The sequence below is a fragment of the Vulpes lagopus genome, chromosome X (assembly GCF_018345385.1).
Source record: "Vulpes lagopus strain Blue_001 chromosome X, ASM1834538v1, whole genome shotgun sequence".
Lineage (NCBI taxonomy): Eukaryota > Metazoa > Chordata > Mammalia > Carnivora > Canidae > Vulpes > Vulpes lagopus.
In genome coordinates, this window is record NC_054848.1 from 55,115,152 (window position 1) to 55,175,779 (window position 60,628).

Consider the following 60,628-nt stretch of genomic DNA (forward strand, 5'->3'; position numbering starts at 1 on the left):
TCTACCTTTTCTGATTATGCATAGAACATCTCACCTGAAAGCCTTGTAGCTTACTGGCTCCAACCCCTTCGTTTTACAAATGAAGAGATGAAAGAGCCAGCAAATGGAAGTAGCTAATTCGAGGTGCACACTCAATTGTTTCTTTCTTGGCTTTTTCTCCCCCTCTTCTCACTTCCCACAGTTCTTTGCTCTTCACTCTCCTATACTCACTTCCTCTTTCTATAAACTTGTCTGTTTCCATAACTTTCAGTATCGCCTTCAAGTCTTCGATTGCCAAATTGAAATCTCCTCCCTGTCTCTCTCTAGAGCTGCTCTACCATCCTTCCAACAGTTAGCCAGATGTTCCATTAACCCCTGACACTCAGCATGTCTGAAACATAATTGTTCCCCATGAGGCTAGCTTCCTTCTTTGACTCCACCATCATCCTATCAATGGCACCTACATTCTCCTAGTCAGCTAACCCCTTACCAAATCTGATCGGTGAGTCCTGTATAAACATCCATGTAGGGCCGTGGCTAAGCACACTGCCATTAGGAACACAACTGCCTGGGACCAAATCCTGGCTCTGTGATCTTGGGTAAGTGACTTAGAAGCCATCAGAGGCAGATGAGACCTTAAAGGTACATATTTCTTGGGGCGCCTGGATGGCTCTGTTGTTTAGGCATCCATCCAGGCTCAGGTCATGATCTCAGGAGGGTGAGATTGAGCCCCATGCTGGGCTCTGTGCTTGGCACAGAGTCTGCCTGGGATTCTGTTTCTCCCTCTCCCCCTGCTCACTCTCTCTCTCATAAAAAATAAATAAAATATTTTTTAAAAAAGATACATTTTTCTGCAAACTTCACCTTTTTCAGAAAAGAAATGTGAACCCCTAAAGCGTAAATCCCCATAGTCTGCAAAAAGGAATTAGGACTAGAATCAAGGGCTATTGAAGCTTCAGGGCAATGCATTTTGTACTACACCATATTGCCTCTTATAACCCTATTGGATCTGTCACCACTGCCACCTCTCTAAATAAGATACTTATTGGGGCAGCCTAGGTGGCTCAGCGGTTTAGCGCTGCCTTCAGCCCAGGACTTGATCCTGGAGACCCGGGATCAAGTCTCATGTCGGGCTCCCTGCATGGAGCCTGCTTCTCCCTCTGCCTGTGTCTCTACCTCTCTCTCTCATGAATAAATAAATAAAATCCTTTTTTAAAAAGATACTTATTACCTTGTGCCTGGATTATTGACAGTCACCTCTAACTACTCTTGCAATCTCTCGTCTACCCCATCCCCAGTTCATCCTGCCAAGTTAGTTGGCATCATTTCCATCTTGTTGTTCCCCTCATTAAAAAGCTTTCAGTGGTTCCTCATTGCCTACTAAATAAAACCCAAATGTCCAAGCTAGGCATCAAAACTCTTCCAAAATCTATTGTCAGCCCACCTTTTCATTTTTTATTACCCACACTATCTTTTATACTCCATGGCCCAGCCATGTCCAATACTCTGTGTTCCTTGAGCAGCTCATGTACCTTCATGCCCTGTTGACTTTTTACATACTGTTCTCTGACTGGGCGCCACAGAGGCAAGAGGGTAGTTTTCCTGAAGCAACTGAGCAGTGGCTTGCTACTTGTGACTGGACCTCTGGCCCTCAACTGAGTTCCTCTGCGTAGAACACACCAGAAATTTGTCATTGCCACTTCCACCAAAATTGATATAAGCAGTGTGAAAATCCCCAAACATCTCACTGATGCTTATTTCAAGAAGAAGAAGCTGTGTAAACCCAGACACCAGGAAGGGGAGATTTTTGACACAGAGAAGGAGAAATAAGAGATTACAGAGCAGCGCAAGGTTGATCAGAAAGCTGTGGACTCGCAAATTCTGCCAAAAATCAAAGCTGTTCCTCAGCTTCAGGGCTACCTGCCCTCACTTTGATTTTCCTCCTAATTCTTACTCAAGGCCCAACTCAAATGTCTAGGGCACGAAGACTTTTCAGATTGCCCAAGTCAGAATTAATCTCTATGATAATATATGTGACAGGAGTTTCCATCATAGCTAGGCATGTAGAAAATGTGGGTTTCCATCCCCCCTTTCTTTTTCACCTGTGTTCCCACAATATATTGCTTATACCTCTGTTTAACACTTATGTCACCCACCTTATATTAGAGCTGGTTATTTTTTAAAGATTACTTATTTATTTATTCACAAGAGACACACACAGAGAGGCAGAGACATAGGCAGAGGGAGAAGCAGGCTCCCCACGGGGAGCCCAATGTCGATCCCAGGACCCCATGATCATGACCAAGCCAAAGACAGACCCTCAACCACTGAGCTACCCAGGCCTCCCTAGAGCTGGTTATTTAAACAACTAGTGAAATTTATCTCATTCACCTTTGCATCCTCCATGGCCCCTCACAGAGTTCCTGGTACACAATAGGTACTTAACAAATATTTAACAAAATGAAACAAAAACAGCAGAGCCAAGTCTCAAGCTGCCCTCTCATTAGTAATTCAGCAAGATCAATTCCTGTTGCTTGACAAGGAGTGACATGTTGAGAGAAGAGAAATCTGGGAACCCTTATTGGTAAATCTCCAACAATGTGCTTCAAAACAGCCTCAGAAACTTTCAACCTGACAGGTAAAGCTCTTATCCCCACATTCTTTTCAGTAAACTGAAATTTATGCAAGCCCATCACCCCCAGCCAGTGAGTGGGTTACCAGTAAGTGAAAAGCAGTGATTGGGGCTGAAGAGGTGGAAGCAGAAGCTCTTTAGAGCCATTTGTAAAAGGAGGCTACCATGATCCAGAAATTAATGTTTCCTGGAAAGGGAATCTTGACTGAGGTCCTTGGATCGTTTCCCTTGGAAGAGTGGGTAACTGTGATGAGTGATGCAGGCCAAGTAGCTTGGCATGTGTGACATGCCTTTATGGTTTCTCAGTGGCTGGATCTTTTCCAGGCCATTCTGGACACAGCTTTTAGCTAAGGCTGCTGTGAGGCTCATTCCAATTCTGGAAGTGAGGCCTGGGGTATGGCCAAGATGAAAGATGACTGCATTCTCATGATGACAGCTTAAAGACAGGCCTCAATTTCACTTCCTTTTTAAATTTAATTTTATTTATTTATTATATTTTTAAAGATTTTATTTATTTATTCATGAGAGACACACAGAGAGAGGCAGAGACACAGGCAGAGGGAGAAGCAGGCTCCCCAAAAGGGAGCCCGATGTGGGACTCGATCCTGGATCCCGGGATCATGCCCTGAGCCAAAGGCAAATGCTCAACTGCTGGGCCACTCAGGTGCCCCACAATTTCACTTCCTTGTTGGCCACCTCCATTCATTCATTCAATTGTCATTTAGTAGACACCCATTGTGCACCAGAAACATAGGTTCTGATACAGAGATGAATGGCCCATGCCCTTGAAAAGTACTGTTCTAATGGAGGAGACACACAGGTAAACAGACAATATGGTGAACTATCATAAGTGTCATCACGGATAAATACAGTACAGGGGAGAAACAGAGGGATAGAGAAAGTGGAGAGAATAAAACCTAAAGTCTTAATGTAGCACAAAAGGCTGCTGGCTACCTCTCACCACTCCTCAGCCTTTGCATGTGAAGAGTAGACTATCTGAGCTAAATTTCAGAGAATGAAGAAGAGTTTGTAAACAGGGAAAAGCTGTTGTGGGCATATTTTATTCCAAAGACAGTGAGGAGCCAATGGAGGATTTTAAGCAGGGGGGGTGACATGATTAGATAAATATACATTCCAGAAAGACCACTCTGAAGAATGTTTAGAGAATGGATTGGAAGAGATCATGAATGAAGGTAGGGAGACAGTGAACTGTCTCCAATTGTAAAAGTATCAGAATCTATACTAGGGCAGTAGAAGTGGGATAAAAAGGAAGAGAAGGAGTCAAAAGATATGAAGAAGTAAAACCTACAGGGTTTAGTTATTTATTGGATATGGAATGTAGGAGAGTGATCAGGAAGGGGAAACTCATGCCGATTTCCCAGATTCTTCGCTTGGGCAATAGGTGGATATAATACTGTTCAATGGGATAAGGGACAACTAGAGGAGCTACAAGTTTGAGAGCAGGAGAGATGAGATCGACATGTAATATATCTGTATTTGGAAACCAGGAAGGAAATATGAAGATACAGGTTTGCAACTTTCCGTAACTGAAGCCATGGGAGTGGAGTGGATGAGACTGCTCAGGAAGAATTTCAAGAGTGATGAGAAGAGAGAGAACAGAACCATGAGGATTGACGTTTAAGGGGTAGAGTCAGGGGTGCCTGGCAGGCTCAGTGGGTAGAACGTGCAGCTCTTGATCTTGGGGTTGTGAGTTCAAGCCCCACACTGGATGTAGAGTCTACTTAATAAAAAATATTTGGGGGCACCTGGGTGGCTCAGTCGGTTAAGCAGCTGCCTTTGGCTCAGGTCATGATCTTGGGATCCTGGGATTGATCCCCGTATTGGGCTCCCTGCTCAACAGGGAGTCTGCTTCTCCCTCTCCCTCCGCCCTTCCCCCTGGCTTGTTCTCTCTCTCTCTCTCTCTCTCAAATAAATAAAATATTTTTAAAAAAAATTTAAGGGGTGGAGTAAGAGTAAAGCATGGAGCAAAGGTAAGAGAGAGACCAATAGAGAAAAGTGTAACAAAAGTCAAAGGAGATTATATAGTCATAAACCAAGTTCTAGAGAAATATTAATGCCTTTTTTTAAGATTTTATTTTATTTATTTATTTATTCATGAGAGGCACACACACACAGAGAGAGAGAGAGAGAGAGAGAGAGAGAGGCAGAGACACAGGGAGCCTGACGTGGGACTCAATCCCGGGTCTCCAGGATCATGCCCTGGAGGGGTATGGACTCTATGCCAGGACCTGGAGATCACACCCTGAGCCAAAGGCAGATGCTCAACCACTGAGCCACCCAGGCATCCCTAATGACATTTTTAAATGGTCATGATATAATGGCAAGTGAAAGAGGATATAAGATAATATGTTGCAGACAACAGATTGGTGGTTGTCAGAGATGGGAGATGGAGGGTGGTTGAAATGGGTGGAGGGGATTAAAAGGTACAAAGATTCAGTTATAAAAGAAATAAGTCATGGAGGTGCAGTGTACAGCATAGTAACTATAGCCAATTACATATATGAAAGTTGCTACAAGAGTAGATGTTAAAGTTCTCATCACAAGAAAAAAATTTCTAACTGTATATGGCGACAGATTTTAACTAGACTTATCATGGTGACCATTTCTCAGTATATACAAATATAAAATCATTATCTTGTACACCTTAAACTAATGTAATGTTATATGTCAATTATGCTTCAATAAAAAATAGATATCATATGATGACAATTGTATTTTAAGAGTACATGTAAGTGGGCACCTGGGTGACTCAGTGGTTGAGCATCTACCTTTGGCTCAGGTCGTGATCCCGGGGCCCTGGGATCGAGTCCCACATCAGGCTCCCTGCAGAGAGCCTGCTTTTCCCTCTGCCTATGTCTCTGCCTCTCTCTCTGTCTCTCATGAATAAATAAATAAAATCTTTAAAAAAAACCAAGAGTACGTGCAGGTGGGGCACCTGGATGGTTCAGTTGGTTATGTGGCTGCCTTTGGCTCAGGTCATGATCTCCTGAGATTGAGTCCTGTATTGGGCTCTTTGCTCAATGAGGAGCCTGCTTCTCCCTCTGCCTCTGCTGCTCCCCCTGCTGTGTTCTCTCTGTGTCTCTCTGTCTCTCTCTCAAAAAAAAATCTTTAAAAGAAAAGATACATATAGGGGTTCCTGGGTGGCTCAGTTGGTTAAGCATCGGACTCTTTTTTTTTTTTTTTAAAGATTTTATTTATTTATTCATGATAGACACACACAGAGAGAGGCAGAGGGAGAAGCAAGCCCCATGCAGGGAGCCCGATGTGGGACTCGATCCCAGGACTCCAGGATCATGCCTGGACCGAAGGCAGGCGCCAAACCGCTGAGCCACCTGGGGATCCCCCAAGCATCGGACTCTTGATCTCAGGTCAGGTCTTGATCTCATGATCATGGGTTCAAGCCTTGCATTGGGCTTAAACCAAAAAGAATATATGTATATATTTTCATTGAAAAATAACTATAAGGTTTCACACCTGTTGATGTTTATCTCTGGGTGGTGGTGTTACAGACTATTGTAATTTTTATCCTTATGATTTTGGGGGATTTTCCAATTTTTTCATAAAGAATATGTTACTTGTCGGGATCCCTGGGTGGCGCAGCGGTTTGGCGCCTGCCTTTGGCCCAGGGCGCGATCCTGGAGACCCGGGATCGAATCCCACATCAGGCTTCCGGTGCATGGGGCCTGCTTCTCCCTCCGCCTGTGTCTCTGCCTCTCTCTCTCTCTCTCTCTCTCTCTGTGACTATCATAAAAAAAAAGAATATGTTACTTGTGCAATTGACAAACATAAAAATTAATATAAAAAGAGAAAAATCTCAAAGGGGAAGAAGATTTCAAGGTGGGAGTGGTCAACTGAATCAAACACGTCAGAGTTAGTAAGACTCGTTCTGAGGGCTATCCATTAGATTTAGCAGCAAAGTGACCGTGGTGAAGACTATTTTAGTGAAGTAGTTTGTAGGGGCAGAAGCCAGATGGGAATGGAACTGAACAGTGAATGGGAGATGAAGTACAGACAGCAAGTACAGAAGTGTCTTTTTAAAAACTTGGTTAAAGGGTGCCTGGGTGGCTCAGTGGTTGACCTTTGGCTCAGGGTGTGATCCTGGAGTCCTGGAATCAAGTCCCGCATCGGGCTCCCTGGGTGCCCGATGAGCAATTTGTGATGTCACAAATTTTTTGTGCCTGCTTCTCCCTCTGCCTATGTCTCTGCCTCTCTCTCTCTCTCTGTCTCCCATGAATAAATAAATAAAATCTTTAAAAAAAATTGGTTAAGAAGGATAAGAGATAGGGCAAAAGCCCAGTTGAAGATACCATCCAGTTTGAGAATGCCACACCATTTGGTGGCGTAGAGAGGTCCTGGGATCCAGACATAGGTTGCGAAGGTCTTCTGACATTCAGATTTCCAGTGTGAGGGGTACAGCAGAGTGTGGAATTGGAAACAGCAGCCAGCTCAGGGAATTGACATCACAAATTGCTCTTCATGGCTCAGAGGAAAACTCATTGTCATCCAAACTGAGCAGAACACTCCAGTGCAATGTATATGGCTACATAATTTAGAATACAGATTAATTCTTGGAAAAGAGCTTGTGATGAGTGTGAAATAATCATAGATTGGAAGTTCTCATGACTCATGTGATAACAGGGCTTCTTTATCAAGGTGTGTAACTTGGTTCTATAGACAATATCGTTCTCTAGGAATAATGCCAAACTTCAGTGCATTCTATAGCTCAACCCAGCCCCAGATCTATGAGGTGAGACATCAACAGCAAGAATGAGTGGTTTGTGTTTATTGTAAAGCATGAGCTCAGATTCAGAAATCAATAACTGCTTGACATTCTGAAAAGCACCCTCACGCTGGCAAATCCAATGCCACCAAGCACCAATTTCCTAGGAGACAATGAAGTAGCTCAATCATCCTTGTCTTTTGTTGGATGAAAATGGCCAAAATGGAGGCCTAATCAGAGGATCTGAAGTGGATGCCCCACAAATTGTAGAATCCCTTATCTGGATGTGTCTGCATCTGAAGTGAGGTGGGGGAAAATCCTAGGGGCCCCCAACCAGAAGAGGGTTTCACTTGAGGAGGCCCGGGGTGGCAAAGCCTTGGAGGTGAACCATAATCTGCAAACCAAAGGCAAGATGGGGATGGAAATAGAAGTGAGACAAAATCTTTGCTTGGGAGGTTTGGGAGCAAGATTGTCCTGTTCAGGTGCAAGGAACAGATAAAGGAAAGTAGGTTACTTAGAATGCAGGCTGTTCAAGATGAAGATGTATTAGAGCTTACCATTTTATCTGGGGCTCAGAGCCTATTTCAGGGACTGATTTGGCAGTTTAAAGAATGTACACAGGACTAGATCCTAATCTTCCCCTTCACAACACACACACACACACACACACACACACACACACACACTGAATTGGCTGAGGCTGGAGCTGAGTTGGTTTCATAGAAGGCACAAAGCATTATGGATGGGAATTAGCACTGGACTAAGTTCTTTTTTAAAAAAAGATTTTATTTATTTATTCATGAGAGATACAGAGAGAGGCAGAGACATAAGCAGAGGGAGGAGAAGCAGGCTCCCTGCAGGGACTCCGGGATCATGCCCTGAGTCGAAGGCAGATGCTCAACCGCTGAACCACCCAGGCGTCAGCTCTTATGGGTGCATCTCGGGCACACAGTTTTCTCCCCGGACCAGGTGCTAGAATCCACACTGGTGGAAAGCTGTCCAGGAATCCCTGTAACACATATGCTGGCTCCCTATCCACCACAGGATGGGTGGATGTTCGTGGACAGGGAGATAAGGGGCTTCAGGCAGAAGGCAAGGGATTCCAGAGATCTGAATGGGCCAAGGAATCAGCCCTATAATTTGTAGCAGGGTTGGCGGGGGCATGTGGAGTAGAAACAAAAACATCTGAGTTTTCCAACCTGGCCAGCCCACCACTGCTCCTTTGAGCAGCACTTCTCAGCAGAAGCTTGGACCTTCAGGGTGTCATTGGCAGCCCGCATTTCCCTAGGTTTTGACTTGGTAGTGCTGGGTGGTTTGGGGACATAGCAGGGATAGTGGTTGTGATGACTGAGGCAGGGGCATTCTAGATGAAGCATTCATGGTGCTATCATTGGCAAACTTGGTTGAGGCCCAAGGAGGGAAGGGCGGAGGAGTCCAAAGAGTAAACAGAGACGGTGAACACCAGGGCTTCTATTTGGGGCCAGGTTTACATGTTTTATTGGCTCATCAGTTTGAGGGGGTGGGTGAGAGATCAGAAGATTCCTGTTTGGAAGACCTAGGAATGGTTCCTACGAAAAAACAAGATCTCTTGTATATACAGTATGATTTCAATGATGGACATGTGTATATAAGGAAAGAAAACTGGAAGGAAAGGACTAAACCACTAGCCACTTAATGGGCAGGGCATCAGTTCATCAGGTTGACTGCCCAAACTTGGACAATTAGCAGAAGGAGCTAAATTCTTCTGGGTCCTTTTCACTTCTCCCTTCAAACTCGACACTTGGCCCCATTTTTCCGGCTGTGACCTGGACTTCTCTCTGATTCTTCACCCCACCACGCTACCTCTAGTCTCCTTGGGTAAAAATCCAGGACTGAATTCAACCTGGGAACATTCTATCCCTGCAGGACTCCCTAGGTCTTACACTGCACCCCCCCACACACACACAGACACATACCCGCAAGAACAGAAGGATCAGGAAATGGACGTCAGGCTGTATTGGCTGAAACAAGCAACATTAGGACAGGAGACCCCAAATTCCTACTTTCCACTTCATTTTCTTCACTTTGCTACTTGGTCTAGTGAAAAGATGCAGAACTTCCTGGAATAGTTTGCAAGCATACCTTCTGTTTGTGCACCGATCAGACATCAGTGAACCATAGTACCATTCCTCGAACCCCAGGAATTAGGGTCTTCCTAAAACACAGAAACAGCAGCAAAGTGAATTCCAAATTGCAGGGAGTGCATATGGTGTTGGTTAAGGCTCTGTTTCCAGGAAATCTATGCAAGTAACACCACCTCACCTTTAGGCTTTACTATTGGTCGAATGAGTGTGCCATCCTATGTGGAGCTGGTTGTAGGATATTTCATACAATTAGGGGTTTTTTTGGGTGGGAGGGGTTTAAACAACTTTGCTTTTGTTCCCCACTCCAAACTGTTCTTAGAGCAAAAGGTATATGCCTACTTGTCAAGTGAATTAGTGTACTATTTGGGTAAGTTCTTCAGAAACCCCTTCGAAAAAATATGGATAACTCCCTCGAGTTGGCCTCTTTTATTATTTTTTAAAAGATTTTTATTTATTTCTTTGAGAAAGAGAGAAGGATCAGGGAGGAGGGCAGAGGAAGAGGGAGAAACAGACTCCTCGCTGAGTAGGGAGCCCAATGCGACTCTGAACCTGGGGACTCAATTCCAGGACCCCAGGATCGTGACCTAAGCCAAAGGCAGATGCTTAATCAAAGGCAGATGCTTAATCGATTGAGCAACCCAGGTGCCCCAAGTTGACCTCTTTTAAAAAATGAATCCCTGGGGGGCACAGACTCATTCATGTAATTATGTGTCTTTTTGAAAAGGATTTGTGAAAACCAACACCAATTATGAATACAGGACCACTTCTATCTTTCCCTAGCAGCCTGGAAATAGTTCGCACAAACCTTCCACAGCCTGAGCTATGGGGTGGGGAATTTTGAAAATGGTCTGCAAATTTTCAGGGTTTGCAATTTCCTTATCCTATGGACCCATTTGGGAAGAATTTTTGCCTATGTGTCTTAAGCAACATTTATATTGAAAGCTATCTCCTTTGATTTCTGAGCCGTGCATTAATGCTGTCTCATTGATCAAAGCCATACAAAATGCCATATTTTGTTTGGTAATGAAGCCCAGGGACAGGCTGGATGATGGATTCCACATGCGAGGCAGTGCTGCTGCATGCCATCTGAGGAAGCCTCAGGATTGCTATGTGGAGACAAGTGGCATTGCTCTGTAATGTAATGATCAGAGCTCCCACCAGCCTGCTGATTCTGCTGATGAGGTCCGAAGCTCTGGACTCGGATGATGTGGCTGGTGAGCTGTGCTCTTAATAATGGGACTGGTTTCCTCCACCAACTGTTCTGGTCCTGGGTGGAATAGGACTGGGGAAAGCTCTCTTTAGGCTGATGTTTGAGCCATGCCGGAGACAGCAGGCTTATGTTTAAGGCCTCTTTTGCATGTTTCAAGACCTAAAGAAGCTCTCCCTGAGTGAATCTGAGGAAATAAGCCGGCGGATGTAAAATTTTAAAATATTCTCCCCCATGGGACGCCTGGGTGGCTCAGCGGTTGAGCATCTGCCTCCAGCTCAGGGCATGATCCTGGTGTCCGGGGATCGAGTCCCGCATCGGGCTCCCTGCATGGAGCCTGCTTCTCCCTCTGCCTATGTCTCTACCTCTCTCTGTGTGTGTCTCTCATGAATAAATAAATAAAATCTTTAAAAAAATATTCTCCCCGAACACCCATTGTAAGCAGAAAGTGTGCTTAGGATTCCAGGCAGAAGCTGATTTTAGCTGCTTCCCAGGAGCAAATGGATTTACATTGCTCACTGTAGTACAGTTTCTCCTCATGTCTCCCCACACCCCACCATGCCCACTCTTCTCGCTCCTCACTCGTCCTCTTTCTTTTTCTCTCTTGCAGTGGCAGGACCCCATCCAGAAGACATGTGCAAGTTGCAGTAAATAGGAAGAGGACAAGTTGATACTAGTGACGATTTTTTTATTTATTTTTATTTTTATTTTTTGCGATGATTTTTTTATACAGCTAGAAACTATTCAAATAGATTTCCTGTAGCTCAGAACTACACACACAGCTAGACTCACCCTAGAGAGATCCTGCCAGAACTCCAAGGAACAGTGAGTACATAGTGATATTGACCTGTAGTTTCCCTTCCTAGGAGCTCTGCTAAAGGAGCTCTCTCTTCTGGTCAAACAGGTCTGCCCACCATTCCCTAACACATCTCACTGCTTGCTGTCACTTGGAACGCTTGGACTCTCCATCTCCTTTGTGATCCAAGTTCAACTCTGCCTCTTCCACTAAACCTACCCTCTTCATACTTCTAAATGTCTTCTGGCACCTCATAGCTACATATACATTACATATATATAGCCACATATACCTCCATTATTGTAGGTACCCACCTCTCCTGCTAGCCAAGAACTTTCTAGAGTCAGGAACCAGTCCTTACTCTGATTCTCAGTGGGACCCATAGAGCTCATCAAGCTGTGGTGTAGTGGTTAAAAGAACCCATTCTGGAGCCAGACTGCTAACAACGAAGCTGGGTGATCTCAGTTATGTTATTTAACATCTGTGTGCCTCAATGCCCTGTAACATGGGAATATTAATAATGCCCAGTGCATGGGGTTACTCTGAGGATCAACCAAAGTAACACTTGCAAAGTGTCTGGAATATTGCCTTTCAGACATGGTGCACTCAGAAAGTGCTACTCCTCTTTATCTACTCGGCACCACCATACATTAAAGCGGGAATCATCAGGTACCAAAGGATCACCCCCAGTCAGCCTCACCCCCATGGTATCTGGCTCAATTTTGCCTTATACCAAGTTTACCAGACACTCACTAAAGAACTTTCCTACCTGGCTTTAAGGGTCCTTCATACTCTGATCCCTTTAGCAGATGGATGGTATCTTCCACAGCCACCCACCACAGCCCTGCCTCCTGTCTGTCCTCAAACATGCCCTGCTCCTTCCTACCACTGGGCCTTTACTCACACCTTTCCTCCTCCCTGCAATGCTGGCCCTGCCCTTCCCCTTTCAAACTCCTACCCATCCCTGATTTCTCCACTCAAGCCTCACCTCCCCTAGGAAGCCTTCCCCGATCACTTCAGCTAACACCCACTTTCCCTCCTTCAACTTCCTCAGCAGTGAAAGTCAGAACCACATAACTAAACAGTTTTCATGGTGACTTCCTGAGTCTTGGTCTTGTCTCTTTGGGAAGTTGATAACTTCCTTAAAAACAGCTGGGAGGTTTCCCCCTCTTCTGCTACCTACCCCTTCCTTACTTTCCTCTGCCTGGGTGCCCAGCTGGTGTCCAGTAAGACTTATTGGTTGATGTGTCCACATACCTGTGTCTGGCCAAGGGAAGCCAAGGCTCTGACACTCTGGCAGTGAGCTTGGGCTATGGGGAAGAGCAGAAGCCAGGAGACTGGTTTCTGTTGACTTCACTTACTTCTTCACAGCTGCTCAGGCCACAGAATTAGCAGGGTCTTCAGGCAAAGGCAAACCCTCCTTCAAACTGGATGACCCTTCATTAAAACAGGGATTAAACACTCCCTGTTTACCTTAAGGTTGCCAAGATCTGTTGCTGCACACGATATGCTTTGCGGTTCAACTGCCTTGGCCCTGAGGGTAGAAGGCAAGCTTTGAAGAGGTTTCAGGGTTCTGGGATGGGATTGGAAATACTTTGGTCCATGTCCAGCCACTCGGGACACAGACAATAAGCAGAAGGCCAAAGAACATCGTGGTCCTGCTGTATGGAGGGAGCACTGCCATCCTCCGCCTTGATGTCAGTAGGTACCAGTAGGCACTGCCCATGTTTTTATTTTTCTCCCCATAGTCATATCATTTTAGGGGCTGGGACCTATAAGGGATGAGAGGGATGGCACCCAGTGCAAGAGCCCTCTCTGCAACTCGCCCCACACACCAGATCCACCTATGGTCCAGGGATGGGGGAAGCCTGAGGGCTGTTAACGAGCCCAGGTCCAGTGCAGCCTCCCCAGATGGGCTAAACATGGGCACATGGGTGACAATGAAGCCTCTCTCCTGGGACAGGGCAGTAACTGCAGGCTATGTGATTTGTCTTGCCAAACCCATTGGGAGCTCAGGGGATCAATCTTATTTAATGACTGTGGGAGGAGGCGGGGCTGGTTAATGTTTGTCTGGTTCCTCTTGGGCTGTGGGCCATATCTGGCTCCGGCCCTGGGCTCTTTGTCCCTCCCCTGGCCTGGGCTGACAGCACCTAGTGGCATAGTGCAGACACGCCTGCAGACATTCCCTGGGAAAGGGCAGCAGCAACCAGGTGAGGAGGCTGGGGAGGGGGAGCTGGTGTGGCACAGGGGGAAAGAGATGGGGGCTGGAGAGAGGCCTGGGCTTTGCCTTCTCTTGGCCTCAGCATTAAGCCACTGAGATCCCTTCTGTGCTTCCCTCTGGGTAGAGCAAGGCCCCTCCTGCCAGGGGCCAGGGTTGCTTAGCCTCTCTCTGGAGCCTTCAACTCTTATCCTCTTTTCAGGCTCAGAGTTGCTTCTTCTCTCCCTCGTTTACTCCCAGCCATGGATTCCCTTCATCCTCACAGGGCTCAATTCCCAGGAAGACTTGAGCCCCTCCACTGCCAACCTCACCCCCAAGGCACAGGGTGGCCAAGTTCCTCTCTTTCAGACATTTCCTGCCAAATAGGATTAAGGTTTGGTGGTACCGTTGGGCACTTCCAGGTGCTGTTTTCTCCCCTCCCCCCATTAGAAGGTAAAGCAGGCATGCAACAACCCAGGGCTGCCAATGGACAGACAGACGGATGAATGCAGAGCACTCAGCAGTGGAGAGGGACAGCCAATGGGGCCGGGATTTAGGAGCATGGCTCTCCTCTCTCCTGAGGGAGTTTAGGCAGACTCAAGCTGAGCCTGGAGCAACTTTGATGATTTTAGTGATGTAAAGGAGGGGTAGTCCCCCAGCTGTTTGAAAGCCGTTGCAGCTGTTGGGGATGGCCCCAGCAGAGGGCACAGACTAAGTAAAGGAGACGCGGGAGAGGACATAGACCAGAGAGGTTTGGAGAGAGAGACTGAGATATGAGAATGCAGAAAGAGCAATAGGGAGGGACACCTCCCCCCCACTGCCGGCTCTGGTGAGGGATCAACGTGAGTCCGTGAGTCCTGAGTCCGTGAGTCCGAAGTTAACTATCAGCACCTTTGCTTAGCAGCTGCATAGTAAGTTACTCAGTGTCTTTGAGCCCCCGTAGCTCCACCTGTGATTTGAAGACAATAGTCCACAGCTCACAGGCTTGTTGTGAGGACAGGAGTTAATGAACATACAGCCCCTAGAACACTATAGGCATTCCACAGGTGGTGGCTGTCATAATAAGCCCAAGTAGAGAGCAACAGGAAGTCTGATCACTGAAGGAGGACTAAGAGGGTATAGTCCAGAGTGAGGAAGGAAGCTGACATTAACAGTTCCTAGGAAAAGACCGTGGCCAAGGGAGGGAAGGAGAAAACCGGAATGAGCTGGAGTGACCCTGACCCCAGCCTGGCCACAATATATATGGCAGGGTGGAAAGGACAAGCCAAGTGCCCTAGGTGCAGTGAGGCCACAAGGGTGGAGGCAGGGAAGGGCAGTGGGGGAAGGAAGGAGGGGGCCAGGGAAGCTTGGCCTTGGCCACACCAAACAGATGAAGGTGGCCTGGAATTCAGGAAGAAATCTCAAAAGGAAGCCCCTGGTTCTTTCCTGGCCGGGGACTGCTCATGAAATGGGGGAGCAAGTGTGAGTCTGAGACTGAATATAACCTCATCCAGTCCAGTCAGGGCCCTCCTCTTGAACCAAAAAACACCAGGATTTCCTATAGTTGGAAAGAGGGACAGGGAAGAGGTGGGGGCAGAAAGAGACTTGATGAGCATGTATGATATGCATGTGCGTGTGTGTGCCCAGACCTGCACAGGTGAGTGCACATGGGAAGGAGTAAAAGTTCTGAGCTGTGGGCCTGGTCTCTGTTAGAACGCAGAGTAAGAGAGGCTGTTAAAGGCGGTGCGATGTACAAAGGCTCTGAGAGCAGAAAGAAAGAAAACAGAAACCTGACTCTACCCTTTTGCAGAGTTGCCATTGAGGCAAGTTATTTAACCTCTCTGAGCCTCAACTTCCTTGTCCAAAAAATGGGGATAGTATTACAGGACTGTTGTATGGACTAAGTGCGATCTCCTGATGTTGAACTGTGCTGGAGTGCCCGGGCACATGTGAATCCAAAGCCAAGACCAGGGCCTGACACAGCCAGAGAAGTCTTGTCTAATGAAACACCAGGGCAAAAACAGGTCTGGAGCAACACAAAGCATATCAGTGCATGGACTTTAACCCAAAGTCACAAAAACAGTTTGGATTTCAAAATCAGGTCATTCCCCTGGGTGTTTTTAGAATGAGACCCTTGAGGTACTGATGTTGACATAGGGATAAGCTCTCCATCCGAAGGAGAGAGCAAAAATCGACATCTCAGTGCCCACACAAGGGTGCTTAGGGGCCCCAAAGGGAGCTGCTGGCTATGTCCCAGAAGGCACAAAATGAGAGGTGGAGTGCTCACAACCTAAAAATTCAGGAGTGGCCAGGCTGACTGAGAGGCACCATTGAGGAGCACAGAGAATAGCTGAAGTTTGCTTCAGAGTCTGAGGAAGCAGTCTGAGAAAGGTAAGGCAGGGAAAATAGAACAGATACAGAGGCAGTGAGCCGCAAGCCCCAGGAAGGAAGAGGGATGAGTTAGCAGTTGATAGGAAAGGGGAGAAAGGGCTAGAGGAAGATATAAGCCAGACCAGTTTTGGATCTCTCTTTTTCTAAAAACACTCATAGACGGGCATCTGCAAGGCTCAGTTGGTTGAGTGTCCGACTCTTGGTTTCAGTTCAGATCGGGGTCTTGGGGTTGTGAGATCGAGCCTTGCATCTGGCTCTGTGCTGGGGACGGAGTCTGCTTGATATTCTCTCCCTCTGCCCCCCCCTTCCTGCCCCCAGCTCTCTCTCTCAAAAGACAAATACAAAATAAAAACACTCATAGAAAGAAAAATTAGAATTCTAGCCAAGGTGGTAGAACTTATGGGAAAAAGTATGGGCTCTGGAGTAAGCTTGGCCTGGCTGCAATTCCATTCCCATCACATACTAACTGCACTAACTCCATGTGACCCTTGGACAAGTCCCTTCAGCTTTCTTTACCTCAGTTTCCTTTTATGTGACATGAGGATGAAAAGGGACACCTACCTCCTGGGTTTGTTCTGAGGTTTACATGAATTTCTGAGGTTTACACAAGGCCTGGCCTCACAGGTGCTCAGAAAATGGTTGTTCTTTTTTTTTTTTTTTTAAGATTTTATTTATTTATTTGACAGAGAGAGTAAGCAGCAAGCAGAGGGAGAGGGAGAAGCAGGTTCCCCACTGAGTAGGGAGCCTGATGTGGGGCTCCATCCCAGGATCCTGGAATCAAGACCTGAGCCAAAGACAGACACTTAACCAAGAGCCACCCAGGCACCCCATAAATGATTATTCTTAATAATGTTCCTCGACCACCTGTTTGTGAACTAACATGTGTCACCAGATGAAGCATTACTTTACCATTAACCATTATACCTCCTGTGGCAGCTCTGCCTTCGGAACCAGGGGCTTAGGAAAAAGGGCACCCCTGTTCCTATGCTGGTCACTCAGGCTTTTTTTTTTTTTTTTTAATAAAACCTTGTTCAGGGAAGTAATCTATGTCCCGTGGACCATCCCTCCATCCTCTAGTTTCTTGCATCCCATTCCCCAGGTTTTCTGTGGTTGATATATTCCCCCTCCCCACTACAACAGAGAAGAACCCCCCTCCCACTGACCTGAATACAGGGCTTCTGCCACCAGCACTGCCCCTGCACTGGGGGCAGGAAATGCCCTACATTTCCTAGGGGTGCAGGCCTGTGTATTCTCCTCACATCCAGTTTCCTGCTGTGGAATAAGTGGTGGGAGGTAAGAGGAGGCCTTCTTTGCCTGCCTAAAGCACAGAAGGGGAATTTCTTCCCTAGAGCAATAGCCAAGCTCAGGAAACCAGGAGATTACAATGTACATTTGATGTTGGGGGCAGGGCAGCCACAGAACAGTCTGTTCTATCTCAGGACAGACACCATAGGTCAATGGGCAGCATTGGGCAGCAAAAAAGAGGGGCGTTGGGTTTGGCAGACCACCCAGTCCCTGGAGCAACATGTTTTTTCTTCCTGATAAGGTGCTTACCTCCCTTAATCATCAGCTGTGAAACTGGAGCTGAGCTGAGAACTTTTGCAGGTTGCTTCACTGAAGCTCATGATAACCCTGGGTACTAACCCCATTTGTAGATGAGCAAGTTGGCTCAGAGAAGGTCGGGATCTAGCCCATGGTCATATCAAGCGAAGAACCAGGATTCGAACCCAAAGGTGTATGACTCTTACCTATTCCATCTTTTAACCTTCTGTTTGCTTGCTAATTTTTGCTTTCTCCCTCTGGTTTGTACTCCCTGTGTACCCACCTGTCCACTGGGGGTTCTCTGTCCTGAAGCTCAAGGAGGGATGGTCAGGCCTTGCTCCGTGACACTGGAGTTGGAAAGTATTTACAGGTCCTCTGCTTCCATGTTTCTTGTGTCCTAATGGGTAGCATTAACCCTTGCTTTCATTGTCGTTCTGAATGGCTGGCTTTTGCTTTTGCCAACACCAGCAGCAAAAAGTCCAAAGAGCATATGGTGGAAAGAGCTGAAACTTCTGCTTCAGATACTTTTGTGTTTCGTTCTACTGTAACATTTCTTAGCTGTGTAACCTTGAGTAAGTTACTTAACTTCTCTGAGCTTCAGCCTCCTCATCTGGAAAGACTGGGGTAAAGTCCCTGGAAGCTTGCTGAGAGGGTCCAAGGAGAGAATGTATGGGAAAAAGCTTAACAGAGTTCCTGGCTTGGGACAGATGAGTGAACTCACCCATCCCCTGTAGGGGATCTCAATTTAGGCAAAATCCTGCCGACCCTAAGTTTCTAGTAGAGTCATGGGGGACGGCCTCAGCCCAGAGCCTCCTGGTCCCCTTGGGTCCCCTTGTACATGCACCTGTATTGTTCCATCTCCCCCCACTGCCATGGCCATTCTTCTGGTGGGGCTGTGGGGCGGGTGCGGCGATGGACCGGGCGGGCACAGAACAGGTGGGTGCAGGCTGGGTGTCCGGCGCTGGGACACAAGTGCTCTGTGTGTAGGGTGGGCGGAAGTCAGGGCGTTTGATCTGAATTCTAAAGGGCGTTGTTCAGAGCTCCACAAAGGTCCCATTGTGCAGACACTGGGTATAAAGCAGCATATGACTCCCCAGCACCGGGCGGCGATGAATTGGAACGCAGGCGTGGACCCAGGGACCACTCCCCTTGCACAGACATGAGACCATAGGGGACCTGTCTGGGTGGCCTCAGGGATAGGCGCTCCCCAAGGTAACGGGATTTGTTGGGTTTGCCCTAGGTCCAGAGCTAAGGAGCTGGGGGATGGGGAGCTAAAAAGAATGGCTGATGGCAAAACAAAATGGGCCTGGTGAAGAAAGGGGCTGGAGAGGAAAGAACGTTGCATGAAAGCAAAGAAGGCAGATGAGGCTCAGGGAAGTCAAGTCAAGTGAGGAGGAGGAGGAGGAGGAGGAGGAGGAGGAGGAGGAGGAGGAGGAGGAGGAGGAGAGGCTGGCAGTGAACATGGGGTGATGAGGAAAGTGATGACTATCCTTCTTCCCTTCCTGTCACTGGCTCTCGGAAAGGGTGACGGGGGCAGGAGGGGGTGTGTCAGGCAATGTTACGGCACCCAGCTTTCTGCCCCAGCTTTCTGCCAGCTTGCCCTGTGGCTCCTGTTTTGCAGGTGTGAATGAGGCAGGATGAACTGGACAGGTTTGTACACCTTGCTCAGTGGCGTGAACCGGCACTCTACCGCCATTGGCCGGGTATGGCTCTCCGTCATCTTCATATTCAGGATCATGGTGTTGGTGGTGGCCGCGGAGAGTGTGTGGGGTGACGAGAAGTCCTCCTTCATCTGCAACACCCTTCAGCCTGGCTGCAACAGCGTCTGCTACGACCACTTTTTCCCCATCTCCCACGTGCGGCTGTGGTCTCTACAGCTCATCTTGGTTTCCACCCCAGCTCTCCTCGTGGCCATGCACGTGGCTCACCAGCAGCACATAGAAAAGAAAATGCTGCGACTCGAGGGCCATGGGGACCCGCTGCACCTGGAGGAGGTGAAGAGGCACAAGGTCCACATCTCAGGGACGCTGTGGTGGACCTATGTCATCAGTGTGGTCTTCCGGCTACTGTTTGAGGCCGCCTTCATGTACGTCTTTTATCTGCTCTACCCTGGCTACGCCATGGTGCGGCTAGTCAAGTGTGAGGCCTACCCCTGCCCCAACACAGTGGACTGCTTCGTGTCCCGCCCCACGGAGAAAACCGTCTTCACTGTCTTCATGCTGGCTGCCTCTGGCATCTGCATCATCCTCAACGTGGCCGAGGTCGTGTACCTCATCATCCGGGCCTGCGCCCGCCGGGCCCAGCGCCGCTCCAATCCGCCCTCCCGCAAGGGCTCCGGCTTCGGCCACCGCCTTTCACCTGAATACAAACAGAATGAGATCAACAAGCTGCTGAGTGAGCAGGACGGCTCCCTGAAGGACATACTGCGCAGAAGCCCCGGCACTGGGGCCGGGCTGGCTGAGAAGAGCGACCGCTGCTCGGCCTGCTGATGCCACACACCAGGCAACCTCCCATCCCGCCTCCCCCCACCCCCTCTACCACCTTGCCTCAGGCCTGCCCCTCCTTCCCCTCTGCCAGGGTGCAGGCCTCTGCCTGCTAGGGACTGCTGGATCAAAATTGTCCTTCTCTCCCTCGTTCCCTTCCTTCCCCTCACCCCAGGGCTTTCTGTCTGGGGGGCCCTAGGAGTGGGGAACCAGAGGCCACCCACGTCAGTGCTCAAGGTTGTTGGGGGTATGGGCAACTCTTCTCATCTGTACCCCCTTTCTCTTCCCTCTCCCTGTGGCCACTGGGGACAGGAGATAGGATGCTCTGACAGCATCCAATTGTGAAACTAATCTTAACCCCATGTTGTCAGATACCCTATTTCTGGAGTCACATCAGTGGGGAGGGAAGTGGGCAAGTGGAATGGAAGGAGGGTGGTGTGGATATGTGGGTGGAGAAGGGAGGGTAGGAGAGGAAAGAAAAGGAAGGGCTTTGCGGGTCACAAGGAAAAGGAGGACAGGTCTGGGGAGGAGGAATTAGGGAGGGAGGAGCAGGCAGATAAGTTCAAGTGGGAGTTGGTCAGGGCCACCCTTGCCTCTAGTTCCCAAGGCCTCTCTCTGCCTGGAATGTTACACATTAAACAGGATTTTACAGTAAACGAAGAGGTGGCTTGTGTGTTTGAGTTCTTTCTCCTGCAACCTCTGACCTCCCCTTGGATGAGCTGGCCTTGTTTTTTTGATGATCTAGAAAGCAATGGGCAACAGACATAAGGACACCGTGAGCCACACTTGTCTGGTTTTTTTGTGTGTCTTGTTTTGTTTTGGCTTTTGTTTTGTTTTGTTTTGTTTTTGAGGGGGGACTTAACATTTTTTTTAAATAACAGCTTTATGAGAACAAATACCTTAAATTCCTTCTTTCATTTTACTTTTATCATCTAGTCTAAGTATAGTTTATCAAGTTTTTCATAATTGCGTGCAGTCTTGTAAACATGACGACCATATATTAGAAAACATTTATATTACCTCAGTAAGCTTCCTTGGGCACCTTCCTCTGATTTGAAAAACATCAAAATGACAACTCCATCTGGAGAGACAGGAAATGATAGAGATTTCACAAGTCTCAGAAAGGGTAGCACACATTCCCTGGATGAGGGCCCCTCCCCCACACCCCTGGGAGAACTGTCCCCCTTCTTCCCTTGAAACTGGGTGCTCACTGCAAACTGATGCCCCACCCCCGCCAGCTACCCACTGGACTGCACTGTGACCCTGACCCCTCTCTTGGATTGGACAGAGCCTCTAATTACACCCTTGTCCCCAGTTTTCTTCTGTCAGGAATCAACCTCCCATCCCAGAGATGTCTCCAAATGCAGGTCAGACATTTCACAGCCAGGTCTCCTCCCTGTCATCAGGGCATCAGGCATCACCTCACTCCCAAGCAGCAGGTAACCTCCCCACCCTCTGGCAGCTGTGATGGTAAAAGCCCCAGGCTGGGTTCAAGTCCTACCTCTGTCCCTTAGGTGTCAGACACTCCCTGCCCCAAGCCTTAGTTTCCTTGTGAGCAAATGAATGCTGGCCTCACCCATGTCTAAGCTCCTTTTGGCACTCTAGGCTTCTGGGATTCCTAAAAGGCTTCCCCAGAGTCACAGGGTTTTCCCCATCTTAGAGTTGCCTGCCCTGACCAGGGAGCCTTCCAGAGTAAAAGTCTCCCCACCTCCTCCCTAGCAAGTTCCTCTACCTCTTACTAGAAAAAATGATTTGCAACTCCCTGTCAGAGTATGGTGACTGTGACAGGTACGTCAGAAAGGAAGAACAAATAGGACATAATCTCATCAGAACTGTTCTCCTCTAGGGCAGCCCGGGTGGCTCAGTGGTTTGGCACTGCCTTCGGCCCAGGGTGTGATCCTGGAGACCCGGGATCTAGTCCCACATCGAGCTCCCTGCATGGAGCCTACTCCTCTCTCTCTCTCTCTCTCTCCCTCTCTCTCTCTCCTTCTCCCTGTCCCTCTCCCTCTCCCTGTCATGAATAAATAAATAAATAAATCTAAAAAAAAAAAGAAGTGTTCTCCTCTAGAAACAGTCTTTTCCCTTCAGACAGAAAGCATGGAAGGTTTCCTCATTCGAGGAGGTTTCTCCTTTAGAGAAGAAAGGAAAGAGTAAGCCTCCCCTGCCTGTGCTGCCCCCCACCCTCCCATACTCAGCAGTCCCTGAGAGACAGCTTCCCCCTTCCTTAAAAGAGAGAGGTTACTTTTCTGCAAGAGATTTCCTTTCTCTTTAGAAAACGCCACCATATCCTGCGACAAAAGAGGTCCCCACCCCCAGGTCTCCCAAGGTGGGAAAGATTCCTTTTCTTTTTTCTTTTCATTTAGATTTTATTTATTTATTCATGAGAGACACACAGAGAGAGGCAGAGACGTAGGCAGAGGGAGAAGCAGGATCCCTATAGGGAGCCCAATGCAGTACTCGGGGACCATGACCTGAGCCAAAGGCAGAAGGTCAACCACTGAGCCACCCAGGTGCCAGAGATTCCTTTTCTTATCAAAATCCTCCCCCTGCCCCTGGAGCCCAACAGAGCACAAGGAACACAGAGCATCTCTCCTCTTTGTCCAAAAGGCCATCAAGAAAACGATTTTCTTTAAAAACGTCCTCCTGGTTCCAGGCAAGAACCTCCTGCCCTCCCCACATTTGAAAAGTGCCATACCTACCATCACTTCAGATTATCTAGTTTTCTCTTCAAAAGATCCTACAAATCTCCTTCGGAAAGAAGCTCCAACTCCAGATGAAGGCTTTCCTCTCCAGGGGGCAGTGGTGGGACAGTAAAGCCACAAACTGGCAATGCAGCCAAAGGGAGGACACTTACCCTTGTGTCCTGTGACCCAGATGGGAGCAGGCCAGAGGACTCTGAGGAGGGCTGGAGCACATGATGTTGCAGGGAGGGAGGAGGGTCAGTCAGGGCTAACCCAGGACTGACTTTTTGATCTGAGGCTTGTCCCAAGAGTGTGTGTAAAGGCCAAATGGGAGGCAAGTGGGTATAGCACCTGCTGCGTAGACAATCAAACTACAAAGTGTGACCACAGTGGCGAAGAGGGCTTGTCAATAAAGAGACCAGGCTGGCCATCTTATTAGCTCTGTCCCCCTGGACACTTGATACTCACCCTGAGTCTCTGTTTCTTCGTCTGCTATAGAAGGTGGATAATCACCTCTCTCCCTCTCCTTCCACAGACCTTTTGTGAGAATCAAAGAAGATGTGTGCAAAAACTGGTTAGAAACTGTAAAATAAGGTAAGATACTATCAAAAATGCAGATACCACAGCCTTAAGGCATGCTAGGACTTGTAGTGAGCTAGAAAGGAGGGAGGCTGGATCAGTGGGACTGGGGCTAGCGGAAGGAACTTGGTGATAAAAGGTTGGATCCCCTGGGGAGTGGACAACAATCCAACCGGCAAAGTCCAAGAGATGTTGCATATTCAAGGGATCTGATCTGGGGGCAGAAAAAGCTGAGTAACAGGAACTTCTTACATACTCTTTCTCCTGGTACTGGTACTTTTAGGGACATTTATGGGATTTTAGAGGCATCCGTGTGCAGAGATACTAGGAGCTGGGGACAAGGAAAATAGTCAGCTTCTGGATGAGGGGAGTGGCTACACTAGGAGCATAGTCAAGCCCCACCTCCCAACTGGGTTGGAATTTCAAAGCAGGCTGCAGTATCCACAGAGAATTGGCATGGCAACCATGAACTGATTCAGATGCCCAATCAGATAGCCTGGGTGCACACGGTGGTGGCTAGAGGAGAATGCTTGCTCCATTTCCTGATTCCACAATATGAAAATGCCAGATGTGACCTATGGGAGAATGAGAGCCATAAAGGCCCCCTGAGCTGGGGTCCCTTTGATTCCTGGATTAGGCCGGGCCACTGAACTGTCAGGCGGGGAAAGGATTGTTGCATTCTAGGGAGAGGGATAAGGTGGGCAAAGGACAGACAGGTTATCTGAAAGGGTGTGATGCTATCTTGAGTGAGACAAATAATCCACTGTGGAGGATTGGAGGGTGGAATGGCTAGAGAAGGAGACAGGAAAGGGAAATTATGACCAGCTTGTGATGGGCCTGGTGTGTCACTGTAAGAGGACAGTCTTAACTGTCCTACCGGTGGTGGAAACCACTAAGGGTTTTTTTTAAGATTTTATTTATTTATTCATGAGAGATTCACACAGAGAGGAACATAGGCAGAGGGAGAAGCAGGCTCCCTGTGGGAATTTTGATGTGGGACTCCATCCCAGGACCTCAGGACAACGCCCTGAGCTGCAGGCAGACACTCAACCACTGAGCCACCCAGGTGCCCCAAAACCACTAAGGGTTTTGAGTAGAGGAGTGCCACCTTCAGATTTGTGGTCTGGGAACTGACTCTGGCAGCCACACGGAAAGTGGACTGGGGACAGGAAGGATGAGAGGCAGAATGACCAGTTACAGACCTGTTGCAATGTCCCATGTGGAGCCTGTGATGATTTGGAGGTTTCCTTCTCCTTCCTTGACTGGCAGACTCCTAACTATTCATGACTCAGCTCAAATGTCATCTCCCATATGAAGACCTCACCTCTCTTCTCTCCTCCCAGTCCCCCGCCAGGTCCCTCAGAGAGAATGAGTCCTCCCCTCATTCTGAATTCCTGCAGTACATTGTAGTGTCTATTCATTAGAGTGCTTATCCAATTGTATGGAAATTGCTTGCATAACCTCAACACACAGTAGGTGCTTAGCCTGTTGAATTAAGGGCAGTAGGGAAGTAGAGACAGGCATGCACAAAGGTTCAGAGTCTACAAAGAGTAGGGTGTGTTCAGAGTGACTAGAACATAGAATGCATGGGATGGGGTGGATGTCGTAGTAGGAGGTGAGACTGGCAAAGTAGGTTGGGGCCAGTCCATTAGGGGTTTCATATACCATACCTAGAAGTGTGCACAGGAGCTTAGACTCTGCACTATCCTAGACTTACAGGCAATTTGGTACTCATATAGACTGTGAAGATCTCAAGGAGATCCAGGTCAGGGCAGCCCTTGGCACAAACAGAAGCATTAAGAGTGATGATGACCTATGGAAGAGTGAGCAGAGTGATCTGACTGTGGACCTCATGGAGAAAGGATAGTTTACACAGGATGGTTCTCCATTTCTTTTTTTTTTTTAAGTTTATTTATTTTAAGTAATATCTACACCCAATGTGGGGCTTGAACACATGATCCCGAGATCAAGAGTCACATGTTCCTCCAACTGAGCAGCCAGATGCCCCAAGATGGCTTGACATTTCAATTGGAACCCCTCTGGAAAGTCAGTATAGCATAGTGATTAAGAGCATGCTCCACTTCCTACCTGTATGACTTTAACCAAGTTACTTGGCCTCTCTGTAGCTCAGTTTCCTCACCGGTAAAACAGTGATAGCAATCATACTATATCAAAGGGCTATAGCGGAGATTAGATGTAATAATTATATGTAGAGAACCTAGAACAGTGCCTAGTCAATGGTAAGTTCTTTTCTTTTTATAAAAAGAGACTTTATTTATATGAGAGAGAGAGAAAGAAAGGAGAGTGTGAGCAGGAACAGAGGGAGAAGGACAAGCAAACTCCACATTAAGCATGGAGCACGGGATCCCTGGGTGGTGCAGCAGTTTAGCACCTGCCTTTGGCCCAGGGCGCAATCCTGGAGACCCGGGATCGAGTCCCACGTCGGGCTCCCGGTGCATGGAGCCTGCTTCTCCCTCCTACTGTGTCTCTGCCTCTCCCTCTGTGTGTGTGTGACTATCATAAATAAATAAAAATTAAAAAAAAAAAGCATGGAGCACTATGTGGGGCTCCATCCCACAGCCCTGAGATGATGAACCGAGCCGAAATCAAGAGTTGGATGCTTAACTGACTGGTGCCCTGATAGTAAGTTCTATATAAGTATGTGATGTATGGGAGCACCTAGGTGGCTCAGTCAGTTAGGCATCTGTCTTTGGCTCAGGTCATGATTCTGAGGTCCTGGGATCAAGCCCTGCGTGGGGCCCCCTTTTCAGTGGGGAGTCTGCTTCTCCTTCTCTATGCTCTCTCTCACTATCTCTCTCAAATAAATAAATAAAAACTTTATTTAAAAAAACAAGTATGTGGGCAGCCCCGGGTGGCTCAGCGGGTTAGTGCCACCTTCGGCCCAGGGCATGATCCTGGAGACCTGGAGACCTGGAGACCCAAGACTGAGTCCCACATCAGGCTCCCTGCATGGAGCCTGCTTCTCCCCCTGCCTGTGTCTCTGCCTCTCTCTCTCTGTGTGTCTCTCATTAATTAATAAATAAATAAAATCTTAAAAAAAAAACAAGTATGTGATATGATGATTTCATCTCACTACCTGTGCCATCCTTCAACTACAGTGACCCTTGAACAATGTGGGGGTAGGGTGCTGAACGCTTGTGCAGTCGAAAATCCTTGTATGAATTTTGACTCCTTCAAAACTTAATTACTAATAGCTTACCATTAACTGGAGGCCTTATCTATAACATAGTGGATTAACACATGGATTAACGCATATTTTTGGTGTTATATGTATTATATGCCATATTCTTGTAATAAAGTAAGCTGGAAAAAAGAGAATTTTATTAAGAAAATCATAACGAGGGATGCCTGGGTGGCTCAGTCCATTAAGCATCTGCCTTTAGCTCAGGTCATGATCCCAGGGTCCTGGGATTGAGCCCACATCTGGCTCCCAGCTCAGTAGGAAGTCCACTTCTCCCTCTCCCTCTGCTGCTCCCCCACACTCATGTTCTCTCTCTCTCTCTCTCTCAAATAAATAAATAAAATATTTTTAAGAAGAACATTGTAAGGAAGGGAAAATATATTACAGTACTGTGCTGTATTTATCGAAAAATATCCACATATAAGCAGACCTATGTATGCAGTTCAATACACAGTCCAAACTCTTGTTGTTCAAGGGTCAGCTGTATTCACTCTCTCAGATATTGAGCTAACCTCTGTCTCACCAAAGTAACATGCTGTATTTTTTTAAATTTTCACATTCAATTTTATTCTTTTTTCCCCTGGGATTTCATATATATATATATATATATATATATATATATATATATATATATATATATATATATTTAACATACTGTGTTATATTTGTTTCAGGTGTACAACATAGTGATTCAACAGTTCAATACATTTCTCAGTGCTCATCAAGATAAATGTACTTGGGGATCCCTGGGTGGCGCAGCGGTTTAGCGCCTGTCTTTGGCCCAGGGCGCGATCCTGGAGACCCGGGATCGGATCCCATGTCGGGCTCCCAGTGCATGGAGCCTGCTTCTCCCTCTGCCTATGTCTCTGCCTCTCTCTCTCCCCATGTGACTATCATAAATAAATAAAAATTTTTAAAAAAGATAAATGTACTCTTAATCCCTTTCATCTGTTTCTCCACACACCCTCCTCCATGTACCTCCTCCCTGGCAACCATCAGTTTGTTCTCTATATTTGAGAGTCTATTTTTCTGTTTGTCTTTTTTGTCTTTGTTCATTTGTTTTCTTTCTTAAATTCTATGTGCAAGTGAAATCATAAGGTACCTGTCTTTCCCTAACTTTTATCAGTTAGCATTATACCTTCTAGGTCTGTCTCTGCTGTTGCCAATGACAAGATCTCAGTCTTTTTTTTTTTTTTTTTTTTTTTTGGCTTTGTAATATCCGTGTGTGTATGTGTGTCTAGGACATCTTCTTTATCCATTCATCTTTTTTTTAGAGTTTATTTATTTATTCATGAGAGACAGAAAGAGAGAGACAGAGAGACATAGGCAGAGAGAGAAGCAGGCTCCCTGAGGGGCCTTGGGCCTTGATCCCGGAACCTGGGATCATGACCTGAGCCGAAGGCAGACGCTTAACCTCTAAGCCACCCAGGTGCCCTATCCATTCATCTTTTGTTGGACACTTGGGTTGCTTCCATGTACTGACTATTACGAATAATGTTGCAATAAATATAGGAGTGCATTTATCTTTTTGAAATGATACATCCAATAAGGGGTTTATACCCAAAACACATAAAGAACTTATAAAATTCAACACCAGGAAAACCCCAAATAATCCGAGTAAAAATGGGCAGAGGACCCAAGGAGTTATTTTTCCAAAGAAGACACACAGATGGCCAACAGACACGTGAAAAGATACTCAACATCACTAATCCTCAGGGAAATGCAAATCAAAACCACAATGAGATATCGCCTTACATCTGTCAGAATTGCCAAAATAAAGAACACAAGAAATAATGCAGCTTGGGTGAGGATGTAGACAAAAAGGAACTCTTATGCACTGTTGATGGTTAATAGAAATTGGTTGCAGCCACTGTGGAAAAAAAAACATGCACAAAAACACACAGAAACAGAATTGCTATATGATCCAGTAATTCCACTACGGAGTATTTACCCAAAGAAAACAATAACATGCTTTCCTGATTGCCCAGTTGTCAATTGCCATGTGTGTGTGTTTCAGTAAGGAAATCTGTACGTTTTCATACATATGTCACAGTCTGCATGACCATATTTACATATACATAGGAGGATGGCTGTGAGGGGTGTGTCTCAATTCTTAATGTCACTTTAAGAAAAGGATATGTCTCAATCATAGTCTGAAACTTTATTACCAGACTTAGAAATAACGTAAGTGGGGGCATCTGGCTGGCTCAGTCGGTAGAGCATGAGACTCTGGATCTCAGGGTCATGAGTTCAAGCCCCACATTGGGCATGGAACCTACTTGAAAAAAAAAAGAAAGAAAGAATGTAAGTGGATCAAAGGAAAGGAGGCTGTGTTTATGGAACACCCAGTGTGGACCAGATTTGGTACTACATTAAGCACTTACATACATAATCTCAATAATGGCCAGGTAGCTATTACTCTACCTGTCCTTGTAGATAGCAAATGGAGGCTCAGAGAGGTTAAGTAATATGTCTAAAGGTTGCACACGCTAAAACTGCAAAACTAGAATCAAAATTTAGACCTATTCTAATCCAAAATCTGTTCTGTCTCCTCTATACCAAAATATAGAGGGCTATACTGCCTTAGGAAGTGTTTCAGGATATAGCAGTGGATGGGAGGACCTCAGTGTGATATATCAAAGTATCCCTCAATGTGAACCTGCTGGAAAATGAAATATGCATTTGGGGATCCCTAAGGTTAAGAGAGAGGAATGATGGACGTTGAGGAAGAGGCTGTCCTGTGCTCAGACAGAAGGGCAGTCTGGAGGGAGAGGGCTTCTCCAGGGAGCTCCGCCTGGAGCAGGATTCAGAAACTGTCCATCCGCAAGATACTTTGGAGAGTGCAGGAAAGACAGTGAGAAGCGAGAAATGGTTATTCAGAACCTCTACCTGAACAAAATAGAATACAAATTTCAAAAGGGGGCTCCTGGCTGGCTCAGTGGGTAGAGCACGTGACTCTTGATCTTGGAGTTGTGAGTTTGAGCCCCACACTGGATGGAGAGATTGCTTAAAAACAAAAATGAAAAAAAAAAAAAAAAACCACGCTCCTGACCTGTTAAATCTTTTTTTTTTAAGATTTTATTTATTTATTTATTTTTAATTTTTATTTATTTATGATAGTCACACAGAGAGAGAGAGGCAGAGACACAGGCAGAGGGAGAAGCAGGCTCCATGCACCGGGAGCCCGACGTGGGATTCGATCCCGGGTCTCCAGGATCACGCCCTGGACCAAAGGCAGGCGCCAAACCGCTGCGCCACCCAGGGATCCCAAGATTTTACTTATTGATTCATGAGACACACACACACAGAAAGAGAGAGAGAGAGAGGCAGAGGCACAGGCAGAGAGAGAAGCAGGCTCCATGCAGGGAGCCTAACGTGGGTTCGATCCTGGGTCCCCAGGATCAGGACCTGGGCTGAAGGCAGCGCTAAACCGCTGAGCCACCCAGGCTGCCCTGACCTGTTAAATCAATATCAACTTTTGAATCTGGAGGTAGAGATTGCTTAAAACAAAACCCCTACTTCCTCCCCGCCACCGCCGATCCCCCCCCCCAAATCAAGATCAACCTTGAAACTGCCACCGTTTCTCTGCCTTCACCTAAGGGATCTCAAAGCCACACTTTGTTTTCCAGCGGTGTCCCCTTGCCCCTTTCTCTTTCCCTCCAGCTTCCTTTCCAAGAGACAAAGCCTTTCATTCTGCAGTCTAAAGATGCAGATCCCCCCGAGAATTCCCACCAATTAAAAATCATTCAAGTGAAAATATAGTTTGCCAACATACAAAGTCTTGGAAATTCTATGTCCCACATCTTTCTCCAGCTCCTCTCCCCCTTAGCATTAGCATTATGCTCCTGCCTTCCTTGGGACCTGGCGATGATGATCTCCTAACTGCTCATTTGGATGAGAAAAGCTGACATTTATTAATTGCTTACTGTGTGCTGGGCTATGCACTCAATGGTATCTCCTGCCCTCCTCAACCCTCGCAGAGGTAACTAGCATTGTTGTCCCCATTTTACAGATTAGGAAACTGAGGCCTACATTAGGTTAAGTTACTTGCCCGGGCCCTACAGCTCAGAAAGAGGGGGCTGAGGGGCACCTGAGTGGCTCAGTGGTTGAGCGTCGACCTTTAGCTCAGGTCGTGATCCCAGAGTCCTGGGATCGAGTCCCACATCACGCTCCCTGCAGGGAGCCTGCTTCTCCCTCTGCCTGTGTCTCTGCCTCTCTCTGTGTGTCTCTCACGAATAAATAAACTTTTTGAAAAAGGGAGCTGAGCGGGAAACTGGAACTCACGTCTGCCAGATGCCAAAGGTGAAGCATGTAACCATTTTTGTAGCACTGCCTTCCTGTAACTGGCCGGTCAGTTACAGATCCAATCCTCCTCCACCTCATCTAGACATGAAAGGGTCCCCTTGAAGCATGAATCTTGCATTTCTGTGCAAACATCCGTTAACGGCTTTCCACTACTTTGAGGATACAATATGATTGGCCTGCTTTGCCAGGACCGAGGGGTTTCCCAGGATGTTGGCTTTTCATTACCCAACTGGGAAAGTCCTGGGGCATCTGGCTGGCTCAGTGGGTTAGAACCGCATGTGAGTCTCAATCTCAGGTTCATGAGCTCGAACCCCATGTTGAGCTTAGATTCCCTCCAAAAAAATAAAAAAATAAAAAAAAGGAAAAAATGGGAAAGTCCCAGGCCAAGTAAGATTGGTTGGTCACAATAGCAGGGCATAGCACGGCTGTGTGTGTGCCTTTCACACCCTGGTCCCCATTTTCTCAGCAACATCTCCCGTGACTTCTCGCCCTTTTTTATCATACCCTCTACCTTTTCTGAAGCCCAACCACCCACCCCTAAAGACACTGTGTTCTCTTCTACCTCCATGCCTTTTGTGCACATTGATCCCCACCTCTCTACTCTGCCTGACAAACTATGCTCATTCCCATGGAAACCCAGCACCCAGGTCACCTCTGTGGGCTTTTTTGATTTCCTGGGAAAGAATGAGTAACAATTGCATTGTATCCAGGTTATTTTATTGATGTGTGAGTCTTCTCCAGGGTCACGACTAGGATAAGCCAATTGAGGCACCCAGAGTGCAAAGTTTAAGGAGGCACTCCCTCTCAGGGTTGTGGGAATGCCTACCCTGTACTTGCATAATCCTGACAGCGAGGGCCTTGTGCTTTTGATCAAGTGGTTCTACCTGGCGGATTGGGGCTCCACCTATTTCTCTGATTTTTCCCTCTTGGTGCCTTTGTCTGGTTAATTGGAGATACTTTCCCAGGTACCATTTTTTTGGTCCTCTTCTCTCTTAATTCTCCCTTAGTGATCTTTTCCAATCCCAGAGTTTAGGCTAGCTAGCTCTTTACAAATGACCTATAAATTGACATCTCATGCATTATGTGAAGTAAAAGACAAACACTGTATGATCTCACTCAGATGTGGAACCTTTAGGTTCTTTTTTTAAAAAGATGAAGTCATAGAAATGGAGAGTAAAATGGTGTAGTAAAATGGTTTCCAGGGGCTAGGGGTGGGGGAAATGAGGAAGCATTTGGTCAAAGGCTCTAAATTTCCAATTATAAGATGAATAAGTTCTGGGGAATCTAATGTACAGCATGGTGACTATAGTCAACAATATTATACACTTGAAAGTCACTAAAAGAGTAGATCTTAAATGTTCCCACCCCCAAAACAAAGAGATGGTAATTTGCGACGGGCTGGAGGTGTTAGCTAACACTATGGTGGTAACCATTTTGTGATATATTAAATATATCAAATCAGCATAGCCATAACCCTTAAACCTATACTCGGTTACATGCCATGTGTACTTCCAATAAAGCCCATCCAAAAAATAAACACCTTATCTCTTTTCTAAGCCTCAGACCCACATTTCCAACTGCCTAGTGTGTACGGTAGCATCTAGCATCCATACTGCTCTTTCTCTTTTTTTTAGGGGGTGAGGAGCAGAGGGAGAGGGAGAGAATCTTAAGCAGGCTCCACACCCATTGCAGGGCTCAATCGCATGACCTGAGCCCTAATCAAGAGTCAGATGCTTAACCGACTGAGCCACCCAGATGCCCTGATACTGCTCTTTCACGTCCGTTTTTCCATCTGGACTTTGCAACAGTTCTGTGAGAAAGGGCAGAATATGAATGCACTTTTAAGGTGAGGCTCAAAAAGGTAGGCCTGTCCAGGTTTTAGTGGCAGAGCCACGAGTAGAAAGTCAAATTTGGGTGTTCCTTTCACCATATTGCACAGCCAGAACCGAGGTATTTCAGGAGAGTCTCATAATCCAACATGACCAAAATCTCAACTTACCAACCCCATTCCTCTCCTATTCCCCAGCAAAACAAAAACAAAATAGCACCACCCTGCCCTTATTTCTAAACTTGGTTAAAGGCATCTCACTCCCCTAATTGTCAAGGCTAGAAATATGGGATTCACGCTCACTTTTTTCCTCTCCTTCAGATCCTGCAGACTTCAAAATATCTGAATCCGGGCACCTGGGTGGCTCAGTTGGTTAGGCATCTGCCTTAAGCTCAGGTCATGATCCCAGGATCCTGGGATCGAGTTCTGTGTCAGGTTTCTTCTTTATCCCCACAGCCCTCATCAAGGCCCACAGAACCTATCAGCCCCAGTTCCTACCTGCCTCCACCCCCCATCCTTTATACTGCTGTGGGGATCTCCTCCCTAAAGCAACAGATTGGATCCAGTCATTCCCCTGGCTGGAAAACCTCAAACCTCAGCCTCACACTTCCCTTCCCTGTGGCTTTGACTGTGTGGGTCCCCCAACCCCTCCCACTTACTGAGGCCCAGGTCAAATGCCATCGCCCTCAGGGAGCTCAGTGCACACACTTCCTCATAAGCTGGAAATGAGTTCCTTATTCCTCTATTCTCCCATAGCACTAGATAGATTTATTTTGGGGTGCCTGTGTGGCTCAGTTGGTTAGGTTGCTGCCTTCAGCTCAGGTCATGATCCCAGGGTCCTGGGATTGAGCTCCTTGGCGGGCTCCCTGCTCAGTGGGTAATCTGCTTCCCCCTCTCCCTCTGCCCCTCCTCCCTGCTTGTATTCTCTCACTCTGTCTCTCTGAAATGAATGAAATCTCAAAAAAAAAAAAAAAAGATTTATTTCATTCTGCTTGTCTTTCAACTGTGTATCCTGGGAGCCTGCTGGGATAGGACCCTGGTCTAATTAATCTTTGTCTTCTCTGAAGCTCGTCATCTTAGGTCTTTAATATGGTAGGTCCTTAACAGGTAGCTGTTGAATTTTTTTCCCTTTAAGTACTTGAAAACTTAAAGAGGACCATCTCCCTAGTGGATTCATTCAGTGAGGCAGGTACAAATGATTCTTAAACTGGGGTGGGACACCTCACTTCTTCACTCCTCGAGAGCTTTGAGGCTGTCTGGCCTTGGTCCTCCATATCCCTCATGCCTCCAAACACTGCTCTCCCTCGCCCAGAGAAGGCAAAAGACAATTTTAATTCTTTATTTGAAACAAACAATTCCAGAGACAGAAGGTTAGTCATGACAACAGCTTCTCACTACAACACAAGGGTGGGCATGGCTCACTGAAGGGATAGGCGAGACGCCTCAGAACAATATATACAATTTAAACAGTGGCTAAACTGGTGACAGTTATAAAAACACAAAAAGGAGGCAGGGGAACAGCAAAGCCACAGGGAAAGAACTGGGTACCCCCTTTGCTGGACACTAACAGTTTTCTGGAGCTACAAAGGCAAGATGGGGAAGAGAGATGGAGGCAGTGGGGGCAGGACCCCTGCCCACAGCTCCTCACCCATCCTTTGACCACAGATCCCATCCTGCATGACCTGGGGCCCCCATAGGCTTGGCCTGGCTCTTAACAATGGGGGAGGAACAAGGGTGGGGCACCCAGCCCCAGTCCAGGTCAGAAGGTAGTTTTTGCCTTGGGAAACTCTGTCCACTGAACTAAAGGGAGGCAGTTACAGAAGGGGGGCTAAGCATGTTGACATCATGGCTCATGCCAACCTAAGATGGCAGAGAGAGACAAACACATAAACCAAGGGGACAGGAGTCAGCTCTCCGTACTTAGAGTCATTTTCTGCCTTTAAGGAAAAGAAAGCATTCAGAAGTTTGTTTGTTTTTTTTTAAATTTGCAGCACCAAGGCTTGGTGCTTGCAGGGGTGGGGAGGGGGTTCCAACCACCAGTTATCTTATGGGAGGGGAAGATGATCTAATAAGCTCTGTGTTTTAGGTAGATGGTCCCCTCATCACTTTCAGAGTTTCTTTCAGATCATTCATATAAGACCATTCAGCATGGTACCAGGGAAGAGTAGAGAAAGCAGTGGACACAGGCAGAAAAGGCAGCTGGGCTCTTCCCTTGGCCGCACCTAGGAACTGGGGAGCTTTACCTATGCGGGATTGGTCAGGAAACCCAAAGCCAACAGGATCACCAGAGCTAGTAACCCCCTATCCAGGGTCTGGCCCCAGGAGAAGGGGTTTGCTCTGAAGCATAAAGAAAATGGCCTTGCCGCGTTTTGCCCATCACTGGGAGCCCAGCCCCAGAGTACAGAGGACTGGGGCCCTGTGGTTGTCAAGTGGCATGGACGAAGGTAAAAGCCAGGGGTTCCTAGGGAGGGCAGGGAATGGATGAGGGCAGTCGAGGCCCCTCAGAATGAGTAGCATTGGTTCCTGGGCCAGTCGCCCTGTGGGACGCGTCCCAGGACAGATACTGGTATGAGAGACGGACATGGATAGCACACGGGCTCAGTCCAGGTCTTCCTCCCCAGGACGACCCAGCTCCTCATAAATCTCACGCACAGCCAGAATGCGGTTGAGCATACTCTCCAACATGCTGCGGTCCATGGGGATGACAGAATACCAGAGAGGTGACTCAGCGATGCAGGACCGCTCAGGTTGCAGGTAGAAGACATCGTTGCGAGTCCGGAGGCTTTCAGGACTGCAATGGTAAGGACAGTGGGGGTGGGGGAGGGGTGGTAGGATAGAGATCAATACCAGGGCAAGGCGGACCCCTGGAGTCCCCATGCTGATGCCATTCCTGCAAACCCTCCAACTCACCATTTCGAGAGATAGAATTCATAGAACTTGACAGGGCACCGGAGGGGATTCATGCGGTTCTCACGCTGCTCTAAGATAGGGGCTTCATCTTCTCTCTTCCGTTTCCCAGGACCCGTGTCTACAGAGGAGGCAAATGACCCAGAGTCATCAAAAGTGCAGTGGCAAAAACCACCGCTCCAAGAGCATGGTCCAGGGCACAGAAGGCCTGAGGACACCAAATACAGCCTCAAAGAGAAATAAAGGCAGAAGTAGTCGGTCAGTCTCCCCACACCAAGCAGACATTCTGTAGGGGTGAGGGGTTTGCTCTGCAGGCCTCCCCGGTTCTCACCACCAAAGCCTCTCTTTATAATCTCTCCCAAATTGATTTCCTAAAGAAGTCACCTAAGAAGTTATGCACACATGCTCATAAGACAGGCCCTGCCAGCAAGGCCAGGCTGACCTTCCAGGATTGAGAAGTAGCAACAGTGCCAGCCCCAGCACATGAGTCCCAGTGGAACCCCGGTGGAAGCTCGGGTCCAAAGCAGGGACCTTGGAAACTGCTCTCAGATGGCATGGCACTCCAGGGCCAGAATGGAAATCAAGGTGCAGTCTCTGCCATGCCCAAAGAACAATGGAGAGCCTCTTCTGCACACTGGCAGCTCTCCCCCACAGCCAAACACACCCAACAGCTTTCCTACCTAGCTTCCCTTGGCCCACCACCTGCCCCCAGAAAAAGTAAATGACCTTGAACTGAGGAAAGCCAGGAAACAGGCAGCTGAGCGACCTCCTATTTATGCAAGAGCCACTGCTGGGGCAGGTGGCAGGGCCAGCTGTTCATACTGGCTCTGTGAACATGGGGACCAGGGACGGAAGGGTAGGGAAGCAAAGGAGTGGGCCAAGCTGGTGGGGATGGTGTAGCATGGGAGCAGAGAGCAGGCAGGGATAAGGGGGTGGGCACAGCCTCATACCTCGCCCTTTTCTCTGGCGGACCGGGGCGTAGTAGCGGATGCTCACCACCTTGGTGGTACCCCGGGGGGTGGTACACTTGCGGGACTGGCGGACCACATTGGTGAAAGAGAGCTGCATGTGTTCCTCCGCTGTCTGCAGCCCAAAAAACTTAGTGTTGAAGAACATGAGGGTGTTGAGGAGGACAAAGGGCGAGTAGACCCCCAGTTGCTTGCACTCCCAGAGGTGCTCTTCCTCCACCCGGGAGAACACAGTATCTGCAACAGTCAAGGGGAAGGGGCCAGTGAGAAGTGATAGTGACTGGACCACCACCCACACCCAGCCACTTCTGACCCCAGATAACCCGCTCACAAGCATTTCCCATGCCGTACCCTTTAGGTAAGTGGCCACTGCATGTAAGAGCCCCTCCCCCATACTCTGCTAGAGTAGAGACAGAACTGGATTTTTTTTTCTTTATAAGTAGGCTGTACGTCCAGCATGGAGGTGGAGTCCAACGCCGGGCTTGAACTCACGACCCTGAGATCAAGACCTGAGCTGAGATCAAGAGTTGGACATCTAACTGAATGAACTACCTAGGCAACCCAAACTGGATTTTTTCATGGTTTCCACCTGCATTTGGGGCCTTTCGCATCACCCTCAAGTTATAAGCAGGTAGATGTAAATCTCGAGTGGTCCCACAATGCCTTCTTTTCTTTCCTCACTTACCAACCAAACCTAGGCCACCTTTTTCAGACCCAGAGATAGGCTCTTTAGACCTAAGTCACATCCAAGGATGGGGGCTCTAAACCCTGAGGCCTCTGGTATATAACTCCTCCCCTCCGACCCTTTGTAAAGAGTGGCAGACCAAGGAACCCAGGAACCCTTGGAATGGCATATTGAAAAACTGTGGAGGAAAGGGCATAGGGGTTGCTATGTCTCTGTCCCTTACTGTTGGGGAGGAGTGTGGGCTGCCAAGTGCTCAGAGATTTGTTGAGTTCTTGAACGAAAGTCAGGTAGTAAAGGTCCGTGAAAATATTCACCATTCGGTTATTTTCCAGCAAGTACTGAAGAAAGAAAACCAGACATACATACAAAAGCTAGACTCTAGGTTCTAGAGGAAAGACATGATGCTGAAGGCCCCAGGCATGGCGCCCTTGGTGATGAGGAGGCAGTGGGAGAAACAGCTGCTTGGTTATCGGACCCAGAATGTTCTTTCCTGAGGACACCCACCACTCTGAGATACTGGGGCCTTGCTAGAAGAGGAGGGAGTTTGGAGATGTGTCAGAGCTGGTTCTTCACCAGCCCAGCCCCCCTCCGTCACACAATGCACAGCCCACCTCTCTCAGTGGGAACTAACCATCACCACCACCACCCGACTCAAGAAACCTGGCTCTACCCATCCTTCCCTTTGTAGGATGGGTCTGAGGATTACCGAGGGGACCTGCTCAGGGTAAGATACAGTGTGAGGAACAGGGAGTGGGACAGAATCATTTCTGGTGGGACCCTGCCTCCTCTGTGGAGAATGATGGCAAGTTAGGCGGTGTGGAAGGGGTACCTGTTGGATGCCAAGACACAGATAGTAGATACTATCAGGTTCATATCGTTCACCATTGGGTCGAGTGATCTCTCTCACAAACTGGGCCAGACCATAGTTGAGTTCAGCAGCTGAGCAGGCCAGAATATCCTCTTTGATACGCATAGGTTTGGCTGCAGTGATATGCAATAGAGGTGGATGGGATTAAGAAAATTGCACATGGAGAATTGCACTTAGCTCCATTGTTAATCCTTTCATCCCTTAGTCACATCCAGCTCCAGAACAAACCCATCAATCTCAAAGAAAAATAAAAAGAAAGAGGAAAAAAAAAGCCCTCAGCCTTGAAACCTAGATGGCCTCTCCCCTTATTCTATAACTCCAGCTTTTCCCCATCTTCACAGGATATCCTTGGGTGGTCACAGCCTTATCCTCTAGACACTCTCATGTCCTCAGCTGAATCACAGCACTGGCCCTCCTCTTCCTCTCCCCACTATCCTCCCCATAGGGTACCTTCCTCCACTTCCACCCTCTCTGCCCCGGTACTTACGGCCAAAACGCAGCTCATCCCCCTTGCTTGTTTCTCCATTGGCATACTTTGACTGCACCCAGCACTTCCAAGCATTGACACCGTATGAGTAGTTGAGTCCAGTACAGCTAGGCTGGCTGCTCATGGAGTCCCGGGAACAGCTCTCTGAAAGCACCAGCCGCTTTTGACCCTGGATGGGGAGAGAGAAGAGAGGCGTGACTGAGGCAAGGCCCAGGCACCATGGAAGCTAGTTAGGATAGCGTGGACCACCAGGGAAGCTGGGGATTGGTGTAAGAGCACAGCCAGCCTCCAGAGCACAGAGCCCCAGAAACAGCCCTGGTGACCTCGTGAACTGGGGAAAGAGAAAGTTTGGCTATTTCTTGGTTCTCATGATGGTAGAGAACGGAGGCCAGGGCAGTCAAACGAAGGCTGCTGTCTTGGCTATGAGATCCTCTCCCAAGCTCTTTGAGCCTCCTCCCCTCTTTGGTGGATCCAGCACCCCAACCCTCACCTTCCTCATGGTGCGGGGAAGATCTTGTTCAGCAGACACATCCTCGGGCCCTACAAGGCCACAATCAAACAGGAAGTCTACACTAGGGTTAATGTCCAAAGGATCTGTGAAGAGAGAAAAGGAAGAAGAAATTCAATTTTTAAGATCTCAACCCAGAGGTGAGCCTCCCACTTGCCCACCTGGAGGTGAGCCTCCTACACAGCTTCACGGTCTGCAAGAAGAACCAGCAAAGTCATCCCAAGAACACGCTCAGGGGCACACAAACACCAAAACTCATGATGATGGGAGTGTTCATAACACTACTGAGCTGCACACTTAAACATGGGTAAGATGGTAAGTTTTAGGTTCTATGCCTTACCATGACTGAAGAGAAGTGCAAGACCCAACTGTAAAATGGCATACCTGTCAGTACCTGTTGCAGTAAGTCCCCAGGAGAGCCTTTCGGCCCCAGGTCACAAGGAGCACTGTTTAAGGTCATGCTCAGGTCGCCTGATGGCACAGAATGCTACTGTATTCACTGGACACACTTTGCATTCTACTTACTCTTGGGGAAGTCCGCCTCCAAATCTTGCCCAGGCTCATCCAAGACATTGGCCATCTTGACGGCCATGGCTAGGACATCATCTCGAGCTGGCCCAAACAGGTCACAGTCTTCCAGAAGCCCCTCTGCACTCTGGTTGCTCACAAGATCTGGGAGGCGGAGAAGGTGGCTTAGTCACCGCAACTCCTACCCAGTGATGTCACAGGCCTTCAGGGGCTGCTCCCAACTACTCTCTAGTCCCGGGAAGGCACCATGATCACCACGCTCCACCCCCTGAGGCTGAGAAAGACTGGTAGCACCCTGTGTCCCTCATTACCACCATCCATGGCATACCACAAAGGTCAGATGAGGCCTTGTCTAACTCCTCAGCCTCTGCAATCATTTCTGCCATAGCCAGGATGTCGGCCTCCAAGGGGTTGGAAGGGATCTTCACCTTCAGCTCCTCGATGGTCTCCACAATCTTGTCTGTGCTCTCCAAGGTAGTGGGTAGGAACATGGGCACGGGTACCTGGAGGAACACATTCCAACTAGCCACCAATAACCGGCAGCGGCAGGTGGTGGGTGGGGGCAGCTGGCAGAGTGTGGAGGAGGGTAGGTCTTGGTCCTGAAGTGAGTAGAAAAAACCGCGGCCGAAGGGCAGGGAGAATTACCGGGATGGGCATTGAGAAAGGCACCGGGACTTTCTGGCAGTACAGATGCATAGGCACTGGCACGAAGATGGGCACTGGGATGGGCAGCACAATCACCTGGGGCTTCCACTCTTCTGCTGACAAGAGAGGGGGTCTGCTCAGAGCCCCTGCCAGATCTATCACAGCTGGCCTGGGACCTGATGCTTGCTTGTTGCCCCAAAAAGCTCTAACACCCACTCAGCGTGACAAACCTGCCCTCGCACCAAAGGTTTAGAGATAACTCTATGGATCTAGGACAACTATATGCACCATACCTCAGCCACCTTAAAAAAAAAACCTTTATCTGGTTCCTGAGCACAGGACTGGAGACCTAGGACTACAGAATGCACAGCCCACGATGTCTAGGTACCCCAGCTCACCTGTTTGACTCCCTTTGGACTTCATCTCCACCTTGCAGGAAACCCCCCGATTCTGCATCAGTGGCTTACACATGGCAGCTTTGTTTTTGCGGGGTGTTGCTGGGGGCGGTGGGGGTGGAGGAGGGGTGGAAGCAGTAGGAGACGTTCGGGTCTTTGCAGGGATCTGCAGAGACAGGAATGTCAGTGCTGCCAACTCACCAAACTTTCTTCTGAGGCCATCCAACCCCTCGGCTTTGGCCCTGACCTTGCCCAGATTCCCATTTTCCTCTGGGGTCTTCACTGTATTGCTGTTCTCCACTTTGGTTTGAGACGGTGTCTGGGGCTTTGACTCAGACGAATGACCTATAGATCAAAACAGATAGGGGCGCCTGGATGGCTCAGTCAATTGATCGTCTGCCTTTGGCTCAGGTCAAGGCTCAGGTCATGATCCCGGGCCCTGGGATCAAGCCCCTCAGTAGGCTCCCTGCTCAGTGGGGAGTCTGCTTCTCCCTCTCCCTCTGCCCCTCCCCCTGCTGGTACTTTTCTCTTTCTCTCTCTCTCTCTCTCAAATAAATAAATAAAATCTTTAAAAAACAACAACAACAGATGAATGCTTTCATCTGGGGACCTTGCTCTCAGTTCTCCTCCCCTGTTCCAGGAGAGCTCCATTAAGAGCTGCACTAAATGCAAATGGATACCTAGAAAATCCCCTCCTTGCCAGCCCAGATCTAGTCTTTTCTGGGCCCCAGCAATGGGGGCCAAGAAGATTCTTTGCTCCTGGCTGCCAAGAAGACCAAAAAATAGTTTCCCCAAGAACTCACAATTTAAGACCTTCCACGCAAAGAAAAAAAAAAAAAAAAAAAGACCTTCCACGCAGATGACCCTCAAAAGCTTAATCCCCCCGAAGCAGTGGAGGGGCTGAGGTAACCTTCTAGAAACAATGGTCTTCAGTCTCTCTAAAGGTAGAGCTCATGCTGATGCTCCCTTCTCTCGGAAAACTAACTACGGTGCCCACATCCCCCATTCCACCTGGGTGGGTTCATTCCCTAAAACTCATCCTTTTTTTTTTTTTTTTAAATTTTTATTTATTTATGATAGTCACACACAGAGAGAGAGAGAGGCAGAGACACAGGCAGAGGGAGAAGCAGGCTCCATGCACCGGGAGCCCGACGTGGGATTCGATCCCGGGTCTCCAGGATCGCGCCCCGGGCCAAAGGCAGGCGCCAAACCGCTGCGCCACCCAGGGATCCCCCTAAAACACATCCTTGATAGAGACACAGTAGACTCAAACTCTAAGAACCTTCAAACAAGGCTCCCCCTAGTAGCTGCACCATCCAGAAGCTACAAGAGACCACAGTACCAGGAGCTCTGGCCAAGGATGAGGTGTAATCATGAGTGGAAGAAAAGAGGGGCCAGGCCCAGGGCCAGAAGGGTCCAGGCCGGTTCTAACAGAGTGTGCCACCCCCACCCGCTGCCTAGGACTCACTGTTCAGAAGGCTCTCAGGCCCACTCTGGGTATCCAGATTGGGTTGGTTCTGCTGGCTGTAAAAGCGCAGCAGACACTGTTGGTTGCAGAAATGACGGATCTGTCCGCGCCAGTGGATGGTCTCCAGCAGCTTCCCCTGGCGCTTACAGGCATGGCACCGAGCAGCCTGGGGGTGTCGATGGGACACGGTCAGATCTGCCTGCTTAAAATGTTCTGGGCCCTTGGCCCCAAGGAGAAGCCATGCTGCTCCCCTTGGGAGATGGGCTGGCTGGAGCCCCCTCCCTGAAGATGGGCCCACTCACCTCCCCCATGTCAGTGCTACAGCCCCTGCTTCCTGCTGCCCTTGTCCCCCTCTCTGACGCACCACACCCCTCACCTTGCAGTACCACAGCAGGTACTTGCTCTTGCAGTCCTCGCTGCAGAAGTCCCAGGTGCTGCCATCCAGTTGCTCGGTAACCCCGCGTTGGCAGGTCTGGGAGCAGTAAGTACAAGTGATACAGCACAGCCCCAGCTTCTTAGTGAAGTCCTGTTTGTACAGCAGCACACAGCCTGGAAAGAGGGCAAGAGGGAGGAGTCCCGAGACACAGAGATCACCTAGGGCCCCATGAGACCCCACCTTCTCAAGGTGGTCCAAGTAAAAGCTCCCACAGCCTCTGAGCCCAAAGCCTCTGGATGGACACGGAGGGGAGGGGAGCAGAGGAGATGGGAGGGGAAGAGGAGTGCATTCTGAGCAGAATGTGCCCAGAATGTGCCCCACAGGCCACACTTCGAGCCCTCCCTTCCCTGCCCAGTCCGTAGGAGAGGGGTGAGGTTACAGGGCTCTCTGCCCCTTCCCCACCTCCTTACCTTCGCTGCAGAAGCTCTTCTCCACCCCACTGAATCGGAGTTTCTCATGCAGGAGTTTCTCCTGCCGGCAGTGCTCACACTGGGACACCACACCCCGAAGCCGCTTGAAGTCCTCACAGCAATCCCGGCAGCAGAACTGGAACACCTGGTCCTGAGATGAGGGCACAGGGGCAGGGAGAATAGAGCTGTGACATCTGGGTCTGGTGATAGCCAAGTGGAAAGAGCCCTTCAGACAGATGTCTGGTGGTGTGGCCAGGCCAGACGTCATTGTTGCGGGGCGGGGGATGGGCGGGGGTCTTACCTGCCAGTCCAAGACCTCAGGCTTGCCACTGAAGAGGCTGTGGCAGTAGTGACAGCTCAGATGAATGCCCCCCTCGGGGCTTGTGCGCTGGAGGGAAGGAAGACAAGTAAGGGAGGTGTGTACGGTGGTGGTGGTGGTGGTGGCGGGGAAGGGTGAGGGGAGGGGGTCAGGCTTGTTCTTTGCTCTGCCCAGGGCTACCTACCCCAATTCTCTCATCCCCATTCTCTGTCACCACACCCTTCTTTAATCCCTGGTCCAGGGTTTGGAGTACCTGGAACTTGGTCCAGCAGCTGGGGCTGCAGAATTGGTAGACTGTGCGATCAACCTTGTTGTAGTAACAGGGGTCAGAGAGGCTGCGGCGGCAGAAGCTGCAGGGTCGGGGAGGGCCTGGGGCACAGAGAGAAAGGGGGAGAGAGAGAGACAGAGAGAGAGACAGAGAGAGAGAGACAGAAAGAGAGAGACAGAGAGAAAGAGAGAGCACACAGAAGGTGTAAGGCAGGGCAGAGGTGGAACAGGAAACCCACGGGAAGATGTGGCCCGGGGCTGAGGTCGGGTGGCAGGGATTACTTTAGAAGAGGGGAGTATGGGAGGTAGAAGGAAGGCCAGCAGGGGTCTCAGAGAAGAGGGCTTTGCACCTACCAGTGAGCCCTGCCTGCTTCACTTTGTAAGAGGTGGTACAGCACAGGGAACAGAACAAGCTGGTCTTGCCATTACGATCCACATGTGATAGCATCTCAAAGTTCTTACAGAGGGTCTTGCACCAGACACATGGGTACACACGTGTGTTTTTCTGTGAGGATGGGGAAGGAGAGGCTGAGGCTGGATTTGTCCCTTCACTTTTATTTGTGAAATTTGGTAAAACATGAAAGATTTCAGGCATACAAAAAAAAGTATAGGTGATGATATAACAAAGACCTGTGTGTCCACCAGCCAGCTTCAAAAATAAAACATAACAGATACAATTGAAGCCCCCTTTATTTGTTTTATTCCTCCCAACCCTCGACCCTATCAGGCACCTTTATTCGTCACCCGGGAACCGCACCCCCTTCCACAGCCCTCTAACAAACTACTCCCTCGGCCCCACCTTCTTGTACGCCCCCAAGCAGGTTGTGTTGCAGAACCGCTTTTGTTGGCCCTCGTGGAAGAGGAGCTCAGGGCCAGGGCTCCCGGTCTTGGTATAGATGTAAGCCCCGCACTGGTCACAACAGTTGGTTTTCAGTCCCTTGTTGGCGCGGAATTTGGAGAAGCAAGAGTCGCTGCAGAGCCGGTGCACCACGCTGCCATTGCTGACCTCGTGCAGGACCTGCCATACACACACATGCACACCTTGAGCTAGGGCCTGGGCACCACCACCCACCCCAAAGCAAGGATGGCCCACCCCGCCTCACCCTACACCTTCACAGCAGACAGTGGGCCCAGGGACCCCCCAACCTGCACATCAGGCTGCCGACTTGATGGTGAGGTCCCAGGAGGCAAGGAAGGCCGGCTGCATACATCCTGGAGAAGCTCTATCCTCGAATATGCTCCCTCACGATGGCTGCCTCTCCTCCCCACTCCCCTCTTCCACAGGGCCTGGCCCCTGCAGCCCCAGGAGTGCAGGGGCAGGTCAGGGCTAGCCAGGCTCTGCAAATCAGCCCCCATCGAGCTTCCTCACCTCTCCAGTCTTCTGGCATATGCTGCAGCGAGTGGCATCAGCGGGATCCCCAGACTGGGGGATTGGGCGCTGCTGCTGGGCCTCGTACAGGGAGAGACAGACAGATGTACAAAACTCATGGAAGGAGCCTCCTGAACCAGTCTGTGCCACAACGGAGTCCTTGGTGTTCCAGATCTCCCTGGAGGTGGGAACAGGTTTCAGTATTCATTCACTAGGCACCACCCTTTCCTTTCATCAACTCCCATCCCTCCTGGGGGCTGGGGATCGGGTGTTGGGGGACCAATGACCACAATGGGGCCCCAAATATTCTCTACTCTGGTGGGGGGCCTCCCTCCACTGCCTCTCTCCCAGTTCTGCTCTGCTAGGCTCTTGCCAACATGGTCTCTGCCTCACCCAATATTCTCAGCCTGCTCCCTCGCCCTCCCCACACCTGGAGCCTTCACATACTTCTTGCAGAAGGTACAGGTCTTTTTGCCCGAAGGCTTCTTAGAGAAAGTGGTGAGACAGGATGAAGAGCAGAAAAGCTGAGGCAGCCCCTTGCGCTGGTAGGCAGTCTGGCCCTTCTGCAGTGGCGTCCGGCAATGCGCACAGGTCATCTTGGCGCCTACCGCAGAGCGCCCGGCCCTCTGTGCCACGCTTGAGCGTAGGGACATGCGAGGGGAACGCCGGGGCCGGAATGGCACAAAGTCCTCATCGTTGGGGTCATCTACCATGGCATCAGAATCCTCATCTGACACTGGAACTGAGGAGGTGGGGAGAGGGGGCAGGGAGCAAAGGCTGCTGGACCAGGTTTCTGGCCGTCCCCCAGCCACAGGTAGCTCAGCTGATACCGGGTCCCCAAGTGATTCCCCATCCCCCGGGTCCTGCCTTTCCACCCCCACGCCCATTACACTGGTATCTCAAGCCACTGGTGTCACTCTCCCTCAGTTAACTCCAGGATCTCCTGAGAAGGGCATGGGAGGGCTCTGAGTGAGAAGACTCTGAGACAGGGATGGCTCAGCTCAAACAGGAAACTCCATTCTCGCTGCTGTTGTTTTCAATTTCCCCTACTGCCCCTGGTTCCCGTGGGTTGGCACCCACGGCAGAGACAGGCACTTCACACTCTGCAGGGCGCAGCACCACAGGAACCAGGGGATCTGTGGCCCGCCACATCCCACATAGTCACACTTCCTCAAGTCCTACTCACTGCTCTCAGTGGAATCCACAACCTCAGGTTTTGGAGGCTCTACTCTTCTAACGCGCTCGCTTCTCTTCTGTACCTTAGAAACACGGGAGGGAGGAAAGCTGACACCAGGGGCAGGCTAAAGGGCCTGCTGCACTAGTGCAGGGGAGGGGTACAGAGATGGGAGGAGGAAAGGAGAATAGGGACCCTTGGCCCAGCCCTTAGGAGGAGGGAAGAAAAGGAGGCTGGACTTTCTCCTTAAGAAGCAGGAGACATAAGAGCTCCCTCCCTCTTCCTAACTCTCCTCACACACACCCTCCATAGAACATCTGGGAGGGAAAATGAAAGGTCTGTCCTTCCCAGAGCTATAGGGGGAACCAGACTCCTTCCAATCCCCTCCCCCCTCACCCTTTCAGGCGGCTTCTCACTCGCCTTCCCAGTCAGGCCGTCTCCTGCAAAGGAAGCAGAAAACAGCCTAAATCTTGAGCTTGCCCTCACTACTCCCTCCCTGGCCCAACCTCTGCCTCCATTCCTGGGGAAAGACTTGCTCATAACTGAAAGGGAAAACTCAAGTGCCTGTGGCTTCTTGGGGCCCCTCTCAGGGTTACCTCGAGCTCTGCACTAAGGGGAGGGGGTGGCTATTCTCCAAGAAAAAAAAATAATCCTAGCCTCCCCACCAGCCTGTCCCAATCATTGGGAGTTAAGTAAAATCAGGTAATGCACATCTTTCATCAGAAAATTTGTAGTTCACTAACAAAAACAAATGCAACCACCCAAATGTAGGGAGGGGGAAGACAGATTAACGTATGGATAGGTTCCCCTGGACTCAGGTGGTTATATAAGCCCTAAGACCCTGGTCACAACCTGGGAGAGGAAGAACAGGGGGAAAATGAGAGCCTCTCAAGTTCAGACTGTCCCTCTGAATTGTATCAGAGACACAATTCCAGGCTCTGCATTTCTCCCATTCCCCTGAAATCACTATACTGTTGGTGGCTCCAGAACCCAGTTATCATTCATCAAACCCAGAAACCCTGCTATCCTCTAGAACAAAATAGCTGCAAAGATCTTAGCACCAAGAAGCAGGGTGTCCTCTCCAAATTCTGAAGGAAGGACCCTGGCACCAACAGCTCACTGGGGTAAGAAAAAGGGAATGTCTCCCAACAAATCCACTCTTCCCAACGCACCCCCTGAAACCTCACCCTTATTCCTCTCCCACAGCCACTGAGCTGCCTCCCTACCCCTACTTTCCTTAATCTTTGCCACACACCCCCTTCCAAACTCCCAACTCCTCTATACTCTCTATATCTCCCTACTCTCATCCCTCCACACTCCTCCTCCTCCTCCAAACATACAACCATGGCCTCCTTATCCCTACTCTCTCACCATCCTGTATTCTCCAGCTGATTAGGCAACCTACCTGGCAAGGAAGGGTGTGCAGGAGGGCTAGGGCCCCCAGGTTTGGTCTGAGAACTGTTGATTCCATCCCCCAGAGTCTCTCCCATTGAAGGGCTGGGGGGACCATTTGGGCTCTGTGGCTGCCCTTGGGGAAGCTCCTCCTCCTGCCCAGGGGAACCCCTTCTCCTTGTAGCTATGTTGGTGGTCTCCTCATCTTCAATATGGGGGGACTGCAGTGTTATTGGCAAATCTGGAGCCAAAGGCTCTAGTAGCCCCTCAGGTGAAGAGGGATTTGCCCCAGCCCCTGGCTCAGGTGGTACCACCTCACGGGTCTGGCCCCCTGGTCCAGGCTCTAGGGTCTGGTCTCCTGCATCCCATGCAAGGGTCCCCTCAGGACCGTGGTCCACCTCTGGGGGGGAGGGGGCTTTATAAAGCAGCCCCCCCAGCCCCAGCAGCTCAGTGGCTCCATCGAGGACTCCAGGGTCTTTTTCCAGGCCAGCGGGGGTGTCAAGCAGGTCCAGGGCTCCTGAGGATGGAGAAGGGCCAGGGGGTGCCCATCCTCGAGTTGGGGCAGTCTGGGATTCCAGTAGGTCCTCTCCAAATTCCATGTCTACTGGAAGGTCTCCAGCCAAGGGCTTCTCTGGTAGGGTCAATGGGTCAAACGGACTGGGGAAATCACTGGGGTCCATGAGGATGACTCGATATGGGCTGTAGATTAGGAGTAGAAGAGGGGGCAGAAGAGGTGGTCTTCGCCAGAATTCCTTCTTATATAGGTTCTGGGACACACCCCATCATCCACTTGATTTCTCATGAACAGCCCCAACCACAACCGACAAGCATTTCCATCGGCTTTAGTCCGAATGACCACTCCCCCCACCCCATACAGCGCCCCCTGTGGGGAGAGGCGTTCCCCGCCCTGGCCCCGTGCCCACACTCGCCAAGCAGTCCGTCGTTCCACCCTCCCGCCTGTCCCCGCCACCCCACTGCAACTCCCAGTTCCCCTCCCCCCTTACCTTTCACTCCCCCCCAACTCGGGCTGAACGCCCCCTTAGAGTCTCCTAGGGCCTTTGGCACCAAGAGCCTTTCCCACCCCCGCGGTCTCAGTTCCTATCCCCTCCCCTCTCCCCTGGAGCCCCCCAGCTCCCCGGTCTTTACCCACCCTGTCTGGCCCCACCCCCCCTCCCCGCGTTGCAAGGTCTTCCCTCAGCCCTTCCTTCGCCCCCACAAACTACCCTTCCTAACCCCTCCCCCCCAGTTACCTTTCAGGGTCGCCCACTTCCTCAGCCCCGTCCCCCCTTCCTATTGCTCCCCTAGTCCTCCTTCTCCTGTTGCCCACCCCCCATCTCAGGCATTTACAGGAAGACATTTTGGAGCTACGATCTCTTCTTAGACACCCCCCGCCCCCAGCTACTGCGAGATCCCGCCAGCAGGTTCGGTTCGGCTTGATCAGGCCCGACCCCTACCTGCGGCAGGGTTAGTGTAACGGCTACAAGCCTAGAACTGCAGACAGCGACGGCCCCGCGCTCCTTCTCCACCTCCCTCCCTAGCAGCCGGGACAGGGGTCGCGGCCCCTTTAAATGGCAGCGCCGCTCACAGCGCCCAGCGCTCTGCACCAGGCGGGCGGGCGGCGCCAGCAACCAACCCCATTGGCTGGCTCAAGGAGGGGGCTCGCGAGACAGCGCCGGCCCCCGGCGCGAGACTCCCAGCCCAGTGGCCGCCTGGAAATTGCGGAGTGGAGCGTAGTCGTTGGAGATGGAGCTTGAGCCCCCGCCCGGGGCCCCGTTACTTGAGGAGGAAAAGATAGCCTCCGGAGCTTTGAAGCCCGCCCTCGGGAAAGGCAGTACCTCCTCTCCACAGAATGGCCAAGTACACTAACCCACAAAAAATAGATCTACGCACCTGCTTCTCTCACCTGGTTCAAGAGTCTTCTCCCCCTTGCCACCACCCACCCCCCGTCACACCCGTGCCCGCCCTACCTCCTAGAGCCCACTCTACCCGTGATCCCCTCCTCTCATTCAAATGGTTCCCGGCCCCCTCCCCCTCCCCGTGTCTCTTTGCTTCCCACTCGTGTTCAACCCTCCAGCGTCCGCACCCCCTCAACAGTGCCTACCTACGCCATGCAGCAGGCGCCTGCCAAGATTACCCTCCCCCCAACCCCACCTCTCCCGGGCCCGCCCCCTGGGCGACTGTTGGGGTAATGAGTGACAGCGGAGTTGGAGGGGGAGGCAGGGACCCAACCCTCACGTGCCCCTCCTTCCCTTGTCTGCAGCCTTGAGCTCCCCTAACCATTCTGAATGTCATAGTTGTGGGGTGTCTAAAGCTTGGTCTCCAGCCACCTAGGGCGGGTTAAATGGCTCTGGCTCAGTGACAATGCCTATGCAGTAACCGTTACAGCCTGATGACCCCAAAACCAGGCCCAGCAAAGATACTCCCCCACTCCCTCAACGGTCTTGGGGTAAGTTCTGAGATGTTCTCCCCGAGTCTTCCTGCAGGAGCTCCCTGCGTTATCTCTTCAGTAGTTTTCCTCACCGAAGCCTATAGCTCCGTTTCCTCCTTTCTCTGTGCCTCTCCCTCCCTCCCTCCCTCCCTCTTTCTGTCCCTGTCTCTTTCCTCCTCCTTCTCTCTCTCTCTCTCTCTCTCTCTCTCTCTCTCTCTGCGGGTCTCTTTTTGTCTCATTCTGTCTCTGCCTCTCGTAGGCACAAGCACGCACGCGCGCGCACACACGCTTTCCCCCCCTCCGTCCCCCCTCCTCCCGGATGGTCCTTAGCATGTGGGTGTGGCTGAGGGTGAAGCCTGAGAAGTGGGGTAGGGGGAGGGGGCACTAGCTTTAGGCCTACCGGTTTTTAAAAAAAATATGTGTGCCAGGATCCTTTCTCAGTCCCCATTATAGTTAGAGCACTTTGCAGTCCCCGCCCCCTACTTTCCTCTTCCAACCCCTAAGGGCTGGAGAGCTTTTAGTATCTGAGATACTGGAGGAGGCTCAGGCCAGAGGAGAGTCGTGTCACGGATTTAGGAACGCATAGGTTTGCTGTCCGGTGCCTGCTCTAGCTTATCTCTTTGCTCTGGGCCTTCCTTCCCACATTAAGCCTCCCAAGCCTTATAGTCCTAGGGAGTTTTATCCTCCCTTGTCTCATGCACTTTCCCAGACACCTTAATCTTTCCGGGCTCCCCACATGGCCTTGAGATTCTCTTTGCTCTCTCCTGTATACAGAGATAAAAGCAAGAGTTTTCCCCTTCAAGTTTCCGAAACCCAGCTTCCTTTAGATTTTAAGGGGTATTCTGTGTACCCATTTCCCACCTTCTGCTTATTTCTATGTCTTTGTACCTCCCCATTTGTTCGACCTCAGTTAATCCACCTCATTCTTTTATATTGCCTGCCCTTCTCAACACATGCTTGGATCCTTGTCTGGTCTGGTTGTGGAGAACGCCTGGTTTCAAGTTGAAGGGGGACAGACTGAGGAGGGATAAATTGTGTATTACTAATTCAGAGGCACTGTGGTTGCATAGAAGTATGTGGGCCCGGGGATCCCTGGGTGGCTCAGCGGTTTCGCGCCTGCCTTTGGCCCAGGGTGTGGTCCTGGAGTTCCGCGTCGGACCCCTGGCATGGAGCCTGCTCCTCCCTCTGCCTGTCTGTCTCTCTCTCTGTCTATCATAAAATAAAAATAAATCTTTAAAAAAAAGTATGTGGGCCCTGAAGTAGATGAGGATTCTGATCTCAATTCTCACTTTTTAGCTGGTTGACTTAGGACAAGTCACTTGTCAAGTCACTAGGTCTTAGTTTTCTCACCTTTAAAACAGAGATAAGAAAGCAATAGAAATGTCCAGTAACGGGATTGGTTAAATCAGTTTTTGTCTCTATTCAGGCAACAGACATACTCATTAAAATGTGGTTACATTAAAAAAAAAGAACCAATGGCAGCACAGCACAGACCATCTTTAGGGCAGTGAGACTATTTTGTATGGTACTATAATGATGGATGCATGTCATACATTATCAAAACTCATAGAATGTACAACACCAAAAGTAAACTCTATGTAAACTATGGGCTTTGCATGATAATGGTGTGTCACCCATTGTAACAAATGTACCATTCTGGTAAGGGCTGGTTTTTTTTTTTTTGTTTGTTTGTTTTTTAATTTTTTTTTATTTATTTATGATAGTCACAGAGAGAGAGAGAGGCAGAGACACAGGCAGAGGGAGAAGCAGGCTCCATGCACCGGTAGCCCGACGTGGGATTCGATCCCGGGTCTCCAGGATCGCGCCCTGGGCCAAAGGCAGGTGCCAAACCGCTGCGCCACCCAGGGATCCCTGGTAAGGGCTGTTTAAGGAGGGAGGCTGTGCCAGGAGGGTGGGCATGGGGTGCAAAGGGAATATATGAGAACTCTGTACTTTCAGCTCACTTGTGCTGTAAAACTAAAACTGTTCTAAAAATAGATTTTAGTCTATTAAAAGAACTGACACACAAAAATGTTCCTGATATGTTACATTTTTTACTTTTGTTTTTGAGAAATCTCTACACCCAATATGGAGCTTGAACTTACAACCCTGAGATCAAGAGGCCTGTGCTCTACTGACTGAGCCAGCCAGATGTCCCCATGTTACATTGTCTAAAAAGGAGTTAAAATATGATGCTAACTTTGTACAGAAATCCTATATACAGTTGACCTATGAACAACATGGGTTTCAACTGCATGGGCCCACTTGTACATGAATTTTTTCCAATACTGTATAGTACTGTAAAGTGTATTGTCCTTTCCTTATGATTTTCCTAATATTTTCTTTTATCTAGCTTACCTTATTGTAAGTGTACAGTATATAATACATATACAAAATATGTGTTTATCAACTATTTATGTTATTGGTAAGGCTTCCTGGTCAACCATAGTAGTTAAGTTTTGGGGGAGTCAAAACTTATATTTGAATTTTCAACCACAGAGTGGTCAGCACCCCTACCACCTTGTTTTTCAAGGATCAACTGTACATGTATACATGGAAAAAGACTGGAAGGAAATACTGGAGATAATACCTCAAAGGAGTGCTATTAAGTGGGATGTACACCTTTGTGACATATAGCAGGTTTCCTTTTTTTAAAATTTTTATTTATTTATTCATGAGAGACACACAGAGAGAGAGAGGCAGAGACACAGACAGAGGAGAAGCAGGCTCCATGCAGGAAGCCCGATGTGGGACTCGATACCGGGACTCCAGGATCACACCCTGGGCCGAAGGCAGGTGTGAAACCGCTGAGCCACCCAGGATCCCCTATAGCAGGTTTTCAATAGATACTGCTTCATAGATTACTATTATCATTATAAAATAAATATATCTGACTTCATGCATGGTCTGGGACTTTGCACTCTGAAACCTTAATATCCTTAAAATAAATAAATAAATGTATTTTGGTCTTTGACTAAGCCAAGAGTGCCCACAGTTGATAGGTCTGAATATGTATCAGCCATAGATGAAAGGCTGTAATATAGAATAGAGTGGGGAGTTGGTTAAGAATGTGGCCTGCAATTCCACACTTTCATTTTTGGCCTTGCTAGTTATCACATAGTACTCAATTCTATTACTTGTTATTCATCATTTATAAAGCACCTAAGTGCTGCAAGCACTATAAGACAGGTAAAAACTCAATCCCTGTCCTCATGAGAGCTCCTTAATTTTAATTATATATATAATGATATATATATGTGTGTGTATATATATATATACATGTTTTCTGTTTACAAAAATAAATGTTCGGGGATCCCTGGGTGGCTCAGCGGTTTAGCGCCTGCCTTTGGCCCAGGGCGCGATACTGGAGTCCCGGAATCGAGTCCCGCGTTGGGCTCCCAGCATGGAGCCTGCTTCTGCCTCTCTCTCTCTCTCTCTCTCTATCATAAATGAATGAATGAATAAATAAATAAATCTTTAAAAAAATAAATGTTCACTGTAAAAATTTTGTAAAATATAAAAAGTCTGAAGAAAAAAGCATTAATCACTTGTATCCTACCTATTAAATCTGGATATGACCACTGTTTTTTTTTTTTTTTTTTTTTTTTTTAAATTTTATTTATTTATGATAGGCACACAGTGAGAGAGAGAGAAGCAGAGACACAGGCAGAGGGAGAAGCAGGCTCCATGCACCAGGAGCCCGATGTGGGATTCGATCCCGGGTCTCCAGGATCACGCCCTGGGCCAAAGGCAAGCGCCAAACCGCTGCGCCACCCAGGGATCCCTGTTCTTTTTTGATATATATCTTTCTAGTCCTTTTTTGCATACATGTTTTTTGCAAAATTGGAATTCTCTTGCACAACATGTTCTACAACACAACTGTAATGACTGTATTATTTCATCATTTGGATGTACCATGATTTTTTAAATTAATTACTGCTGGATGTCAAACTTTTATTTTTGCACCACAGTCAAGCCTACATATAACTTAGTCAAACAAATGGAAGTACTATTTGGCAATCATTTGATTAGAGTGAGGTTCACTCTTTAGAACCAACAGTGGAAGCACATGGATTCTCCTTTAATCTTTTATACCATTCTGAAGTACCCTGGAATGAAGAAAAGGAAATATGTATTTAGGGAGACATTGAGGAAATGCTAGACTGTGAGCTCTTCAACCACAGAGACCAGTTTTCATTCATCTCTATCTCCGGCATCTAGCATACTCCCGATAGATACTCTATACATGTTTATTGGATGAATTGATAAATGGGTGAATAAAGGACAGAGAGAGGGGGGAAAAGCCCCAATGAACTCAAATTGCAGTAATACTTCTATGATGTAAGGCTTAACAAGGGCAAAGATAAAAGTGAAACAAGAGAAGAGAAAAGGCAGAAGGCAAAAATAAGGAATCTTCATCTTTCTCTTTAAAAGGGATTAGTATATGGGGATCCCTGGATGGCTCAGCGGTTTAGCACCTGCCTTCGGCCCAGGGCGTGGTCCTGGAGTCCCCTGATCGAGTCCCCGGATCGAGTCCCGGGATCGAGTCCCACATGGGGCTCCCTGCATGGAGCCTGCCTCTCCCTCTGCCTATGTCTCTGCCTCTGTGTGTGTGTGTATGTCATGAATAAATAAATAAAATATTTTAAAAAAATAAAAGGGGGATCCCTGGGTGGCGCAGCGGTTTGGCGCCTGCCTTTGGCCCAGGGCGTGATCCTGGAGACCCTGGATCGAATCCCACGTTGGGCTCCCTGCATGGAGCCTGCTTCTCCCTCTGCCTATGTCTCTGCCTCTCTCTCTCTCTGTGACTATCATAAATAAATAAAAATTAAAAAAAATTAAAAAAAATAAATAAAAGGAATTAGTATAAACTTGCAACTATATGGTCAATTAATCTTCAACAAAGCAAGAAAGAATATCCAATGAGAAAAGGACAGTGCTGGGGAACTTGAACCACTTTCTTACACCATACACACACAAAAATCAAAATGGATTAAGTATCTAAGTGTGAGACCTGAAACCATAAAAATCCTGAAGAGAGCATGCAGAGTAACCTCTTTGACATAGGCTGAGGCAACCTTTCCTAGATATGTCTCCTGAGGCAGGGGAAACAAAAGCAAAAATAAACTATTGGAACTACATCAAAACAAAAAGCTTTGGCACAGCAAAGGAAACAATCAACAAAACTAAAAGGTAACCTATAGAATGAAAGAAGATATTTTCAAATGACATATCAGATAAAGGGTTAGTATCCAAGATCTATAAAAAAGAAAACTTATCCAACTTAACACCCAAAAAACACAATCCAATTTAAAAATGGGCAGAAGACATGAACAGGCATTTTTCCAAAGAAGACTTGTAGATGACCAACAGACAGGTGAAAAGATGTTCAGGGAAATGCAAATCGAACTATAATGAGATACCACCTCACACCTGTCAGAATGGCTAAAATCAACAACACAATAAACAACTGGTGCTGTCGAGGATGTGGAGCAAAAAGAACCCTCGTGCATTCTTGTTGGGAATGCAAACTGGTGCAGCCACTGTGCAAAAACAGTATAGAGGTTCCTTAGGAAGTTAAAAATAGAACTATCCTAGCATATGACTCTTGATCTTGGGGTGGTGAGTTCAAGCCCCACATTGGGTGCAGAACTTGCTTAAAAAAATAGAACTACCATATGAAAATTAAAAATAGACTACCCTATGATCTAGTAATCACAATACTGGGTATTTACCCAAAGAATACAAAAACACTAATTCAAAGGGATACATGCACCCTATGTTTACAGCAGCATTATTTACAATAGCCAAGATACGGAAACAGCCCAAGTGTCCATCCATTGATGAATGGGTAAAGAAGATTTGGTATATATACATACAGTGGAATATTATTCAGCTATAAAAAAGAATAAAATCTTGTCATTTGCCATGACATCGATGGAGCTAGAAAGTATAATGCTAAGCAAAATAAGTTAGAGGTTGAGTTAAATAGGTTATGGGGATTAAGGAGTGCCCATGCTGTGATGAGCACCGGTTGACATATTAAACTATATTGTACACCTGAAACTAATATAACACTGTATGTTAACTAACTGGAACTAAAATTTTAAAAAGAGAGGGATTACTGAAATGTAGTGAAAAGGCACCTACCTATTCCTCCTTATCAGCAAGCCTAGTTGTGAGAGTCTAACCTACTAGTGTGCTTCTGACTAAACTCCCCTCTTTAACATTCCCTCTGTCCTGTCCAAACCTCTCTCCCAACTTTTTTAAGTTTTATTTATTTATTCATGAGAGACACACAGAGAGAGGAGGGGCACAGAGACACAGGCAGAGGGAGAAGCTGGCTCCATGCAGGGAGCCCAAGGCGGGACGATCCCGGGTCTCTAGGACCAGTTCTGGGCCGAAGGCAGCGCCAAACCACTGAGCCACCCAAGCTGCCCTCTCTCCCAACTTTGGAGGCAACATATCCCAATTTCCTCCACATAAGGTAAACTGACTTTATGAGACACACCCTAGGATCTATGTGGGTTCCAAGGTCTCTACAGACTTTCTGCTATGGCACTATAGCTTGGGAAATCAACTCAGGTTAATGATACTTCTTTAAATCCCACTTACATTTTTTAAATTTTTTAAAAGATTTTATTTATTTACTCATGAGACACACACACACACACAGAGGCAGAGACACAGGCAGAGGGAGAAGCAGGCTCCACGCAGGGAGCCCAACGCGGGACTCGATCCCCTGTCCCCAGGATCACACCCCGGGCTGAAGGCGGCGCTAAACCGCTGAGCCACTGGGGCTGCCCACACTTACATTTTTTTTTAAAATAAGAGCTTTATTAAGGTAGAATTAATATATTATATGATTTTCCCATTTAAAGTGTGTAATTCAGGGGCACTGGGGTGTCTCTGGTTGAGCGTCTGCCTTTGGCTCAAGTCATGATCTCGGGGTCCTGGGATCAAGTCCCACATTGGGCTCCCCTTAGGGAGCCTGCTTCTCCCTCTGCCTATGCCTCTCTCTCTCTCTTTCTGTGTCTCTCCTTAATAAGTAAACAAATACAAATAATAATAATATGTATAATTAAATGGATTTTGGTATATTCACCAATAAGTGCAAAATTACCACAACTTTTTAAAAAGATTTTATTTATTCATGAGAGACACAGAAAGAGAGGCAGAGATACAGGAAGAGGGAGACGCAGGCTCCCCACAAGGAGCCTGATGTGGGACTCGATCACACCCTGAGCCAAAGGCAGACACTCAACCGCTGAACCACCCAGGCATCCCCAGTTACCACGACTTTACGTTTTCATCATTTTATTTTTTATTATTTTAATTCCAGTGTAATCAACATATAGTGTTGTATTTGTTTCAGGAGTACAGTATAGTGATTCAACAATTCTATACATTACTCAGTGCTTATTAGGATAAGTGTACTCTCTTTTATTTTTTTATTTCTTTTTTTAAAGTGTACTCTTTTAGAGAGAGAGAGAGAGGGCAAAGGGAAAGAGAGAATCTCTTTTAAAGATTTTATTTATTTTGACAGGGGAGGGGCAGAGGGAGAGAGGGAGAGAGAGAATCCCAAGCAGACTCCATGCTGAGTGCAGAGCCTGATGCAGGGCTGGATCTCATGACCCCCGAGACCACAGCCCTAGCCGAAATCAAGAGACAGACACTCAACCAACTGAGCCACTCAGGTGCCCTGAGAGAGAATCTTGAGCAGGCTCCATGGGCAACACAGAACCCGACACAAGGTTTGATCTCATGACCCTGGGATCATGACCTGAGCTGAAATAAAAAGTCAGACGCTTTTTTAAAAAAGATTTTATTTATTTTTCAATTTTTATTTATTTATTTATGATAGTCACAGAGAGAGGCAGATGGAGAAGCAGGCTCCATGCACCGGGAGCCCGACGTGGGATTTGATCCCGGGTCTCCAGGATCGCGCCCTGGGCCAAAGGCAGGCGCTAAACCGCTGCGCCACCCAGGGATCCCGGTTTTATTTATTTATTCATGAGAGACACAAAGGCAAAGACACAGGCAGAAGGAGAAGCAGGAGAAGCAGGCTCCATTTGGGGAGCCTGATGTGCGACTGGATCCCAGGTCTCCAGGATCACGCCCCTGGGCTGAAGATGGCACTGAACCACTGAACCACCTGGGCTGCCCAAGAGTCAGACACTTAACTGACTGAGCCACCCAGGTGCCCCAATAAGTGTACTCTTAATCACCTTCACCTATTTCACCTATCCCTGCCCTGCCCACCCCCACCCCCCATCAATTTGTTCTCTATAGCTAAGAGTCTATTTTTTGGTTTCTCTCTCTTTTTTATTTTATTTATTTTTTTTAATATTTATTTATTTATTTATTCATGAGACACACACACACACACAGAGAAAGGCAGAGACACAGGCAGAAGGAGAAGCCGGCTCCATTTGGGGAGCCTGATGTGCGACTCGATCCCGGGTCTCCAGGATCATTCCCTGGGCGGAAGGTGGCGCTAAACCGCCGAGCCACAAAGGCTGCCCACTCTCTTTTTGCCTTTGTTTTTTTTTTTTTTTTGTTTGTTTGTTTGTTTGTTTTTAAGATTTTATTTATTCATAACAGACACACACAGAGAGAGAGAGGCAGAGGGAGAAGCAGGCTCCATGCAGGGAGCCTGACATGGGACTCGATCCCAGGTCTCCAGGACCACGCCCTGGGCTGAAGGCAGCACTAAACCGCTGAGCCACCAGGACTGCCCTGAGCCACCAGGACTGCCCTGTTTTGTTTCTTAAATTCTACATATGAGTGAAATTTTATGGTATTTATCTTTCTCTGACTGGTTTATTTTGCTTAGCATTATACTCTCTAAATCCATCCATGTCATTGCAAATGGTAAGATTTCATTCTTCTTTATGACTGAATATTTCATTGTGTGTGTGTGTGTGTGTGTATACCACATCTTCTTTATTCATTTATCTATCAATGGACACCAAGGTTGCTTCCATAATTTGGCTACTATAAATAATGCTGTTATAAACATGGAGGTGCATGTATCCTTTTGAATTAGTGGGGTTTTTTTTTTTATTCTTTGGATAAATATCCAGTAGTGTTATTACTAGATCATAGGTTAGTTCTATTTTTAATTTTTTAAGACTTTATTTATTTATTCAACAGAGAGAGAGAGAGCACAAGTAGGGGGAGCGGCTGGCAGAGAGAGGAGAAGCAGGCTCCCAGAGGAGCAGGGATCCCCATTCAGGGCTCGATCCCAGCACCCTGGGATCATGACCTGAGCCTAAGGCAGACGCTTAAGCAACTGAGCCACCCATGCACCCCTATTTTTAATTTTTTGAGGAACCCCCATACTATTTTCCACAGTGGCCACACTGGTTTGCATTCCCACCTATTTTCATCATTAAATAAAAGAAAGCCTGTATTCTTAAGCTATATTCTCCCATCCTTCCATCCCCCATAGCTTTATGTAAGCACCATTCTACTTCCTGTGCCATAGATTCACCTATTCAAGACATTTCATATAAATGGAATCACATAATATGTGGTCTTTTGTGACTGGCTTTTTTCACTTAGCATAATGTTTTCAAGGTTCATCCACATTGTAGCATGTATCAGAATGTGTTCCTTTAATGGCTGAATAATATTCCATTGTATGGATATACCATATTTTGCTTATCTATTCATCATTTGATGTATTTGCCTATTATGAATAGTACTGCTATGAACATTTGTATACACAATTTTTTATGTGAACATATGCTTTTAGTTCTCTTGGATAGATAACTAGAAGTAGAATTTCTGAATCATGTGGTAAGTTTATGTTTAATTGTTTGAGGAACTGCCAGACTATCTTCCAAAGCAGCTGCAAAATTTTATATTCCCATCAGCAGATTTCTAGTTTCTCACATTCTTGCTAGCACTTGTTATCTGGTTAATCAAAGTTGATTTATTTAGATCTTCTTGAATTTCTTCCAACAGCATTTTGTAGTTTTCAGAGTGTAACTTTTACAGTTTAGTTAAATTTGTTCCTAAGCATTTTATTCCATTTCATGTTATCAATGGAATTGTTTCCTAATTTCATATTCTTTTTTTCCCCAAAGATTTTATTTATTTTTTTGATAAAGCACAAGCAAGGGGGAGCATCAGGCAGAGAGAGAGGGAGAGGGAGAAGCAGGCTCCCCACTGAGCAAGGAGCCAGACAGGGGGCCCTATCCCAGGACCCTGGGATCATGACCTGAGCTGAAGGCAGATGCTTAACCGAATGAGCCACACGGATGTACCATTAATTTCATTTTCAAACTGTTCACTGCAAGTGTATAGAAATACAATTTACATTTGTATATTGATCTCGTATCCTGCAGCCCTGCTGAACTCATTTATTAGTTCGGACTTTTTTTTAGTAGATCCCTTAGGGTTTTCTATATATAAGATCATGTCATCTGCAAATAAAGATTGTTTTATTTCTTCCTTCTCATTTTAGATACCTTTTATTTTTTTTCTTGCCAATTTCCCTGGTTAGACATTGAGTCCAATGTTGAATACAGGTTGCTTTACTTATAGCTCTCAATACATTCTTGCATACTAGGTTGTTCACTTTCTCTTTTTTTAACTTTCTTTTGATTTATGTTTCCTGATTATTTAGTTACTTGGTAATTTATTGAGGACAGAAATCATCCTTAGTACTAATACCCCCCCCCATATTACTATGTTCAATA

At 48.1% G+C, this 60,628-nt stretch overlaps 2 protein-coding genes and 1 non-coding gene across 8 annotated transcripts; 2 read left to right on the forward strand and 1 right to left on the reverse strand.

Annotated features, from left to right (window-relative positions):
- Positions 1 to 13,569: 13,569 nt before the first annotated feature.
- GJB1 (gap junction protein beta 1) lies at positions 13,570 to 20,730 on the forward strand. Of its 2 annotated transcripts, none has more exons than XM_041742067.1 (2): positions 13,570 to 13,688; positions 19,209 to 20,730. In XM_041742067.1, exon 2 carries the CDS (start codon positions 19,225 to 19,227, stop codon positions 20,074 to 20,076), a length of 852 nt encoding a protein of 283 aa, XP_041598001.1. In that variant the 5' UTR covers positions 13,570 to 13,688; positions 19,209 to 19,224; the 3' UTR covers positions 20,077 to 20,730. The 2 variants fall into 2 exon arrangements, with proteins under 2 accessions (XP_041598001.1, XP_041598002.1); XM_041742068.1 differs by lacking the exon at positions 13,570 to 13,688 and adding an exon at positions 18,662 to 18,799.
- Positions 20,731 to 28,728: 7,998 nt separating this feature from the next.
- TRNAQ-CUG lies at positions 28,729 to 28,801 on the forward strand. The gene has a single exon. It is a non-coding gene; the product is annotated as a tRNA-Gln (tRNA).
- Positions 28,802 to 33,990: 5,189 nt separating this feature from the next.
- ZMYM3 (zinc finger MYM-type containing 3) lies at positions 33,991 to 49,620 on the reverse strand. Of its 5 annotated transcripts, none has more exons than XM_041741768.1 (25): positions 49,593 to 49,620; positions 47,505 to 48,190; positions 46,496 to 46,539; positions 46,112 to 46,184; positions 45,373 to 45,667; positions 44,926 to 45,103; positions 44,356 to 44,574; positions 43,911 to 44,061; positions 43,543 to 43,658; positions 43,272 to 43,358; positions 42,971 to 43,121; positions 42,501 to 42,673; positions 42,125 to 42,290; positions 40,904 to 41,001; positions 40,660 to 40,822; positions 40,262 to 40,377; positions 39,945 to 40,119; positions 39,614 to 39,760; positions 39,071 to 39,174; positions 38,581 to 38,749; positions 38,055 to 38,206; positions 37,449 to 37,563; positions 36,523 to 36,777; positions 35,576 to 35,693; positions 33,991 to 35,456 (listed from the first exon to the last, which is right to left on the reverse strand). In XM_041741768.1, the coding sequence occupies exons 2-25, from the start codon at positions 48,169 to 48,171 to the stop codon at positions 35,264 to 35,266; spliced, it is 4,125 nt and encodes a 1,374-aa protein (XP_041597702.1). In that variant the 5' UTR covers positions 48,172 to 48,190; positions 49,593 to 49,620; the 3' UTR covers positions 33,991 to 35,263. The 5 variants fall into 5 exon arrangements, with proteins under 5 accessions (XP_041597702.1, XP_041597705.1, XP_041597701.1 ...); XM_041741771.1 differs by lacking the exon at positions 49,593 to 49,620 and adding an exon at positions 48,946 to 49,382 and having other exon boundaries at positions 46,112 to 46,178; XM_041741767.1 differs by lacking the exon at positions 49,593 to 49,620 and adding an exon at positions 48,946 to 49,382.
- Positions 49,621 to 60,628: the final 11,008 nt, after the last annotated feature.

Coding starts and splice junctions, on each gene's coding strand:
- GJB1 (XM_041742067.1), top strand. CDS start 19,225: ATGAACTGGACAGGTTTGTACACCTTGCTCAGTGGCGTGAACCGGCAC.
- ZMYM3 (XM_041741768.1), bottom strand. CDS start 48,171: ATGGACCCCAGTGATTTCCCCAGTCCGTTTGACCCATTGACCCTACCA. Junction 46,185..46,495: donor GTGAGAAGCCGCCTGAAAGG/GTGAGGGGGGAG, acceptor CGTGTTTCTAAG/GTACAGAAGAGAAGCGAGCG. Junction 40,378..40,659: donor GTCCAAAGGGAGTCAAACAG/GTGAGCTGGGGT, acceptor CTCTCTTGTCAG/CAGAAGAGTGGAAGCCCCAG.